The sequence below is a fragment of the Vicia villosa genome, linkage group LG1 (genome assembly GCF_029867415.1).
Source record: "Vicia villosa cultivar HV-30 ecotype Madison, WI linkage group LG1, Vvil1.0, whole genome shotgun sequence".
Taxonomy (NCBI): Eukaryota; Viridiplantae; Streptophyta; class Magnoliopsida; order Fabales; family Fabaceae; genus Vicia; species Vicia villosa.
The window spans coordinates 63,228,913-63,301,001 of NC_081180.1; positions in this window are offsets into that span (position 1 = coordinate 63,228,913).

Below are 72,089 nucleotides of genomic sequence, written 5' to 3' on the forward strand. Positions count from 1 at the left end.
GGTTTTTGTGACTGAGAGATCAGACGATGGTTTCAAACCGACAAACCCTAGTCACAGTCCCGGGGTTGGCCATGCTTACCATACCAAAATTGGACATTTAAATTAGTCATTTGATTGAGGAAATTCTTGTAGATATCAAAACCATTTGAATTAGCAGCAAATGTTTACCTGCGCAATAATGTCCTTAGTTTCATTATGTATCTTACATGGCATGTATGTAACACATGAACTTGGACTTTTGTTATTTTTTAAGAGCATTGGCCTTTTGTTATTGTTTGGGGGTTTATAGTAGGGTGCTTTCATTCAAAAAATGTGAAGTTTGTAATTGTTTGGTGTTATGTAATACAATCTTAGCAAATAAATAAAAGATGTTGCTTATATATACAAAACCAGTAATGGTACTTGAACAATAGGTGGTTACGTCACATGATGGAGAAATGCTGTTATTCCAAAGCATGACTGAAGGATGGAGGCGCCATAAGATTTGAAGAAAACAAGAAATGCAAGATTATAGTCTCTAGTACTGTAGGAAACAATTTACTTTCCTCCATTAATTTTTATTTTTTTTAATTATAAGGACTGTGGTAATGATGATGTATGATATCTAAATTAAAGTAAAGCTATTAATCCAAAGGAAGACTTTGTTTTATTTAACGGTTTAAATAAAAATAATATTTACAAAATTAAATTTTATAATATTAATCTCACAGCATAAAAAGTTAAAATTGGTCAAAGACTTACCTAATTGGAATTTCAACTAAATGCTCTTTCCGAGGCATTGCCAAAAGGAGAACACTTAAAAACATCTTTTCAATTCAAAATATTTTGTTTCTACCTTGAGATCATTTAAGGTTTTACACATTAATTTATTAGAGCTAGTTAAATTTACTTCATTTAATAGTAAAAGGTATGGATTAATCATTGTTGATTACTATACACCTGGAATTTTTAGGGATGGGTTGGTAGTCGGCTATACAGGGAAGCGGGCCGATGTGAGAAGACTGATGCGACGAATATTGCACCTGGTCGAATAGCCGAAATGACAAGTCGGTACGACAGTTACAATAATCCAAAAGCTACATGAAGGTCATAAAAATTAGTGAAGGGGATGTTACGCCTCATAATCATGACTACAAGAGTTAAGAACCTCACTTGATTGTCAGTGTGGATGGGTTGTTGCTCAATGAATGCAGGGCCTGGAGGCTAAAGTATAAAAGGAAGCCTCCCATGGAGGAGAGAGATAACCGGACGCTAACACAAAAGTACAAACAAAGTCAATAGTATCAAATATACATAACAGTTGCAGTCTCTCTTGATTGACTTCAGGGAAGCTATCCAAAAGTGTTTTCCAGGAACATTTGGCGTCCACCGTGGAGCCTACGTAAAAATTTCTTAGGCCTCACATCAATCCCACAATTCACATTGTCCAAAAATTGTCCAGGTCGTGGAGGCTCTGCGACAGCAAAACGAAGCTATGCAAGATATTGCCTAGACACTCCAAGCTTAAAGCCAGCCAGACGGGAAAGTAAAAAAAGAGCTACTAGATCCCCAGCCATTGGTAGAAGCAATTTGAGAGGGCCTATTTCCGAAAAACTTCAAACCGCCACCCTTGACATCCTTCGATGAAAAGAGTTATCCATAGGAGCATATCATATGCATTATCAATCAAATGGAGATAGTTGGCGCTTTCGATTCCATAAAATGAAATCTCATGGTGGGAACGTTCAAGGACGTGACCTTGTGTTGGTACATGAGTCTTCCAAGGTGCTCGGTTACCGAGTATCAAGAACTAATTTGGAAGATGGTGCAACATTTCACTGCTAATAAGCACAGAAAAGCTACAAGAAATTTTACTTATAGCAACAACAAAATTATGTAAGGTCTAAAACCGTGTGTATAGGCGATAAAACCTATACCGATAGGCGTTTTGTCCTGTGTTCTTTGATTATCTTATACCCATGAAATGTTTTTGTTGCAATAGCCTATAGCTACGATAGTTTGACACCATTAGGCAAGGTGTCATACCTATACCCACATACATGGACACTTTTGTAAATCAGTTTACCGACACATATTTTTATTAGTATAACTTTGGCGATATTTTTTTCTCACATTTTTTAAATAAAAATAAAAATTTGCCAATTTTTTTGTACACATTACATTCACTAATTATTAACACCACAACCACTAATTATAAAAAAAAACTCAATTAAATTAAAAAACTTGTTTGTCTTACAAATATTCCAAACTAATAAAATATATTAAAACACCAAAACAATGTTACCAAGTAAATCTCTCGAAATTGAAATTGCACCAAATAACTTAGAGCATAGCAAAACTTGAAAGCATTGTGACAATCACCCTTTACTTTAAATCCATCCTAAAATTCCAAGTCTAAAAATTTAAACAACCAACCGCCAAATCCCTACTAAAAAAATAAATTGCAACGACTAACAACCAAATCTAAAAACTAACATGACCAAAAACTTGTCGAAGATAAAATCAACTTCTAATCATTCTCTCTTTGCTCTTCATTAGTGCATAGACTTTGAGAATCTATTTGGTCGGGAGAACTAAAAGTATAAGTAACCTATAGAAAACAAAAGAAAGCAAATTATAAATTCAATTTAATTGAAATAAACATATAGAAAAACCTCCAAAGAGACAACTGAAATATAGTTGGGTGAGTGAGTTCCTAATGTGTAATTAACAATGGGATCGACCTAGCAAAATTTCTAAATATTTTTCATAAATTGTTTTCACTTGTTGATATATAGAAATGTTAAAGCATTCATACCCGTGTAAGTTAAGGTATATTCCCTCTGGAGGCTATCCAGTTTTAGTCTCATTTTAACTTTAGAGAATGTAACTTGATAATTGAGTAAAACAAAATACATGAGAAGAACATAATCCTCAGCTAACTCGAAAGAAACATAACCACATATTATTACGAGTTAAAATAGTCACATGATATGGATAACAATGTTGTAAAATTGAGAATTGAAATATTGAACCGTCGAGATCTAAAAGTCGCGACAATAAATAAAAATGAGTTGCACTAAGACCATTTACAATGGGGGTGTTGAAAAAATTATTCAATAGTTGAATGTCTACAATGGTTTGTTGAATGAGGTGTTTAATGTGATGTGGATTAATTGGTGTTGAAAAGATTCAACATGTTGAATGAGAAAAAAGTGGGGCCACATGCAACACTTTACACAATTTTATTGGTTGTTGTGATTATTTAGATTTTATTTTCTTTTAATCATTTAAAATTAATTATTTCATAGTAAATAAATTTTTTATTTTTTTTTATTTTTATCAAAATTCATTATTTTTTTTCCTCTATAAATAGAGACTTGGTTCATTTGATTTGGACTCATAAAAAAAATTCACTTTTAATTGATAATAGATATTAATATATAATCATAAAAACAAAACTTTAAAAGAAAATAAGAATATGATGTGGGGTAGGGTGTTGAATTTTATTAAACAAAACCATTGTAGTGAAAAAAAATTGAATAGGTGTTGAATTATTAGGTGGAAGAGAGAGAAGATGATGTGGAAGATAAAAAGTGAAAAAGTAGGGTGTTGAATAATGTAACCATTGTACATAGTCTAACTACCATTCAATTATAATTCAATCTTGTTCAACCAAACTATGCAGTACAACAGGGAATCAAACTTAGTGCAGGTCAAATTGCAACATAAACTAAAAAGAAAACAAATTGCAAACTCTTTTGTGACCAATTCATAACTTTAACATGCATTTGTATCCAACTCTCTTATGCACTCATCAATAATATCAATGGCACAACATGAGTCATCTATGATAGGCGCTTTTAGAAATTTGAATAGGATAAATTCGATCTTCTCATCACCTACTACTTCGAAGGTCATTTTTCCTCTCTTGACATCTGTCATGGCTCCAACAGTTGATAAGAATGATCTACCTAGAAGAATAGGGATATTTTCGTCTACTTTAATGTCCATTACGACAAAGTCTGTTGGAATATAAAGTTGACCAATCCTAACTGGAATATCTTCTAATATACTGATTGGGTACTTAAATGATTTAAGAGTATCTTCTTGCGCCTAAGTCCAGTAGTACTTTATCAATAACATGACTTCCTAGAACACATGGTATAGAGAAGCTTCCAAGATCTTTCTGCTTCTTGGCTAATCTGCGCTAGGGCATCCATCTTGGCGTTCACATGGTTTAGGCTACTAACTTCATATATACCTCCTTTTGTTTCTTTCTTCTCTACTGATGTTCGTTCGGTACCCCATTGGTAATGGTTTTGCGCCATGTTTTCTATGAGGGCGCATGCATCAGGATATAGTTTGTTCATTTGTGCACCGTCGGCGACAACATCGATAGTCATGATAAGCTTGTTATTGAAGGTATGAATGATCAACCATTATTCTAATTTGTGGTGTAGACAAGCCCTTAATAGCTCTTTGTATCTTTCCCAAGCGTCGAAAAGAGATTGACTATACTGTTGAGTGAGTCTGGTTATTTGGTTTCGCAGGACAACGATCTTGCTTAGTGGAAAATATCTAGCAAGCAATACTTTCTCCGGGTCATTCCAAGTAGTGATTAAATTCAATGGAAGGGAGTCTAGCCATGATCTCGCTCTGTCTCTAAGGGAAAGGGAATAAATGTAAATGTATTACCTCAGGAGGAACGTCATTGGGTTTCAGTGTGTCTGCAAGTTGAATGAACACTTTTAAATGCTGGGTTGGGTTCTCTGATGGGAGACCAGCAAACTGGTTTTGTTGCACAATTTGCAACAAAGCCGGTTTCAGTTCAAAGTTGTTAACTAGGATTGCTTGGGTTAAATGGAGCGAGGTTTGTGGTTCGAAAGAGAAGGGGGGTTAGGATTAAGATGTATGGAGGCTTTCAATAACTCGTTACTAAGTAAATGGAACTTGCAATTTTTGGTTGATAGAGGTGTTATGGAGACCGATATTAGAATTTAGATTTGGATGTCTGGAAGATGTTGTTCTTAGGGGTGTAACAAAGGTTTCAGTCAAGAAGGCTTCAATTTGGTAGCGGGATATCGTGAGTTTAAATCGGAGGGGGAAAATTCAGATTGGTTTTTGAGTGGCATTGCGTGTCGTTTAGGTTCTGGGCAATATATTAAGTTTTGGCATAACAAATGGTGTGGTGGTATTCCTTTCAATGTGTTATTCCCGTAAGCCTTTATTATGGCTTTAAATCTAGATTCGTCAATACAACACATTATACATTTTGTTGATGGAAGTTGGATATAAAACTTGGGCTTAAACTTGCTGAAAGACTTAACAAAAGTAGCAGAAAAACAATTTCAAGAGCTGGAGGCAATTTTGGGTGATGTCCGGGTGTGGTTAGGCACGGAGGATAGCTTTAAATGGTTCAAAGCGGAGGATGGACTTTATTCAGTTTTCTCAGGTTATGAAGTTTACAACTGCAACAGGTTTATGGCACCTGAAAATGTGGATGCCATGAATGGTATGGGGGGCGTTTGGAATACCAAGGTTCCCTCAAAAATTCAGGTTTTTGTTTGGAGATGCATCAGGAACAGAATTGCGACTAGAGACCAACTAGCTAAAAGAGGTATTATAGATGATGATAATGAGAAAGTATCTCTTTTTTATATGTCAAATATCTAGACATTAGATCATTTGTTGGTAATGCATCTATACAAAAATGGTGTGGCAAGAGGTTGCATTGTGGTTGGGTGTGGTTTTGGATGACACTGTGGAGGTGGTGGAGCACTTGTAGGCGTTCTCTAGGGGTTGGTTGTGTGAGAAAGCGACTGGTAACGTGGCTAGCCACATGCTGGGCAATTTGGAGTATGCGGAATGATATTTATTTCAATTCCTCGATTTTTCAAGTTGGAGAGGTGGTGCATAGGGCAAAATTATTGTCTTGGTTATGGAACGTTTTAGGAATTCCGGTGAATGTTTACTGTAATTATACGTTATGGTGTCATCGACCTATAGATTTCCTTAATAGTTAATATTGTATTATTGGGGGAGTACGATTTGTAATCCTTTCATTTAATGAAATTTCATTACCTATAAAAAAAATAAAGTATTAAATAAATAAAAAATAAAATTTTGTTAAAAAAACTAGTGAAATATTTATTATATAATAATAAATATATGAAACTACAGTTATTTCTTTTGATTTTTTAAATAACAATTATTTCTTTTGATTTTTTAAACAATACTCCAAACATTTGTAAGCATTTTTATAATAAGACAATTAGGGTCTGTTTGGTTCAATCGAGGGGAGGGGAGGAATTTTTATCAAAAGGAGGAGATGTGAGGGGAAGGGAAGGAGAGATTTTAATTACATATATGTTTAGCTCAAAATATAAAAGGGGAGGGGAGGAGAGAAATTTTATTTACAAATATGTTTTGTTCACAAGGGGACGAGATATATTTTGAAACTAATTTACATTTTTAAACTTGTAACTTTACCATAAAATTCACAATATTTATCATTTATAATTTAAATACAAATTTATTGATGAAATATAAGGATTCAATTCGATAACATCAAAAAAAAAATAAAAACATAACAATTATAATATATAGTTTTAAAAAGATTATCGAAGATAATAAAATCTAACAAAATTATTAGAACAAAAATATTATAAATAATTTAAAATAATATAAAAAATAAAAAATAAAATTATAATTATAATAAGAACAAATATATAAATATAACTATAATTAAGATGAAGCACCTCTCATCCGCTCTGAAACCTTTTAAATTGGGAGAAACAAAAAGTGACTCATGAATAGGGGTGGAAATAGGCTGGGCCGAGCTAGGCTTTGCCAAGCCTGAGCCTGACCTGTCAAAAAAATCGAAGCCTAAGCCTGGCCTGTAGCCTGTCGTAGGCTTATTTTTTAGGCCTGAGCCTGGCCTTTTCGAAGGCCTGGTTAGCCTGTTAGCCTACATAAAAGCCTATTTATTTTAGACATATGTAAATAACCAATTAAAATAATGTTTAAATAGACTAACTTATTTTAAATTATCTATTAGCATAAGTTCTAGGAGACTATTTGTTTAAGAAAACTCATGAAAACAATTTTCATTAGGTGTTTTCATCTTATTTTCACAAGTTCTTCAAGACAACCATGTTTTATTTATGTATTTTAATTCAAAGTACAAAACATAAAATAATGATCATAAAAAAAGTATTCATATTTATTTAAATAGGCCGGCCTGATAGGCTTAAAAGGCAGTTTTTAGGGCCTGAGGCCTAGCCTTTTTAACTAAATAGGCTTATAAAGAAACCTAGGCCTTTTCTATTTAAAAATACTGCGTGGCCTGGCCTGAGCCTATATAGGCTAGCCTGTAGGCCCCTGATATAGGCCTGGCCTCTTTCCACCCCTACTCATGAAAGAATTTGGTCGCCTCCATCTACTTTTTCTCCTAAAATTTAAACCAAACACATAGACTATTAAATGTTCTCCCCGCTCCGCTCCCCTCTATTTCATCGATCAAACGGACCTTAAGTTAAAAAGCCCTCGAGCACTACTACCAAAAAGCCCATGTAGAAGCAATAGTAGTCAACCTTTTATTGTAATCTGCAATCTCAGATTCTTTTTTCTTGAATAGGAAATCTAAAATTGACCCTTCATGAGTGGAGAATCCCCAATCCTTGGAACCAACCATTTTGTAGATTCTTGGCCTCTCAAATTTATTTTATTTGAAAGCATTTTTTTTTAATGGACTTTTATTTTACTATCACGATTACACGCCATGTCATATTAGTAAGTGGGGTGGCTATGCATGATGCTTTTGATATGATTTTTGTTTCTCTCAAAATAATACTCTCTGTTTAATATTCAAAAAAATAAAATAAATAATCTCATTTTATTAATCCTTATTATATACTAGTATTATTTTAAAACAAAGAAAACACCGAACAGAAATTTAAAAATTCCAAATTTAAAGTATTCTGTAAAATTAATAAGTATTTGTATTGTAACAAATAAGTGATATTTAGTAGGCCGTTTAAGTAAAAATTGGTAGAACTGACCTGAAATATCATCACTTTAATTTATGGTATATACCTTGTAAGAAAAGCATGTCAACGGTCACGTACAGAAGCAGTGACAATTACAAGCAAAAGAGAAAGTGACAATGAAAAGAAAAATAAGTATGACTATAATCAAATATTAATGAACCAAATTCCATAAAATTGGTTGACAGTTTATTATCTACACGTACATTACGCGTTGGAGTTTTTAATGGTTCAAGATAACTTTCCACTAACTAGAACTATTGCATAACTTGTAAGCAAATTCTATTTATTTTATCCTACAAAATGTTGAAGCAGGAAAGCGGCAAACAAAGAGTATTAGGTATATTATTACCGGGTGATATAAGTTATTTCGTATCATCTTCACATGGACTAGTCAGAGGGAAAAACTATTGTTCAACCGTTTCAATCCTTCTAAATTTGGTTTTGGGTGTGGAAGATAAAATAATGGGAAAAGTAAATAAAGCAAGTAAACAATCTACTTGTCAAATACTTAAATTTGAAAATCTATCGCAACACAATCACAATACGCATAAAAATTACCAAGCATCGCTTGAGACGTACTACATCAGTGTCCATTTCTGCAACACCGACGAGAGTTCAACTATGTTGCTCTTTCGCCGATTTCTCAATCGATCAAACAACACATAGGCATTAAGCTCTGATACCTATAAAGATTGTCGGCCTTAAATCCATGTCTAGAGTTTAGAAACTAACAGATATCATCCCTAATCAAGATTCACAATGTCTATTTCTACAACAACGCAAATCCGAAGCATTTAAGCAAAAAGATCAAGAACAACATCAATGATAATTTGTAAAGAAAATATATATACAATCCCAAGATCAACAAATGTACATACAAGAAGAGAAAAATATACTTACAACACCCACCATTGGAATGAGTCACATGGAAGAAGAAGAAGAACAAGCAGAAACTTCTCATGTTGTCGGCACAATCAGAGACCACCCGAGCTCAATCGACATGACGAGCCACCCAATGATGTTGCCTGAACCTCTAAACTACAAATAATGGATTAGAGTTCAACTTTGTCAAAGAAGAGATGATAAAAATCCTAAAAAAATATGTTTTACACTATTTATAAAAAATTGAAAACGCAGAGCGCGCGATGCGCCCTCTCACTTATGTACAAAACCGCCATAACGCGCGATGCACCCTCTCATGTACAAAACCGCCATAACGCGCGATGCGCCCTAGAGCCTACCAGAATTTATTCTTCAACTCCCAGGTCGCGCGACGCGCCTTTACCAGAACTTTATTTCTTCCAAAAACGCGTGTTTGAAGCTGTGTCTTCGATACTTTATTGCTCATGCTCCAAATACACAACAATACCTACAAAAAGACATTAAAACTATCAAACGGTACACAACAAAAAGACATTAAAAATATACATATTTACACAAAAACGGTGAATTATTCAAACGGTATTAACAAAAAGTATCGATAAGTATCACTATTATTTACATACACAAAATAACTACATTTTGGCAGTTATGAGATAACAAGATCATTTAATATTCCATTCAGGAACTAGATTCAATCGGAGAGGAAGGATTTACTGTTTGTCGCGGTGGTTCGGAGTTTTTGATGTGGTAGAGAGGGGATTGACCTCTAACGTTAACATTCCAAGGCTAAAATCACTTTATATCCTAGTCATCATATTGCACTAGACCTATGTTGAGTCTGTCGGCCGAGCCTTTAGTTTAGTCCATCAGGCGAGAGTTTAGTTGAGTGGCCTAAACAGTAGATGTATCATATAAACAACATTTATAGTGCCCCTAGGGGTGGAAAGGATATTGTTCAATACAATCCAACATTCTTATTGCCTTATGAGGGAGGTAGGGATCTTCTCATGGATGTCCAACAATCATATTTCCTTTTTAATATGACAAGGATCTTCTTGTGGAAGACCGTCATTTATATAGCCCTTTTAGGGCAGCAAGGATCTTCCTGTTGATTTCCATCATTTAAGTTGACTTTAAAACCAAATAAACCAGCTGCAAATGACAACAAAAATTTTCAAAGAGATTCACACACTAGCAGACCGATTGCCTTTTTAGCAAACAATTATCTATAGTAGTATCGTAGGTTAACTTAGTTTCAAGTTTTGGGACTGATTCATCAATCTAACTCTTTGATCTCATAAACTATGTGAGACAGGTTTGGGTATATGTGAGACGGTCCTTCCTAGTTGGGGTTTAGTTCCCCCTGTTGGGCGAGCACAACGACTTGTCTTAAGAACAAGTTACCTTCTTGCATTCTTCTTCAAACCACTTTAGAGTTGTACCTTATAGCCTCCCTTTAATTTGAGGCAACTCTCTGATGTGGACAACATCTCTTGTTTTGTCAATTAGGTCAGCAACACATCTAAGCCCCAACCTGATTTCTTTCGTATTAAACTGAGGGCTTCGCACAAAGAGCGTGTCAATTTTAACAAGCACCATGGTATCTGCTCCATATACCATAGTGAAAGTAGTCTCCTTGGTGGTTGAATGAGGGGTGGTATATTATGAACACAAATATTTGTGAAGGTATTCATTCAGTAGTCATTTCACATCATACAACTTCTTTTTGTTCCCCTTTTATACCACCTTGTTTGCTTATTGAGCTTGTCTGTTTACCTGTAAATGGACAATGAAAATAAATTTTGTTTGCACTTCTAGGTCATGATATAAATCAACTACGATAGCGCTGTCGAGCTGAGTTCCATTTTATGAAATGATCATGCTTGGTAATTCGAACCTGAAAAGAGTGTCAATAAAAGTGGCAGACCCTTTTTGTTGCAATCTTGAAGACAAATTCAACTTCTATTCACTTTGTGAAGTAGTCCACTCCAAGATTCATAAACTTTATTTGGACAGGTGTTAGCGGAAAAGGGTTCAGAATTTCCACACCCCATTGATTAAATGGCAAGGGCATCATGACAGAATGAAGAGTTCAGTTGGTGCATAATACACATTAGCGTTCTTATGACATTCGTTGATTTCTTTTGGAATAAAACCATGTTTTCCTTCAATATGGTGGGCCAAAAATAGCCCGTCCTTAGTAGATTATAGGCCAAGGCTCGTACACCAATGTGATTGCCACAAGTTCCTTGATTTACTTCAGTGATGACTAGGGAGATTTCATGTTCCCTTATGCACCTTAGCTTGGGGAAAGATCTTCCCATTTTGTAGAGTCTTCCTGATAATTGAGTGTACTTTGCTGCACACTTATGGGTCTTCTTTTCCTCTAACTCTTCTTATGGTAGCTCATCTGATTACATATTGTGTCTTATGGGCACCATTCAACAAGTGTTTTGGCCAACTTCGAGAGATTTGGATCTCATTCCTCAATACTAGGGGTGGCTTGAGTCTCCTAAATTACATTCTGGTTGTACCATGTTCTCTTTGAGCTGGCAAGCTTGGGAAAAAGGTCTACCCTGTAAATCTTCAACCTAGACACTTAGATTATCTTGAAAGCTTTGAAATGTTCTAATATGTCAAAACTTTTTTTATATACTTAATGAGTTAGGGTTACTTCCTCTGATATTCCCCGATGACTTAATTTTTCCACCAATTAGGAGTCCTTTTTGCCTTTCAAAATTGACATGTCCACCTCAAGGGCGAGGACCATGCCAATGATGAAAGCTTCATATTTGGCATTATAGTCACTAGCATAAAGCTCAAAATTCTACAACTTCTTGATCAATAGATTATCTAGTCCTTCTAACACTATCTGAAACCACCTCCCTTCAAGTTAAAGGCGTCATCTACTAATAACATCCAGGTGGGGGGATCATCCTCGCAAACTAGTGAATTGGATTCTTCCAACAAATCAAATAATACTTTGAACTTGATGCTTCCTCTAAGTATATACTACATGTCATACTTAGATAATTCAATTGACTAGATACTATTTTTCCTGCTAAATATGGATTTCTTAGAACCTATTAAATAGGGGTAGTTTGTTTTATCGTTACCTAATGCCCCAAAATATAGGGTCTGAGTTTCCTCGCGGTTCTCAAAATCGTCATAACACACATCTTAATCTTCTAATATCAAGCATTAGTGCCCTTAAAGACCTTGCTTGGGAAATATATAGGTCGATCCACCTTACCCATTTCCTATACAAGTAATGAGCTCATCGCCAGGTTAGTAACAAATAGACAAAGGTATAAGGGACAATGTTCTATTGAGTGTGTCAAGATGGGCGAAGATTCGAAAATGGCCTTTAATTTTGAGAACGCCTCTTCGAATTAGCTCACCCATTCAAAATTTCACTTTTTCTTTAAAGTGAACAAAGAAATTAAAAGCCTTTTAACTTACATAAGAAAGGAAGTGAAATAGGGAAACTAGGTTCTCTGTTAGTTGTTGATCCTCTTTAACATTAGAAGGACTCATCATGTCATTGATGGTATGACACTTTCCTAGTTTCGCCTATATACCTCTATTGGTTAGCATAAAACCATGATATTTTCCTGATTATATACCAAAGGAGCACCTGGCAGGATTTAGCGTCTAGCCCCTGACTGATCCCATTATATCTTTTAAGTTTGCTCCATGAATTTCCTTCTCTGAGGTATTCAATATCATGTTATCATCTTTATAATTCTTCATCAATTATTCCTCTATTTTCTCGTCCATAATGCATTTCCTCTAAGATACATGTTTCATGGTGGGATCAATGGTGAGTCGATGACATACCACTCTTGTATCTAGCCTTGACATATTCAAGGGTGCCAAGGCAAACAAATTGATGCTACTCCTAAGTAAGGAGACCAACTCTTCCTCTTCAGATTCAGATAAAGAGATGCCTAACTTAGTGACTTGGTGATACAATGGGCCAATATAAACTTATTCCAAGTCTTGTATTGAAGGGAGCCTTTCGTCTTTGCTCCCTAATCTAGGGTCCCAACTTCCAGCATCTGCATCTCATAATTTTGGATGGGTACAACCTCCTTGGGAGATGTACTTCCTTCTCACTTCTAGGCTATTATGATAGTATCACTACTACAAAACACGAAAATAACAACGCCAAAGTCACCACGGTTCGCCCCAAAACAGTGGTGACACTTCTAAACTTATGCGCTAACAATTGTTTTCTATATTTTTATTAAAAATTTTAAGGTTATAAATACGGTTAATTACATAACCGTGGTGATATAACCCAACTTTCATGGGTTCGATCCTCTGGTTCCTCAAATAGTTAATCCATTTTACGTTAATGCGCGCCTATTCATTTTTATTTATATTTCATTAAAAAATAATAGTTATATCACTACAGATCCTTTATAAAACTGTTATCACACACTTGCGCTTCTTTATATATGTTAAACACTAAGTATCCATTTTTACACTAAAAAAAGAAACAAACACTAACACCAACGTCGTCGATATTGTCGGGAAGGAGACAAGAATACCCGTACTCATTGTTGTTGTTCAGTTTCGTTTAAATGTGGCATTTAAAGACATCTCATCCAAAGGTTTTACTATGTCTTCTTTCACTTTAAAATCTAAATCTGGAATTTTTTGTGGTTTTGATAGTCGTATGATTCCGTACCAATGCACGAAGGGACTGGATAAAGGAAGGCTTTTTTTGGAGATGTCCATTTTAGAGGAGTGATGAAACATGTAATTTGTTCATATGGGATGAAGAGATGAGAGAAAAATTGGTAAATAAAGATGAGAGTAATATGAAGTCGGAGTTGGAACATGTGGGCTATTTGAAGGTTAAATATGAAGATTCAAAAAATAAGAAAAAGAATTTGAAGAACAAACTGAAGTCAAAGATATTTTCTAGAAATTTGAAGTTGCTGTGTTTTTTTTATCTCCTTCATGTTTAATATTTACTTTGTTATGAAATACAATAGTTGAAGTAGGGTTTGAAATTTAAATTTTTTACATAGATTCTTATGCTTTATGTTTAATATTAACTTTGTTATGAAATGTAGTAGTTGAAAATGCAGTGAACTTGACAGGAATGAAATAAAATATGGTTTCTTACGAGTAAGTTCATCGCAAACTTTTGAATTTCAATTACAATTATTTGTTTGTTAGTTTATCCAATTTGTAGATTAAGCTAATAGTTTAAGTTGATAGTTTAAGCTGATAAGTTGATAACCTTAAGACAGTTAAACAGAAAGATTAACACTTCATTACATAAACTTTTTTACATAATCAAAAACCATCATCATATCTAAACCCTCTCGCTGAGATAAAATTAGACCAATCATAGCGGACCTCATCATCATCATTTGAATTGAAAAAAAATAATTATTTTCCTCAACCTTCTTCTTCTTCTTCTTCTTCTTCTTATTCTTCTTCTTCTCACCCTGAGAGCTCTCATTAGGCTAAACACAACACCCTTTTTAGCAATATCTTGAATTTGATGTTGGTTTTGCGCCACAACACCATCTACAACAACATCTTGAGGCTCAGGTTGGTTTTCCATCTCAACATCCTTTACAGAAACATTTTGATTTTCATCATTGTTGGAAGCTTGAGCAGGATAACACATGTTGACTCCTTTGAATGAAGTTGTTTTTATGTTTTGGTTCTTCCGCCTCTATATTGTTCCTTCTGATTTTTCATCTTCTTCTTTGGAATTTTAAAAACCAAAGATGCTCATTATTATTTCTTTAATTCTATACGTTTACTATTCTCTTTGGAAGTTGGAAAGATTGCATACCTCGAGTTGTTCAAATTTATTGTGTACTTATAATACAAGTATTGATACCAATTCAAAAATGGTGTAGGGCTGATTCTGGTATGATACGATTGACATTTATTTATATATAATATTACCACGGTTATTAGGAATAACAGTCGTTAAAGAGGGCGGGCTTTCTTGTTTACTACGACGGTTACTGGACCGTGATTAAACTAAAAGTTCTGTATATACTACCACACACTACATAACAACGCCTGGTTCCGCGTGATTATATATTTTTCCAAACCGTTGTTAAATTCCTTTTTCGTAGTAGTGTATTCTTGGGTGCCCTTCTGACCCCCTTGAACTAATAAAACTTGCTCCTCAAGTAATGGGTATTTTAGGAGAAAAGGATGGATGGACAAGACCTCACCTAGTAAGTTACAAGTCGGCCTCCCTAGGATATCATTGTAAGGAGACAAGTCATCTAGTGCGAGGTACTTCACTTTAATTGTTTTTGCACTAAATTTTGAGAAAAGGTTGTTTCGAGCATTACGTGACCCTTTACTTGTACTTATTTTCCAGAAATACAAACCAGAGAGCCATAAACGCTCTCTAGAATAAGACGTCAGTTGAGCTTACAGGTTCAAATAATTACCCACATTTTGTAAGTTGTTACAAGTCCTCATGCTAGGATATTGTTAGTTGTTTTACCATTCGATAGTTAAATTCATTGAAATTTACTATTTTTAGAGTATTTTGTAAACAACACAACAAGTGCTCTCTTTTGTACTTTTATGTGTTTGTTGCTTTTGAAAGGTTAGTTTTAATGAGGTCATGCATAACAGCCTGAGAGAATAACTGGTAGTCAAAGAAAGTAGAATACTGGTAGCAACTGAGAGAAAAAGAGAAATAATAATGGAATTCTTAGGGCTCGCATGGGGCAATCTACGTGGGAAGGAGAGTAGATTTGAAATGATATAAAAAAGGCATTAGAAGACAACATGTAGTATGCATTACATCAAATAAGCGCGCCATGCGGCAAAAAGGACATTGTCTCCTGCTCCACTATACCAACAGTCGTCCATGCTACACCTTATCCCCCACTATTGTTTGTGCCTAATTTCCATGTTGTACGAATGCGAAGAAAAATGAGGGAACTTTGATGATTTTCTTTTGGGCCTGGTTTGATTTACTCTTAGCCCCATGGTCCAAGACAAATGGAAAAACCCTAGGTGAAACAACTATAAAAGAAACTTTTGAAGAAGGAAAAAAGTTCAACAACTATTAGAGAAATCCACGTAGATCAAATCAGTGAAGAAAAGAGTTTAGTAAAAAGAAACATTCTTCTCCCCCTCTCAAGTGCTTACAGCTGGATCCCAACGCGATAAAAGTTATCTCTTATTGATTAACCATTGCAAGAAGACAAGACATTGCTCTTACGTTGTTATTTTCCACTATGTGTTTGAGAATGATTAGCTTAAGAACCAATGTTTTACTTTGTACTCAGCTTAATATGAGCTAATTCTTTGTTTGTTGAGTAATGAAAAGTTAATATAATGTAATCTTTAAGTTAAGTGATGTGTTATTAATGCTTTGTTTTATCATGTTTAAATTTGCTATAAGTTTATTTATTTGATTGATCAACTTGGAAAAAGATATAAGTTTGTTGTTGTGAGAGATCCAACAACAAGCAGATTTCATGATAAAAGTGGTTGAAAATAGTAGGATAGAGATATTCACTAAATTAGCTTCTTAGAGATAAGTGGCTACAACTATAAAGGATTTTCAGAGTAAAACCAGACATGCTTTAGGGCTACAAGTGAGGCTTAGAGATTTGTCCACTTGCCCTAAAGTATATGCTTTTGATGTTGTAAAGATGCACTTTTATATCACTTTTTTACATTTCCTAACACGACACAACATATCATGCACACATAAATTATAAAACTATATCAGTGGATTAAGGCCAAATATACTCTATATTATTGAACTCAAACGACCTTTTTAACATTGTTCTACATTTGTTTTCTATTTAACCGAACTTGTGACAATCATATACTAATTTTATCTTGCTCATGCTTATTCACAAAAAGATAGTTCTTTGCAAAAATCAATCTAAGTTACCCTCCACTCCCATCACTTGCTATTTAAAACATACATGTATACTTGCATGTGACATCACACGTTTTCAAGAAACATCAATTAACATAGTTTATTTCCTAATCAAAATCTGTCTCACATACTTTCATGGGGAGGAACTAGATTCACACCCAACAGAGAAATCCTTGGCGATGGGTTGTATGACTGTCTTAGAGCTTTGCTCTAACATCCTTGTCGGAAGATGGCGAAAAGAAATGGTAAATAATAACAAGTGAGGCCCAAGTCAATTTTACTAGGCCCCATGATGTCTACCAAATGTACTTGTTAAAAGTACAATACATAACAACTCAGTTATTAAAAATGCATGTTATTAGTACAATTCAGTTATTAGTTGTTAGAGGTAGTTAATAGTTAATTACAAGCATAACTAACTGTGCTAGTTAAAAGTTATTTAGTTGTCTTGTAATCAAGGCCATCTTTGAAGGAGTTTAAGGCGAGTTACATTATATGACCCAAATTTTATATCATGGTTTCACCATAATTAAATAGTACTTCATGAATAAATAGGATATCTATTTATTTTTCCAAAGTTAAATCACAATTAATCTACATAAAACTTTCAAAAACTTAAAACGTCCCTACTTGTAAATGGAACAGTTGATGAAGCCAAGACATTGTGATGTAACATTACTTGTATTTATGCATAGTATTAACTTATTCAAAATAATACAAGACAATTTCCATCACAATTAATCCTCTCTCAATTCATCTCTTTTCTCTTATTTTTATCATTTTCTCTCGATTTTGAAATGCAAGATACCTCTTGCACTAACATTTTTGACTAGTGTGCATGGAAGAAAAGGTATAAATGCACTAAGAGAAGTCTCAAATAACATTATGTATTTTCTTGTCCAAGATAACTTTTTTGAAATATTAGTTTGTTTAAAAGACATCTACAAGTGGTGTTCCATCATATATACACCATAAGACGGCTTATAAATTAATGGAAAATATTGGTCTCTAATACGCAATTAAATGTATCACAAATGCATTGATACCAATTATTTCTTAATGCAAGTCAAACATAAAGTCTATACTACTAGTAGAATCTTTCTTCTTCTTTAGATTTGAGCCTGTGGCTGCGCAATCATGCATCCCATTTGAAAGTTATTACCAATTATAAACAAAGATGTATAATATGTACTATTTTGATACAAGAAGTTTAAAGAATTCCTATAGACAGATGTGTTTCACTTGAGTTTGTCGACCAAACTAAAAAAAGGACTTGTGAGATTGAACAAAGGCCATTCACTCATTACCATATCTTTTTCTGCAGGGTCCATTTTGATTTTGTGCGCAAGTCGTTCAACTATTTTATATTGATTTTTTTCATAACTCTTCAAAGTTCAAACCGTACCTGTAACAAAAGAATAAGAAATAAACAACTGATAGAGACTCAAGATTTCACATTCTACGGAGGATATGTCAAGGGCGGCTGAGGAGAAGAGGGGGTGTGGACTTCAGCATGTAAATATGGATATATTGGTGATTGAAGAAAAAAATAAATATATGGACATGTTTTTCTCATAAGATTTTGTTTAGGTATATTTGCAAAAGACCTATAAGATGGTCTTAGGTCACCAAGAGAAGGCGATGTAACATGTCGCCTATACATATCTCATCGCCGCCTGTTTACTGGAGCGAGTGCCCGTTAATTGGTTTTGTCGTCTGTTTTCTAGGTTGTACGCCCGTTTATAGGAATGTAGAGTGATGTTTCACGGTCCTCAACAACACGAAAGAGAGTCAAAAGGGGAGATGATTTCCTCATGAATAATATGGGAGTTGATTGCACACTATCTAACTCTCGTGCAGTTGCTATTGCCTGGGAGCATAAGGTCCAAGCCCAAGGATTTCCTCTACTATAAATAATACATTTATGACAAACTCTGCCAACAAACAACTGGGGTGTAAATCATATGCGCGACACATTTTAATATATATTTTTAAGTACTACTTATTCACTCGGTTGAGCTGACAACCGATAGGAAAAGTATTTAGGAGATATGTCTTCGAATCTCTGCAGTTGCATGTTACCAACTTTAAATTTTTGTAATATTTTTGTATACAAGTTATTACCTCTATTGAGCTGTTAATCGAGAGAAGATGTATGTGAGGACATGCCTTCGAATCTTAGGAACTGAATTTAGCTTATTTTATTTTATATTTATTTTTGTTTATGACAAATTACCTCAGTTGTGTTTGCAATTTAGGGAGAAAGTATTAAGAAGACACGCCTTCGAATCCCAGCAAATGTATTTTAGCACCTTTTATTTATTTATTTAATATTAATAACCTATTACGACGGTTGAGCTGACAATCGAGAAAAAATGTATTGATCAGCCGTCTTTCGAATTTCAACAATTGCATTTTAACGTATTTTATTTTATTTTTATTTTTCATTTATGACCTATTACTTCGGTTGATCTAGCAACCGAGGGGAAAACTTTAGTTTAATTTGATGAAAAATTAAGTAATTAACGAATCTCTGCAACCCATTTATAAAGTAACAATGTTCATGAGACATTGTCCACTCAACAATCCATATGAAACACTAGTAATCTGCGTGAAACCCTCATCAGCTCATTAGATGATAATGCCACAAAGATCCATCTTTGATGCAAAGTGCTGAAATGCAAACTTAACGTAATGAAAAAGTGATAATGAAAGTAGTTTTATAAAGGACAACATCATTCTTTTGGATGGATTGCAATCGTAGACAAAAATTTTAAGGTTGGTTTCTTAATGTAATCTCTTCTCTTGTAATAGTTTGCTAAAATTGTTTAATAATAGTTAAGAAATATTCATGGATGTAACTTTGAAATGTAAGTTGTTGTGGTGTTAAGTAAAATGTTTAATTTTCTTTACTGATGTTAAGATTTAATGTTTAACGATTCTAATGATTTTGTTTATTTTTTGTTATTGTTGTTGTTGTTTTTGTGATTTAATATTTAATAATTCAATTGATTTTATTGTTGTTGAGATTTATTGTTTAACGATTCTATTGATTTTGTTTTGTTGATGGTAATGATGATGATGAAGAGGAAGGTTCCAAATTTGCCAATAAATTTGATGCTTTGCATATTTAAACAAAAAAATAGGTAAAAATGAAAATTATGTAAACAAGGTGTTTCACCTCGGATACTATTCCAACTGAAGTAAACCCTCACATTCACATCGGGTATTAATTCCAACGAGAGGAAAAGTAGTACCTTTTTCATATTTGAAAGTCCAAAAATTGTATTTGAAATTCTGTCATGTTAGAACATAGTTTGGTTATACATCTAATTCTTAGTTTTGATGATAACAATTATATAGTAAACATGAAGAACAATTATATACTCTAATCGTTTGATGAAATGTGCAGAAAAAGATTAGAAGTTCTGAAGTAAACTGAGAAGAAAATAATGTTAAGTCATACGGGAAGTTCTGATGAGAACACACTAAGTAAAGAAGTTTCTGATGATGAACACTTTAAAAGCACCAATGAACAAGTCAATATGGGATGATTCTGACTCAGAAGAAGACTCTGAAGAGGAGCAAGCCAATATGGCATTCATGGCAGAAGCTAATATAAGGAAGGACATTTCCGAAAGTGAACTGACAACAGACAGTGAATCAGACTCTGATGATGAACAAGAGGTACTTTTTTCCCTTTCACTCTCTAAACTTGAATATTGCTTCTCTAAATTAATGAAAAGATATCATCTTCTAATTGTTAAGTACAAAACTCTGAAAAAAGAGTTATGTAGTTTCTTGAGAAAACTACTGAGTATGAACGAGATAAATTCGAAAAAATGTTTACTTTAGAAAATTCAAATCTCTCTCTTAAAAGTAAAGTCTCTAAATTAGAGGAAGAGATCTCATCTATAGCGTCTATTACTGATAAAGTAATCAGATTTGACAGATCCTTTCAACATTTGTTAGCTAAAGGCATAGATAGAAGCAAGATGATTCAATGATCTATGGGGTTAGCAGAAATGGCAGTAGAGGTTTAGGATATAAAGGACCATCAAAGAAACCTGATGAGACTTTATCTCTTAAGCCAAAACCTCTCACTGAAAATTTTGTGCTTTCTGGCACCAAAGTGAAAGGTTCTGAAAAGGCTAGTTATGATATTGTCATATCACCATCACTGACATAAAATAAAATTTCTAAATCTAAAAATAATAATAACGCACGAATTCCACATGATTATTCTATTGTACAAAAGATCAAAGGTGCTAGAACCTCTGGAATTGCTAACAAGAAAGGACCCAAAAGATGGGTACCTAAAAATGAGATTATTTATGTTGCAGATATCCTTGATGGCTCCACTAAAATACCAATCATGGTACCTGGACAGTGGATACTCGCAACACATGACGGGAGAAAGGCGTATGTTCCAAAAATTGGAACTTAAGCCTAGAGGCTTCGTCAGTTTCTGAGGTAATCAAAAAGGAAGGATTATGGGCTCCGGAACCATAGATAATGGTAAGCTTCCTTGTATTAATAATGTACTTTTAGTAGAGGGTCTACTGCATAACTTACTGTCAATTAGTCAACTTAGTGACAATGGTTATGATGTCGTATTTAATTAAAAGTTCTGTAAAGCTGTTAGTCAAAAGGATGGGTCAGTTTTGTTCAGATGTAAGAGGAAGAACAATATTTACAAAATAAGGTTGTCGGATCTAAAAGATCAGATAGTAAAATGTCTTCTCTTTTTCAATGAAGAGAAATGGGTCTGGCATAGACATCTGGGTCATGTTAGTATGAGAAAGATATCTCAACTAAACAAGCTTGGATTAGTCAGAGACTTGCCAAATTTGAAGTTTTCATTAGATGCTCTTTGTGAAGCATGTTAGAAAGGAAAAACTTCTTTCAAAGCTAAGAAAGTTGTATCTACATCCAGACCATTAGAACTTCTTCACATTTATTTATTTGGACCAATAAAAATTGTGTCTATCAGTGGAAAGAAATATGGGTTAGTTATTGTCGATGACTATATCATATGGACATGGGCAAAATTCTTAAGACATAAGGATGAGTCACATTCTGTGTTTTCCACCTTCTGTTCCCAAGTACAAAATGAAATGAATTGAAAAATAGTCAAAGTCAGAAGTGATCATGGTGGAGAATTTGAAAATAAAGATTTTGAAAGTCTCTTTGATAGAAATGGTATTTCACATGATTTTTCCTTCCCTAGAACCCCACAACAAAATGGTGTTGTAGAAAGGAAAAATAGAACTCTATAAGAGATGGCTCGCACTATGATCCAAGAGACATACATGGCAACACATTTTTGTGCAGAAGCTGTGAATACAACATGTTATGTTCAGCATAGGACTTCTCTAAGACCTATTTGGGTAAGACTCCATATGAACTGTGGAACAATAGAAAGTCCAACATTTCCTATTTCCATCCATTTGGATATGTATGTTTTATGTTAAACACTAAGGAGTATCTGAGTAAATTCGATTCCAAAGAACAGAAGTGTTTGCTATTAGGATATTCTGAACACTCAAAAGGATACAGTGTAACACCCCATCTCTACCCGATAATTATATGACAATCAGAGTATAAAAATTCCAAAACATTCATATGGGATATCACATTTCGACTTAAATCATAATGGCACATACGCCTTCAACATAGATACATAACACTTTATCAAAACCGACAAACTTATAACAATTGATTTATTCTCTAAAGATTGTTCATCAATATTAAATATCCACGCATCAGATTCACAAACTTCCAAAAACAAAGTAAAGTCATAACATCTTCGCTCAGTGCAAAACAACTTCAAAATTCACAATTTAAAAGCAAAAAAACATTAAAATTCAGCAAGGCAATAATTATAAAGCACGTGTTTGTCCCCCCGAGTGCTACGTATCAGAGCGACAACCGACTCGAACTCACGGCGACTAAGTCTTCATTCACAGCTATCACCTGCACGTCACAAATATAAAGTCAACGACCAACAAGAAAAGGGTGAGATATCAAACCATATAAATAAAGTTATGATAAACAATATATTAGAGTCAGAAGTCATAAAAATCATCACTTTGCGGTATAATTGTTACCGTTCCATTCACATCGATATTTCAACTCAAACGGTTCCAATTCCCAATCAAAGTCATACAATTCATAAACATACAAAATGGAATGAGACTCTACAAATGCGAATGCATGTGGTACCCAGGGCTTCAGCCCCCATCGCCAATTTCCAGTTATTAGAGGCATTCAAACAGGGACAAGCCTTCGTCACTGTTTTGCCAAATCCAGGCCGTCACTAAAATGCAATAACTATGCGACTCAATGAAATGCAACATCACAACAAAAATCATAAAACTCATCGCGAGGCATACGCCTATCTCACCGGTAATTATCAATAACCATTGATATCACGTCATCAAGTCATTACCTGCACTTCACAATACTCATAAAATACGACGCGTCGCAACATCACAAAAACACCGCAAGAAAATAACGATTAGCGGATTATTCCCAAAATGATCCTAATCTTATTCTAACTGCTATATATTTTCTGTCTGCTACTAATATACCATTGGAATGTTGTTTTGTTACTAAAAAGGACCTTGCTAAACAATTATGCAGAGATTGTTGCAAACCTGCCATCATTACTCTTCTATTTTCATTATTATCGTTTGTATCTTATATGCTATTTTTCTAATATCTGCTAATGTACATAATTAATCTATCTGCTAGATCATTTCAATTTTATTAATTGATTCCATGACTAGTTATTAGCTATACAACTTACCTATTCATCACTCTAGGATTGAATTTAAGGGGTACTAAACTGATACTAAACAGGTGCACATGAATTTAATTAGCAGAAATATACTACATTTTAGTTTGAGGCCCCCGTCCCTAGGCATGTGGCCCTCATCCTGGACACCGTCCCTAGGCCACTAGGGCTCCCGACCCCTCCCTAAGTTATCTGTCCCACACTTTTGTGAGATCCTCGTCCCACCTTCACCAAATGGGGTGCCTGCCCCTTCATGTTGTGGCCCCCGCCATAGAATTTTTTCTTCTTCTCCTATTTTACATTTCTTTCGTTCTTCCAAATCACCTAGCCCAGAATTGTTCAATTTTTTCCAGAAATTACCACACAACATCACAAAGATTCATCGATTAAATTTTATTAAGCATAATTTCATTCACCAAAATCACAAACCAATGCAAACTATTTCAAAATCAACACAACAATAGTCATAGGCAAATTTCCAAAAAACCACAACACCCAAACATCAAAGTTATATCAAACACAGAGATAAAATTATAACCCCAAACACCACATACGGTTCATCGTATCCCTATTTATAGAGCAAGAGCCCCACCTTTACCTTTGGATCAAAGGTTGCTTTAAATTTCAAGATAAAAATCACCTAATTTTCTCCGTGCCTTCCTACTATCTTCTCCCCAAAACCCTCTTCTGCTATGTGCCTCTATGTTATTTTTGTTTTCTGTTTTTTATTCCAAAGCCTAAGTGATATGCTACCACCTCTATTTGCTTCACAATTTTAATTGGGCCAATATTCACTCGTACAACACACACACACACACACACATTTAGCCCACCTAATTAAAGTATACACCCATTATTATTCTATGTCTAATTTAATCGGTTTATTTAATTTAGCAGAATATCTCCCAAACACCAATAATTATACTATTAATATTTTTAATACTAAAATGCTAAATATCACAATAAAAACTCGACCGACTATTCCATTAAAATATCCGACTCGACAACTCAAAACGCGATAAAACACGATAAATAATGAAAATTAACCAAATTAAATATTTAACTGCATTACGGGTGTTACATACAGAGTCTATAACACTGAAACACGAATTGTGGAAGAATCAATTCATGTCAGATTCAATGATAAGCTTGACCCTGAAAGGTCAAAGATTGTTGAAAAGTTTGCAGATCTGGAGATCACCTTTGTAGAACCTAAAGAGAAAGAATCAGAAGCAAAGGAATCAGAAACAAAAGAACCAGAAGCATTTGTTGAAGAAGAAGATGCGGCTCCTTCTGATCCTCCACAACAAAAGAAGAGCAGACTAACCTCCTCACATCCTGAAGAACTAATTCTGGGAAACAAGGATGCTCCTATCAGAACCTGACCAACTTTCAAACCATCTGAGGAAACTCTTCTCAGACTAGTGTCTCTGATCGAGCTAGTATATATTGAAGAAGCCCTTATGGACAAAGACTGGATTCTGGAAATGGAAGAGGAGCTCAACTAATTCACCAAGAATCATGTTTTGGATCTTGTTCAAAAACCCACAGATGCTCACGTTATTGGAACAAAATGGGTTTTCAGAAACAAGCTCAACGAGAAAGGTTGTAGTCAGCAAGAAGGAATATACTTTACTGAAACCTTTGCTACACTCTCTGGTTTGAAGCTATTCGCTTATTAGTCTCTTTCTCTATTAATCATAACATTATTCTTTATCAAATGGACATTAAGAGTGTGTTTATGAATGGTTACATATCTGAGGAAATGTATATCAAACAATCTCATGGCTTTGAAAGCTCTAATAAACCATATGTTGTTTATAAACTTAAGAAATCACTCTATGGTTTAAAGCAATCTCCCAGAGCTTGGTACGACAGATTGAGTAGTTTTCTTTTAGAAAACAAGTTCACCAGAGGAATGGTTGACACGACACTTTTATGTAAAACCTTCAACGCTGACATCCTTATAGTTCAAATATATGTTGATGATATTATTTTTGGTTATGTTAATCCCTCTATTTTCAAGGAATTTTCTAAGATGATGCAGGCTGAATGTGAAATGAGCATGATGGGAGAACTGGAATTCTTTCTGGGAATTCAAATTGACCAAAGATCATAAGAGATTTACATTCATCAGAGAAAGTACACGAAGGAATTTCTGAAAAAGTTCAACATGCTTGACTGCAAGGTAGCTAAAACTCCAATGCATCCGACATGTACTATGGAGAAAGAAGAGGTAAGTGGAAAGGTATGTCAGAAGCTATATCGTGGTATGATAGGCTATCTTCTATATCTAACTACTTCTAGACATGATATTTTATCCAGTGTTCATTTATGTGCTAGATTCTAATCTGATTAGAGAGAATCTCATTTAACTGTTGTTAAGTGGATTCTGAGGTATCTGAAAGGAACAACTAACCTTGGCCTGGTGTATGAGAAAAAATCAGAGTATACTCTTTCCGGGTTCTGTGAATAGTAAAAACAACTTCAGAAGCAGAAGCATTTGGAGTAATCACTCTGATAGAAGTTCTGAATAAACCAGTTCTGAAAACCAAGTGCTGAAAGACTCTGAAGACGTGGTTCTGAATACTTTGAAGACTCAAGTTTCTGAAGACAAAAGGATTCAGAAGACAAAGTGCCGAAGACTCTGAAGGTGTGGTTCTGAAGACTCTGAAGACTTGAAGTTTTGAAGAATTCAAAGTTCATTCTTTTTCTTCCAACTCATGTTGTGAGCCTCTGAAGTTCAAGAAGAAAAAGTTAACGTTATACTGTAGTACAAAAGTACAAGGTACAGGCGAATGTTTCGCTCCATTCCAAGAAAAGGACGGACGTTGCGTAATATCTTGTCTCCCACTACGAATAAGCCGCCAACCTTCTGTAAGATTCAGAATTTTCCCTCCAACGTTTATATCATTTTATTGGCTATAAAAGGGCTTGAAGACTCAAACAAGAAGCTGAACCTCAACGAACATACCCACTATGTTTAGATTGTTAATAGATTCATTTTTCTTTTAGTCTTAGATTTGAAAAATAAAGTTTACATCCTGCTTGTGTATAAGCACTAATACTGTAAACAAACCATGATCAAAGGTTGTTTAATCGTTCCTTGATAGACCGAGTGAAGGTCAGCTGTCTCAATAATTCTAGGACTATAAAGTCTTAGAGGTTGTTAGTCACAAGCGGTTGCTTGTGCAGGTTGTTAGTCATAGGGGTTATCTGTGCAAACGTTAGTCACCGGCTGATGCCTGTACGATTGTAATCGTTTCGGTTATAGTGGATTAAGTCCTCGATTGAGAGAGGCGAAATCACCTCGGAAGGGTGGACTGGACTAGCTTGAGGGTTTATCAAGTGAACCAGTATAAAAATAACTTGTTCTTTCCTTTCTGCATCTTTTAGTTATTATCAATAGTAAGGAACTCATTGTTTCAAAGAAAGGGGAAATGTTTTTATAAAAAGGTTTATGTTTTAAAAAACCTTATTCAACCCCCCTTATAGTGTTTTTCACACCTTCAAGTACCTCCTTATTTTTCATTGGAATTATTTGAACCAGTCACAACACTTCACACTCTTGCAAGTCTCTGAAATCTTAAACAAATCTTCAATGAAACGTCAAATCCAAAATGAATCTCATAAATTAATCATGATTCTTCCAAGATATTATTTCAGATCCATGCACCAATGAAAAAGAATGAGATAGGAAATTAAAGAAATCGCTTGTAAGTGTTCAAAAAAGATTCAAAATCTTAAAAAAAATGAAAGGACGAGTGGTTTGAGAGTTTTCAAATCATCAAAGGAAGTGTATGTTTTCTAACATTGTGAATGATTTTCAGATAGAAAATTATTTATAGGTGCTAGAGATGAAGCACAAAATATGAGTATATATAAAATCTATGATTGGACTCGTGTAGAAGTTATGATTCGAGTCATAGACTTACAGAAACTCCTATTTTCCCCTCTATTTAATTTTATTCGAAATATAAGATATATGATTCGAATCACTCACCTAAAATCTTAAATTTTGAGGTTCTTAAAAATATTTTTAGATTTTACTTGTGACATGACATGAAACGATCTCAAATATAGTTCTTTTTCCAAAAAGACGACTAATTGACTCAAAACATACTGTTCATACTCAATCACAGACAGCTTAAATTATGGATGCTAAAATACAGATCCAAAACTCATTCCTTAAATATCCGCAATTGAAAAGGAGACTCAAATTTTATACTAAAATTAAAGTAAAGCTTAAGAGACAAGCAACAAAATCATATGCGCCTCTAAAAACACGCCAAGAGAACATATGGTGGGAAGTCCACCACACGCACATCATCCCTCAAGCACTAGCTCCAGAGACAGATGTCATGGGACCTAAACCTAGCATTTATTATAAGTTCCGTAGAGTCAAAGGGAACCATATTGATGATTGTCATCAACTCAAGAAGAAGATAGAACACTTAATCAAAATGGGGCACTTAAAGAAGTATGTCACGAGAAAATCTGCTCGGGGATCAGAAGGATCTAATTCTCGAGGAAGTTATGCCCATGTGAAGGATCTTAGGTCAAACAATTATTATTAAGATACCGATTTTTTTTTGTTTAGATTAGTTTCATTTATCTTTTTGGTTTATTTTGGCAAGTTATGATCTCTACTACTGTTAGGATAATTTGGTGACATTCTTTGTTTGTGGGAGGGTATCTTTTCCTTATGTTGTGGTCGTGGCACGTTGATTTCTAATGAGTGCATCACCTTATGATTTGAATTTGGGTTATTGATATTTTCTTTGCAAGAAATTCAGAAGCAAAAGGATCTTTTCCAGATCGTCCAATGAGATGATCAAATATGTTTGATCCTTATACAAGAGTCTTTATCGCCCTTTAGGTTATCAAATACATCGAATCCTTATACAAGAGTCATTTCCGCTTCTCAAGGAAATTACATATGTTGGATCATCTTGAAGGAATATTTTCCGCCCCTTGAGGCAATTACATATGTTAGATCCTCGCAAAGAAATTCTTCTCGGCCCTCGAGGCGATTACATATATTGGATCCTCATGAAGGAGTCCTTCCCCCCCCCCCCCCCCCCTCAAGGCTATTGCATATAATGGATACTCACAAAGGATTCCTTCCCACCCCTTGATATGTTTTTATACACTAAAGGATCCTTATATGGGAATCATTGTCGTCCCTGAAGCGTTATTGATATTCAATCAAGGGTCGCAACCTTATGAAACAACACTACTTTACCTATAAATTCATAATCCTTGAGTCAAAAAAATAAATCGCAAAAGTACATCATCTTCAATAAAAATTTCAGATTTCATCTTTTTTACATTTAGGTTTTCATCAGTCTTGTACAAACTTAAAGTAAGCTTAATTATTCTGGATATTTCTGCGTCTTGACTCTAAGACATTTTAGATTGTTTGAAATATTATTAAAAAAATACTTTCGTTCACAATTCAAATCTAAATTCATTATTTAAAACCGTTATCTAACCCGTTTTTCTGTCTAGGAGAAAAATTTAAAAAGATTGCACTGAGGCATTAAATCTTGTGTTAACATAATTAGTAGATATCAATTTAGCTACTTTAGATTGTTCTAAAGGAGTTCTTCTATACTAATTGTTTTTTTCATAGATTTGGTTTATGGCTTATGTTTTCTTAACTATATAAATTTTAGTTTCACTTTAAAAAATTCTAAAGATTCTTAGTGAGTTAATTTTTTTTATACACAAAAGGCCACGTATGTCTTTATATTATGAAAAAAAACAATGTTGTCCACGTGAGATAATTAGATCCAACCATCTAAACTAAAATTGTTTGGATATATAAAGCGCACATTTGAAAAATATGTACTCCACATAATTAGTCAAATCAAATGACATTATTAGCATTTAGAATCTTCAGAAAGCATTTCCAATGCCACACTCAACAAGATTATAAATACCTTAGGATCCTAGATTATAACATAACATCTCATATTGAATTTTCCTCTAACCATAAGAAAAACTTGCTCTCTTAAATATCCTTTTGTTTTCTACCGTTAGTCATGGGTGAGTTTGTAACTAAGCAAAAATATTTTGTCATTTTTTTTGTATTAATTACTTACCATATTTTCCTTCCAACACAAGCTAGAAAGATAACACCATCGTTTCAAGGACATGAAAAATATCTAAAACCTACCATCCCAGCATTTAAAACCAAAGTTGATACCTCCATGATGCCAAATCATGTTGTTGCAAGTTTCGGAGATTCAAATGGAGACACGGATGCTTTCCGGCCCACAACACCGGGAAGTAGTTCTGGTGTTGGTCACAAAAAATTTGGAGAAGATAAAGATATGAAGGTAGTTGAGAGTCCAAATGTTTAAGTTATAACTATGGTGTTTATCATGTTCACCAATAACACAAATGGGCAGCTAAATTAGTAATCTTAAGAAATAATTTGTTTTGCATAGGTTATAAGCTTATGTGTAAGTACAATAATGTCCCCCTATAATATAATTATGCATTGGACATTTTAGTAGTAGTCTTGCATGCCAAGCTATTTGCATGTGCTGTAGGATTGGCTGTTCATGATAACTAGTTATTATTTATTTCATTTAAGATTATGTGAGCATTTCTAAACTTAGTTATAATTGCTGGTTTTATGTATAAATCAAACTTTTATTAAATAAAATATAATATTAGCAAAATTTATCTCTTGTTCAAGCAATTAAGATGAAGAAGAAACTAAGTACGTTGGTGGTAGATTTCTTAACTACTAAAAAAAAAAAGCTAAATAAGGTATTTTACATCTAATACATACATCGTATATACTATTCGGTAAACAGTGTTTTTTATTAAAATAATATTAATTTTTAAAAAAATATTTTTAAAATTTTTTTTACAATACAAATTTAAGGTTGTTCCATTAACCAACTTCACGATTATATTAACTATAAAAGTATTGTGATTAACCAATTATTTTCTTTATAGTTTATTAATCACTTTCACTATTTTATTAACCAATAAAATAGATACTATTAACCATTTCTAACACTAAATTATAAATGTATTAACTAACTTTTTCATTATTTAAATTTTTTTATATTTAAAAACTCACTAACCAATTTTATTATAAAAATATTGTTCACATATTTGTGAATATTATATATGGTATAGTGTATGAACTTGGTGTATGAATAACAGTTTTCAAAAATAAAATATAAAAACAAATAGATAGAGTTTTGTTTAGATATGTTAAATTACAAACCAGGTTGCGTGGAATGATCAGGTTGCGTGGAATGATGCGGGGTGATGGAGGGGGATTGAGATCCTCTCCTGTTGCTTCTCTCATGCCTATCTATCCTGCCCTTATATCAGCCATTGGATTATCATTTTTGTACTAATATTATTTTTTTGTTTTATTCTTGTTAACTTATCAACCATTGGATGGGACACGAGACAAGGGCAGAATGTAATAAGCAGTAGGTGATCCATTTCCGTGATGGAGCAATGTGGTATCGAACAAACTAGAGATCTCATCTTAATTTTTTGGATAAATTATAACATCACAAGACAAATTTATTTAGAGAATTTGTTTACCCACCTCCTAACTTTCTTAGTCATTTTTGGCGAATTTACCAAAATACTCTTTGTTTCGGAAATACATTTCCGAAAACGTACTTTTATTAGAAAAAAAATGTGTTTTCGAAAATGCACTTCCGAAAACACGAAAAAATTATTTTCGGAGATACATTTCTGAAAACACCCCTTTTTTGAGTTTTCGGAGATGCATTTCCGAAAACACCATTTTTGGAAGAGGGAGTGTTTTCGGAGATGCATATCCGAAATATTCCAAGACCAAATTGGTCTTGGAATGTTTCGGATATACAATTCAATAATTATTAAAAAATTAAAATCAAGGTGAATCAATACAATTAATAGGGATAAAATGAAAGTGAATCAATAAAATGAAGGTGAATCAATAAAATTAAGGTGAATCAAAATTTCCTAAACAATTTTAAAGTTAAAAATTATTTTACTAACTTATATAAATCAAAAACATCTTAATTTCATAAGTAAATTTTGAATTATATAAAATTAAATATAAAATTTATTCATTAAATAAAATTAAGACAAAATCTTTTTTTAATTTTTTTAAACTAAATAAAAAATTATAACTCGTTTTTAATTATGAATCAGAATAGAAATATATAAATATATAATCATAATTATTAATTTTGTAAGTGAAATATATAAATGTATAATATATAAATATATAATAATTATTATATAAATATATAAATATATAATAATTATTATATAAATATATAAATATATAATAATTATGATAAATTAAAACACTCGTTTTTTTAATTTTCATAATTATTATATAAATATACAAATATATAATAATTTTTATAAATATATTATAATTATTATAATTATTATATAAATATATAAATTAAAACACTCATTTTTTTAATTTTTTTATAAATATATAACAATTATTATAAATATATAATTAAAAAATTATAACTTATTTTGTAAGTGAAATTATTTTAATTTTTTTAATTAAAATTATTTTAAATTTTAAAATATGAATCAGGATAGAAATATATAATAACTATTATTCATAACTCATAAATTATATCAAAATATATAATTATTATTATTCATTACTCATAAATTATATCAAATTTATGATATGTGAATTAATTAATATCCTAAAATTAATTTTTGGGATTTTTTTAGATTTTTTTTGTTGTTTCGGAGATGCATCTCCGAATTAGTCAAAATCTCTAAAGATATTGCTTGTTGAGACTTCTTCCTCAAATTTGAATTTTTTTTCAATCAACGACTAGATGTCATATGTAACACCCCAAATCTACCCCTCAATTAAATAGAGAAATCAGAGTATAAAATATCGAAACAAGCAACAAATTTGAGGCTCACATATTCGACTTAAACAAAACTACAATTCATGCTCAAAGTACATGGATACATAACACTTATATCAGAGGAAACTCATATTTCATCGCATACATAACTCCAAACAACTTCATCATATTGCAGCGGAATTCAATTAACAACAGAAAATCTAGATCAACATATGTCTTTGCCAACATGGCACAATGTGTCCAAAACGTCTCTACAAGACACAACATCAAAGTTCAAGAAAAGATAATCAACATAAAACTAGACACAAGCAAGTATCACAAACATTCCCCCCCGAGTGCTACGTATCAGAGCATTGACACACCGACTCGAGCTATAAGGTACACGGCTACTCCACGTCGTTACCTGCACGTTACCAACGGAGGGTAACATTCAAACATAAGGGGTGAGATATCATTCATTATAAAGAAACGTATGATAATATTCTAAGCAAGAGAAAAGATCATACATTGCTCACCATTTCTCATCCCCATACTCACTACAATGAATTCATATCGTATAATCAAATAAGGAACGGCAACAATGTCATCAATTCTGCTATGACGATAGATACAATTCGCAAGTAAAATTCCACACAATCGCAACAAATATCTCATCGTCAAGTCACCACATCATAATCAAGTAAGACTCGAATGCAATTCACATGTGACTCGACTTATGCAAATGCATGTGGTACCATTTGGAGTAAAACTCCCACGTCTCAAGATTTGCCATTGGGCACACCGTCGCTAATTGCCATTAAGGCCACCGTCACTTTTTACCATTAAGGCCACTGTCTCTTTATGCAATGGATGTGACTCACTAAATGCAACATCCATACAATCATGACATTCACAAATACATCACAAATACCGACTAAACATCATTACTTTTATAGTAATTCTCCACATCCCAATCACGTCGCTACTGTAGCGGTAAAAATGTGACTCGACGCGCTTTCGCGCATTCGGAGTACAACAGAGTCGCCACCGAACTTTATTTATTCCAAGAAGGAAAGGGAAAATATCGATAAAACCCATAAATTGAAAAGAAATGGATAAGATGGTCGTTCGCAACCAAATTAGGGTTCGGGAGTCGGTTAAGCAAGGGGAAGGTATTAGCACCCCCTCACTTCCATCGTACTCGATGGGACCCATTTAGTTAGTTTCGTGTTTGAGTGTTAGCGTAATGTTTGCGTTCTTATGCTTATTAATCGAGAAAAGATGAAAGAAATGTTTTTAGGGTTTTTATTATTATGAAGAAAAGAAAAAAAAAGAAATGGTTTATTATTATTATGCTCGCCAAGACGTTTGTATCTTGTGCCTACGTATTCCCTAGTGCAATGGGAAAGTCAGAGCAATCGTAGTTCGGGCTAGGAACCACGAAAAGTTTGTTGGTTGATTTTAGCGAGAGGTACTCGATCGCTTTCAAATGGAAAATACTACGCGCACATGGATATGAGATCACTACAAGAATGGATAACTAAATCAAGATAAGACATGATTTTGGCCATCATCGCATTCGAGTGGAAGATATTCGATCTTCACATGTGGAAGTATATTCGTGTTGAAATTGAATAAGTGTCTCGTTTATGAAAAGAGATTTAAAAGCCATAAGGCAAAAATGTTTGAACGAAATTGAAGTTGTGTTTTAAAGGGACATTTAGCAAAGGATCGAGCATAGGTGTTCACCCAGCGCGTCTTTACCCAAGGTATTGAACAGGAGCGAGCCCCATTTTCACTTGTTGTCCAAGTTAATTAATTTGTTTTAATTCAAAAGATCAAGGTATTCAAGAGGTGTGCACTTCTTGTCACAGGATCTTTCGGTTTGATTAATGTATTTTAGATTCAAAAGATCAAGGTATTCAAGAGGTGTTCACCCCTTGTCACTTGATTTCTTGATTTGCTTAAGAAAGCTTTTTATTGTTTGATTCAAAGGATCGAAGGTATTCAAGAGGTGTGCACTTCTTGTCACTTGATCACTTTGATTTTATTAATGTGTTTTGATTCGAAAGATCAAGGTATTCAAGAGGTGTACACTTCTTGTCACACGATCTTTCGGTGCGGTTAAGAAAAAGATTTTTGAAAAGAAAACTCGACTTTGGATCGAGAAATGATTTGAAATGACTTGGCATTGGACCAAGGTTTATTGATTTTTGGATTGAGATGAATCTGATATATAGTAAAGTATTTTTTAAATAATAAAGATAAAATCTAAATATAAAAACATATTTTTATAGATTTTTGTCGTAAAAAGAAAATTAAATAAACAACATATTTTTTTTATTTTAGATATTAATGCAAGAAGAGGAAATTATCAATCTAATAAAATACATTTGGTCTAAATTAAAACAAATATAGAATAGAAACAAAAAGCTGAAAATAGTGAAATGGGGGGTGATAAACGGAATGGGTGGTGATATAGTAAAACAGGTTTGGGTTATAAGCCCAGAAGGAAGGCTGCCAAAAAAACAAATAAATAACCAAACTTACTGGACCGAACCGGGTCGGATTTAGACCCAATGGCCTTTTACCTCAAACCAAATTGGGTTCAGAGTAAAAACCTAATCTCAAATCACATGTGAACCGCTCCTCACACTCTCTCTCTCTCTCTCTGTTCGATTCACACTCTGCTTTTCTTGCTCAGCATCCCAAGGTCATTAGCATATAACCACAAACCCCAAGATTCAAACAAAACTCAGATTCATATATCAGCCAAACACATACAACAACTAATATATCATCAAGCATAAACACAAATCAAGCAAACATTAAACAACAAATTCCATCAAAACACACAAACAAAGGTAACTCGAAGACATAGAGTTTAGGATCACCGAATCGGAAGCTTGAAGGATGCGTGGAGTTGTTGTGCGAATCGTTGATGTTGCAACTGCGGTTTACTTCAATCCACCGTTGTTGTTTGCGGTTCTGAGTTATTGTTTCGGTGACGTGAATCAAAGCATCGATGGAGATGGTGTTACAGTGGTTCCTGTGGTTTCGGATTTGGTTATGAGGGTGTTAGGTTTCACAATGGATTGGATGATAAGGACAGTTTATGAATGAAGCTGACTTTAGATTAGTTTAGAGCAAATGTTTTGGAAGAGAGTTTGAATCAAAATTTTGACAGAGTTTTCTTATGATTTTTCGTGTGGCTCCCTCAAATCTGAGCCTCTATGTGTGTGTATTGTTGGTTCTGTTTTATAGATCGATAGCAGAGGATTTGGGGGGGAAATTTGAAGGGATTTTGAACTTATTTGGGTTCTGACTTTATTCTTTTTGTGTGCAGAACTTGTGTAGAGCATTTTGGTGATTGCTTTGGATGTATTGGGACAGCAAGGTCTGTGTTTTGTGCAGAGGTTTTGGACTGTTCCTTTTGGCATAGCATAGCAGGGATAGCAGCAAGGTGCTTGGCATGGCTTTGTACCGTTGTAGCAGCAAGAGTTTTTTTGGAGTCTTTTTGTAAAAAATGACATATCATAAAATAAAATAAAAACTAATGATAATAAAAATAATAATAACAATAAAAGGAATTCTTAATACTAAAAAGAAATTAACTAGAAGAAAAATAATAATAATAAAGAAAATAAAACTAATGACTAAAACATATTTTGATATATTTTTTAATTGAAGTAATGCAAAATACCTAAATCTAAATGGAACAAAATAATGAACTTAAAGACAAAAATAAGAAAAAATAATTAAATTACTAAAACAAAACTAAGTTAGAAATAAAATATCACAATTCTTTTATTTGGAATGATAATGAATAAAAACTATTAACTATTTTTTATTTATGCAAAATATATGAAGATGCGAACTATTTTTGTCGACTTTAATAAGTCTATTTTTTTTAGAATAAGCAGGAATGTAATGATCGAACAACGAACGCATGCAAAATAAAATATGCAATACGTTCGTATGAATGAAATGTATGGGGCAAAAATTGGGGTGCTACAGATGCCCCTATTTAATTATCTTGAGCCAGACGTCAATGGCGGAAAGTAATTAAATACCAAAGGATCCAAATTTTTGTCCTTCACATGCAGATGAAATGCAATGCATGGATTTTTTTTAACATATTTTGAATGCAATATGATATGAGACAGACTCGCTTCTCTGTGGGGAATATGGCGTCACGGGAGATAGATTAATGATGGAGAAACTTGGGAAAAAGGGATAAAACTTTGGGTAAGAAAATAGTAGGAATGTCTAAGGGTGGCATTAGATGACTGGCTTTGAATGGCGGTGAAAGGTTATGATATCCAATAACAGGCTTTGGATGACAATGAAGATTTATGACACTCGATAACAGGCTTCAGATGAAAATGAAAGATTATGACATCCGATAACAGGCTTTGGATGACAATGAAGATTTATGACACTCGATAACAGGCTTCGGATGACAATGAAGATTTATGACACTCGATAACAGGCTTCAGATGAAAATGAAAGATTATGACATCCGATAACAGGCTTCAGATGAAAGAAAGATTATGACAGCTGATAACAGGCTTCAGATGGCAATGACATCCGATAACAGGCTTTGGATGACAATGAAGATTTATGACACTCGATAACAGGCTTCGGATGGCAATGAAAGATCATGATATCCAATAACAGGCTTTGGACGACAATGAAAGGTTTATGACATCTGATAACAGGCCTCAGATGACAAAGGAGATTTATGACATCTGATAACAGGCCTCAGATGGCAATGAAAGATTATGACATCCGATAACAGGCTTTGGATGGCAATGAAGATTTATGACATCTGATAACAGGCCTCAGATGGCAATGAAAGATTATGACATCCGATAACAGGCTTCGAATGACAATGGAAGAATTATGACATCCAATAACAGGCTTTGGATGAAAGGACAAACAATGTTTTGGTAGATGCCAAGTAAGTTGGGCTTTGATCTCAAGGTAAAGATGTAAATGAGTATGGATTTTGTTTTGATGCATGATATATGAATGATGAATGCAATGCAATTGGTCATGATAACTGAAGTAGACTCTTTTGTGAGGGAAGATTGAAACTCTGATTCCTCAACACGAGAACATTGCCAACTCTGTTATGTCACACTGATGATCCCTTTTGGGAAGGACTGATAAACTGCTTGGGGGATTGCTGAAGAAAAGTTGCCCCTGATTGACTGATTGTTATCTGATCGTTGCTTCAGTCCTTGAAATGAATGTCGGGAACACATGCCCCAGTATAAGTCTTGAATAATAGGATCTTGAAGTAACATGCCCCTGATAGGATCACTAATCAAGTTTCTCGACTGTTTGAACTTCCTTGAAAGATGAGTACTTGCTTGCAAATAAAATGTTCATTCAAAAATGGTAATTTTAAGGCAATGCTCAAAGCATATTTTGAAATCAAAATCATTTATTGGAATGATGCTATTGATGTAAAGAAAATGAATTAAGGGTCCAAACATAGTGTTCTAGACATTCAAAGTGATGGATAAAGCGAAAGGTATGGTAAAACAAACAATTTGTAAAAATCTTTAGGAGTCAGGTTAACGCAACCTTGTTGTAGTATGCTTTCAAAATAAACCTTGCTTCAATTAGGTCTTTTGAAGGTTGTAACGTGGCTGGGTTCACGGTTTCAAAAACAAAGGATATAGGCTCAAAATATATTTGTACCCACCCCATTCTTCGTGATGATCTCCAATCCTACGCTCAGTTAATTCAAATTATGCATTCACGTTCCAAGAGACTTTGGAATTGCGCCTATGATAATGATGATGGTTTAAAGACCAAGGGAATTTTTGAGATGACAGTCACTTCTTCCTTCTGATAATCACAACATTTTATGGTTGTTCAAGGAATTTATTGACTTCTCTTTTTTGCTTTATATCCCTAACTTTTGCCTGAATTGTTTCTTTTTGAGATCACAATCAGCGGGATGCCCCAATTTTGCCTAAGTCTCCTTCGTAGGTTCTGACTTAGCGGACCTTTTTTGAAATATTTTTTGAATTGGAAAGATAGTGACTGCCTTGATAATAATTAACGATAACCATCTTGGTCACTTTTGATTGAAACCCTTATTGGAAGGTGTACTTTATGATTCTCTTGAATTGAATGCACAAACAAATTAACTGAGAACTACCCTGCCCCAGGTTAAAATTGCGGGTTTTTTCGTTTAAAAAGAAACTCCAACTTCGAAGGCTCGGAGGGGTTGACAAGGGATTAACTTCCTTATTTCTCCAGTGTTTGGGAATGGAAACAATGCCTGTACATCATCAGCAAAGTTTTATTTGAAAGCATACAATTCAACAATTTGGGTATTTCGTTGTCATCATCCTCCCTCCAATCTTTGCATAAAACAAAAGTTTGATAAAGAAAGTGAGCAAGGTATATATTTTTGTTTTTTTTGAAAGATAAAGTATAAAGATAAACACAATGGATGTAAATGGATTGATTCAAATATGTAATGCTCATTTCATTAAAATTAACATTCAGGAACAAACAAAGTTCAATGCAGTACACAAAATAAAATAAGGACATGGCAAACAGAAGGAAACAAGGCCTAGTGACTAATCAGTGACGATGATGAACAGTCCTATCTGATATATTGGCTCTTCAATTGGATAACTTGTATTCTTAACAAATCTTGGCCTCGTTGAAGTTCTTTCATAGTCTTAAGATTCATGCCTCTAGTTCAATGTGTTGAGGAATCAACATGACGGTAGACATACCACTTGAGGATGAAGACAAACGAAATGAGTCTTTTATTGACAGCTTGAATGCATGAATGCAGATGCATGAAAATTTTTATTTTTACATGCAGGAATGATGCAATGTCATATGATATGGAATACAACACGATGCTATACAAAGACTAAATTAAAATGATAAATGTAAATGGATAAGAGAATTTACTGAGGAAAGCTTCTTAAAATAAGACAGTTCTATGTTCTTTTACCCAAGAATCCCCTCACAAGGTTAGCTCTAAGGTTTTTTGATAGTAGAGATGTCTTCATCACCATAGACGGAACAGGTTCTAAAGGTCCTTGGAGTTAACGACGAAATCAGATTTCTGCCATGCGATGGGCGAACCATCTTATGACAAATTTCATGAATAAGTCTCCTCCAAGTGGGGTTTTCGTATTAGCCATTCAAGGTGTTCACCTTGGGGACTAGCACTACACAACCACCTCCTAACTTATGTTTTTCTCTTGTTTTTCAAAGCTCGGGTTGAGAGCTTCACTCAAGTATCATTCCCATATCCACAAATGAATATATACAGAAATAAAATAAAAGCGATAAAGCAAGAGTAAAGAAACATAAATAGCACAAGAGTAAACATAAAGAACATAATAATAAGCATAAAGAATACAAGAATGAACAAACAGAAGCAAACACACAAACATAAAACAAACTAAACTAGGGTTGACTCTCTTAGGATATCCCCAGCAGAGTCGCCACTTTCTGTAGCGGTAAAAATGTGACTCGACGCGCTTTCGCGCATTCGGAGTACAACAGAGTCGCCACCGAACTTTATTTATTCCAAGAAGGAAAGGGAAAATATCGATAAAACCCATAAATTGAAAAGAAATGGATAAGATGGTCGTTCGCAACCAAATTAGGGTTCGGGAGTCGGTTAAGCAAGGGGAAGGTATTAGCACCCCCTCACTTCCATCGTACTCGATGGGACCCATTTAGTTAGTTTCGTGTTTGAGTGTTAGCGTAATGTTTGCGTTCTTATGCTTATTAATCGAGAAAAGATGAAAGAAATGTTTTTAGGGTTTTTATTATTATGAAGAAAAGAAAAAAAAAGAAATGGTTTATTATTATTATGCTCGCCAAGACGTTTGTATCTTGTGCCTACGTATTCCCTAGTGCAATGGGAAAGTCAGAGCAATCGTAGTTCGGGCTAGGAACCACGAAAAGTTTGTTGGTTGATTTTAGCGAGAGGTACTCGATCGCTTTCAAATGGAAAATACTACGCGCACATGGATATGAGATCACTACAAGAATGGATAACTAAATCAAGATAAGACATGATTTTGGCCATCATCGCATTCGAGTGGAAGATATTCGATCTTCACATGTGGAAGTATATTCGTGTTGAAATTGAATAAGTGTCTCGTTTATGAAAAGAGATTTAAAAGCCATAAGGCAAAAATGTTTGAACGAAATTGAAGTTGTGTTTTAAAGGGACATTTAGCAAAGGATCGAGCATAGGTGTTCACCCAGCGCGTCTTTACCCAAGGTATTGAACAGGAGCGAGCCCCATTTTCACTTGTTGTCCAAGTTAATTAATTTGTTTTAATTCAAAAGATCAAGGTATTCAAGAGGTGTGCACTTCTTGTCACAGGATCTTTCGGTTTGATTAATGTATTTTAGATTCAAAAGATCAAGGTATTCAAGAGGTGTTCACCCCTTGTCACTTGATTTCTTGATTTGCTTAAGAAAGCTTTTTATTGTTTGATTCAAAGGATCGAAGGTATTCAAGAGGTGTGCACTTCTTGTCACTTGATCACTTTGATTTTATTAATGTGTTTTGATTCGAAAGATCAAGGTATTCAAGAGGTGTACACTTCTTGTCACACGATCTTTCGGTGCGGTTAAGAAAAAGATTTTTGAAAAGAAAACTCGACTTTGGATCGAGAAATGATTTGAAATGACTTGGCATTGGACCAAGGTTTATTGATTTTTGGATTGAGATGAATCTGATATATAGTAAAGTATTTTTTAAATAATAAAGATAAAATCTAAATATAAAAACATATTTTTATAGATTTTTGTCGTAAAAAGAAAATTAAATAAACAACATATTTTTTTTATTTTAGATATTAATGCAAGAAGAGGAAATTATCAATCTAATAAAATACATTTGGTCTAAATTAAAACAAATATAGAATAGAAACAAAAAGCTGAAAATAGTGAAATGGGGGGTGATAAACGGAATGGGTGGTGATATAGTAAAACAGGTTTGGGTTATAAGCCCAGAAGGAAGGCTGCCAAAAAAACAAATAAATAACCAAACTTACTGGACCGAACCGGGTCGGATTTAGACCCAATGGCCTTTTACCTCAAACCAAATTGGGTTCAGAGTAAAAACCTAATCTCAAATCACATGTGAACCGCTCCTCACACTCTCTCTCTCTCTCTCTGTTCGATTCACACTCTGCTTTTCTTGCTCAGCATCCCAAGGTCATTAGCATATAACCACAAACCCCAAGATTCAAACAAAACTCAGATTCATATATCAGCCAAACACATACAACAACTAATATATCATCAAGCATAAACACAAATCAAGCAAACATTAAACAACAAATTCCATCAAAACACACAAACAAAGGTAACTCGAAGACATAGAGTTTAGGATCACCGAATCGGAAGCTTGAAGGATGCGTGGAGTTGTTGTGCGAATCGTTGATGTTGCAACTGCGGTTTACTTCAATCCACCGTTGTTGTTTGCGGTTCTGAGTTATTGTTTCGGTGACGTGAATCAAAGCATCGATGGAGATGGTGTTACAGTGGTTCCTGTGGTTTCGGATTTGGTTATGAGGGTGTTAGGTTTCACAATGGATTGGATGATAAGGACAGTTTATGAATGAAGCTGACTTTAGATTAGTTTAGAGCAAATGTTTTGGAAGAGAGTTTGAATCAAAATTTTGACAGAGTTTTCTTATGATTTTTCGTGTGGCTCCCTCAAATCTGAGCCTCTATGTGTGTGTATTGTTGGTTCTGTTTTATAGATCGATAGCAGAGGATTTGGGGGGGAAATTTGAAGGGATTTTGAACTTATTTGGGTTCTGACTTTATTCTTTTTGTGTGCAGAACTTGTGTAGAGCATTTTGGTGATTGCTTTGGATGTATTGGGACAGCAAGGTCTGTGTTTTGTGCAGAGGTTTTGGACTGTTCCTTTTGGCATAGCATAGCAGGGATAGCAGCAAGGTGCTTGGCATGGCTTTGTACCGTTGTAGCAGCAAGAGTTTTTTTGGAGTCTTTTTGTAAAAAATGACATATCATAAAATAAAATAAAAACTAATGATAATAAAAATAATAATAACAATAAAAGGAATTCTTAATACTAAAAAGAAATTAACTAGAAGAAAAATAATAATAATAAAGAAAATAAAACTAATGACTAAAACATATTTTGATATATTTTTTAATTGAAGTAATGCAAAATACCTAAATCTAAATGGAACAAAATAATGAACTTAAAGACAAAAATAAGAAAAAATAATTAAATTACTAAAACAAAACTAAGTTAGAAATAAAATATCACAATTCTTTTATTTGGAATGATAATGAATAAAAACTATTAACTATTTTTTATTTATGCAAAATATATGAAGATGCGAACTATTTTTGTCGACTTTAATAAGTCTATTTTTTTTAGAATAAGCAGGAATGTAATGATCGAACAACGAACGCATGCAAAATAAAATATGCAATACGTTCGTATGAATGAAATGTATGGGGCAAAAATTGGGGTGCTACAGCTACGTTGCATCATCATACAACAACACACCACTTCACCACACAAATCATAACATCAAACAAATACATTTAAGGAAGGATTCAAAAAGGTTTATAAGCATTCCTAAATCATATTCATTAGAAAGGTCTCAATTATAGCTTCGCATAGGTTCAAACGGCACTTAAAAAGGAGTTACGGTTCAAAAGTTACATCATTTCAAAGTTTAGGAAAAATTCTGCAAAACAGGGTTCGCGGTGCCAACAGGGTTCGCGGCGCGAACTGAGCGAATCCAAAAATCCCCCAATTTTCTGCCAAGAGTTCGCGGTGCTCACAAGGGGTCGCGGCGCGAACTGAGCAGATCTAGTTTTTCCCAAATCTCTGCCAAGAGGTTCGCGGCGCGCACAGGGGTTCGCGGCGCGAACTGGCGATTTCAGAAACCCCCAAAACACAGAAAACAGCATACGAAACCCATCCCAAAACCCCTAAACTCAACCCAATCAAGTTGGAAAACATCAAACATCACGAACAACCACAGAATACATGATATAAACACGAATACAACACATATTATGGGTCTTATAACTGTTAGAACAAGATTTGTTCTGATCAATTATCTTAGTTTTGATGATAACAATAATATGAATTTTGCTTAAGATAATATGGTACTCTAATCCAATGCAATTTCCTTTTCAGGAAATATATAAAGAGTACGCATAATTCAGCGCTCAGAAGCTTTGTCTCAAGGGTTCAGCATGCAACATCAGAACATGGTCTGGCAAGACATCAGAAGATGGTCGAAGCAGAATCAGAACATGGGTCTATGGAAGCATCAGAAGAACAAGAGAACAGAAGCACTGAAGTTCTGATGGTATCACGCTCAGAAGCACTTCAAGGTCAGAAGATCAGAAGATACTTTGCACCAAGCTGTTTGACTCTGATGATTTTCAAACGTTGTATTCACAAACATCAGATCAGAAGGAAGTACAAGTGGCAAGCTACGCTGACTGACAAAAGGAACGTTAAAAGCTACTAAAGGCTACGTCAGTAGACACAGCGTGAACAAGGCTCGAGGTAGTTGACAAAAGCGTATAACATTAAATGCGATGCTGTACGGAACACGCAAAGCATTAAATGCACTCAACGGTCATCTTCTCCAACGCCTATAAATATGAAGTTCTGATGAGAAGCAATGTTAATGATTCTTAACGATTCTGCACCAAAACAACTCATATTAACTTGCTGAAACGCTGTTCAAATCAAAGCTCAGAATCTTCATCTTCATCAGAGCTCACTACATTGCTGTTGTAATATATTAGTGAGATTAAGCTTAAACGTTAAGAGAAATATCACAGTTTGTGATTATAGCTTTTAAGAAGCAATTGTAATACTCTTAGAATTGATTACATTAAGTTGTAAGGAACTAGAGTGATCGTGTGGATCAGAATACTCTAGGAAGTCTTAGAGGTTATCTAAGCAGGTTGTAACTAGAGTGATCGTGTGGATCTGTATACTCTAGAGAAGTCTTAGAGGGTATCTAAGCAGTTGTTCCTGGAGTGATCAGTGTGTGATCAGAAGACTCTGGAAGACTTAGTTGCTGACTAAGTGGAAAACCATTGTAATCCGTGCGATTAGTGGATTAAATCCTCAGTTGAGGTAAATCATCTCTGCGGGGGTGGACTGGAGTAGTTTAGTTAACAACGAACCAGGATAAAAATAACTGTGCAATTTATTTTTATCTGTCAAGTTTTTAAAGCTACACTTATTCAAACCCCCCTTTCTAAGTGTTTTTCTATCCTTCAATTGGCATCAGAGCGCCGGTTCTAAGGTGCAAGCACTTAACCGTGTTTAGAAAAGATTCAGGAAGAGAAAAACGCTTCAGTAAAAGATGGCTGATGAATCTGCAAAGTCTACACCTGCATCTACATCTGGCTCTGCTGAGCAACACAACGGTGACAATGGTTATACTAGACCGCCGGTATTTGATGGTGAAAACTTTGAATACTGGAAAGATAAACTGGAAAGTTACTTTCTTGGTCTAGATGGTGATCTATGGGATCTTCTGATGGATGGTTACAAACATCCAGTAAATGCCAGTGGCGTAAAGCTGACAAGGCAAGAAATGAATGATGATCAGAAAAAGCTTTTCAGGAATCATCATAAATGCAGAACTGTTTTGCTGAATGCTATCTCTCATGCTGAGTATGAGAAGATATCTAACAGGGAAACGGCCTATGACATATATGAGTCCTTGAAAATGACTCATGAAGGAAATGCTCAAGTCAAGGAGACTAAAGCTCTCGCTTTAATCCAGAAATATGAAGCCTTCAAGATGGAGGATGATGAAGACATTGAAAAGATGTTTTCAAGATTTCAAACTCTTACTGCTGGATTGAGAGTTCTTGACAAGGGATACACCAAGGCTGATCACGTAAAGAAGATCATCAGAAGCTTACCCAGAAGATGGGGTCCTATGGTGACTGCATTCAAGATTGCAAAGAATCTGAATGAAGTTTCTCTGGAAGAGCTTATCAGTGCCTTGAGAAGCCATGAAATAGAGCTGGACGCAAATGAGCCTCAAAAGAAAGGTAAGTCTATTGCATTAAAATCCAATATCAAGAAATGCACTAACGCTTTTCAGGCTAGAGAAGAAGATCCTGAAGAATCAGAATCTGAAGAAGAAGATGAACTGTCCCTGATCTCCAGAAGGCTAAATCAACTCTGGAAGAGCAAGCAAAGGAAGTTCAGAGGCGTCAGAAGTTCAAAGAAATTTGAACGTGGAGAATCTTCTGATGACAGAAGATTTGACAAGAAGAAGGTCATGTGCTATGAATGCAATGAGCCTGGACACTTCAAGAATGAATGTCCAAAACTTCAGAAGGAAAATCCCAAGAAGAAGTTTCATAAGAAGAAAGGTCTTATGGCAACCTGGGATGAGTCAGAAGATGATTCAGACTCTGAAGATGAGCAGGCTAACTGTGCGCTGATGGCGACAGAAGATGACGGATCAGAATCTACATCAGAATCAGATTCTGAAGAGGTATTTTCTGAACTTACTAGAGATGAGTTAGTTTCCGGTCTAACTGAACTTCTGGAATTCAAGTCTCAGATTAGTCTCAAATACAAAAAGCTGAAAAAGCTATTTGAATTTGAAACAAAGAAGCTTGAGTTGGAAAATTCTGAATTAAAAGAAAAACTTTTAAAATTATCCAATGATGTTGGATCTTCTTCTGATTCAGAAAAATCCACTCCCAGTCTAAACCATATTCTGAAAGAATATGATTTAAGTTTCAGGAAGTTCTTATCTAGAAGTATTGGCAGAAGTCAGCTAGCTTCTATGATATATGCTGTGTCTGGAAACAAAAGAGTAGGCATTGGTTTTGAGGGTGAAACCCCATACAAACTTGAACCTGTTGATGAAATGAAATTCACATACAAGCCATTGTATGATCAGTTCAAGTATGGCCACTCCCATGATATTAGACACACTTCACATGCTCAAAGTTTTCACATAACACACACCAAAAAGCATGTGACACAACCTAGGAAATATCATGAAACTCACATTAAGAATTATCATGTTGTTCCTCATATTGCTTACAATGTTAAACCCAAGTTCAATCAGAACTTGAGAAAATCTAACAAGAAAGGACCCAAGAAAATGTGGGTACCTAAGGATAAGATTATTCCTATTGCAGATGTCCTTGACTGCAAAAAGGACAAAGCACAACATGTCGTGGTACCTGGACTCTGGATGCTCACGACACATGACAGGAAGAAGGTCTATGTTCCAAGACCTGGTGCTTAAGTCTGGAGGAGAAGTCAAGTTTGGAGGAGATCAGAAGGGCAAGATAATTGGCTCTGGAACTATAAAGTCTGGTAACTCTCCTTCCATTTCTAATGTACTTCTTGTAGAAGGATTAACTCATAACCTCTTATCTATCAGTCAATTGAGTGACAATGGTTATGATATAATCTTTAATCAAGAGTCTTGCAAGGCTGTAAATCAGAAGGATGGCTCAATCCTATTTACAGGCAAGAGGAAGAACAACATTTATAAGACAGATCTGCAAGATCTTATGAGTCAGAAGGTGACTTGTCTTATGTCTGTTTCTGAAGAGCAGTGGGTCTGGCACAGAATATTAGGTCATGCTAGTTTGAGAAAGATTTCTCAGATTAACAAACTGGATCTTGTCAGAGGACTCCCTAATCTGAAATTTAAATCAGATGCTCTTTGTGAAGCATGTCAGAAGGGCAAGTTCTCCAAACCTGCATTCAAGTCCAAGAATGTTGTTTCTACCTCAAGGCCATTAGAACTCTTGCACATTGATCTGTTTGGCCCAGTCAAAACAGCATCTGTCAGAGGGAAGAAATATGGATTAGTCATCGTAGATGATTATAGCCGCTGGACGTGGGTAAAATTCTTGAAACACAAGGATGAGTCTCATTCAGTGTTCTTTGATTTCTGCATTCAGATTCAATCTGAAAAAGAGTGTAAAATCATAAAGGTCAGAAGTGATCATGGTGGTGAATTTGAGAACAGATTCTTTGAAGAATTCTTCAAAGAAAATGGTATTGCCCATGATTTCTCTTGTCCTAGAACTCCACAGCAAAATGGAGTTGTAGAACGAAAGAATAGGACTCTGCAAGAAATGGCCAGAACCATGATCAATGAAACCAATATGGCTAAGCATTTCTGGGCAGAAGCAATAAACACTGCATGCTATATTCAGAATAGAATCTCTATCAGACCTATTCTAAATAAGACTCCTTATGAATTGTGGAAGAATAGAAAGCCCAACATTTCTTATTTCCATCCTTTTGGATGTGTATGCTTTATTCTGAACACTAAAGATCATCTTGGTAAGTTTGATTCCAAAGCACAAAAATGTTTCCTTCTTGGATATTCTGAACGCTCAAAAGGCTACAGAGTATACAATACTGAAACATTGATTGTAGAAGAATCAATCAATATCAGGTTTGATGATAAGCTTGGTTCTGAAAAACCAAAGCAGTTTGATAATTTTGCAGATTGGGATATTGATATATCAGAAGTTGTTGAGCCAAGAAGCAACGCATCAGAAGCAGAGCTTCTCAGAAGCAAAGAATCTGAAGATCAAGTATCAGCTTCTCTGGAGAATCTAAGCATTTCTGAAGAACCACCTGTCAGAAGATCATCCAGACTCATCTCTGATCATTCAGAAGATGTCATTCTTGGAAAGAAGGATGATCCAATCAGAACAAGAGCATTCCTTAAGAACAATGCAGACTGTCAATTAGGTCTTGTGTCTTTGATCGAGCCAACTTCTGTTGATCATGCTCTAGAAGATCCAGACTGGATAATTGCTATGCAAGAAGAACTGAATCAGTTTACAAGGAATGATGTTTGGGATCTTGTTCCTAGACCAGATGGATTCAATATAATCGGTACAAAATGGGTCTTCAGAAACAAGCTCAGAATGAGAAGATGAGAAGTTCTTACGTATGAGTATCTTCTGAAATGAATGTGGATTTCTTTTTAAATCAGAAGTTCTGATTGAAATCTTTTAGAAATTATGATTCGGTTATTACTAACGTTTCATTGTTTAAGTTGATTCAGAATCTCTATAAAAGCAAAACAGCTGTAACTGGCTATCCAGATGGTAAACACGTGTTCACTATTCCTGGACAAGCGTGCGTGCAGTTGAGGGGACGTCTACTTAGGTAACTGTGCAAATCACGTCTTTTGTCATTATTATCTCTCCTCACGTCACGTAACATTAAATGCTTTTCATCATTTACTCTCTTTCAGTTTTCTTTTTATATTCTTCAAACGTTTCTTTTCCCTCTTATATTTCTCTCACTCTGCATTCAGTTTCTTTTTCGTTCTCTCTCTTTACATTCATATCATAAACCCTAGCAGTTTCCAATATCTGCAACTTCATCATGAATCCATCGTCAAGCTCTGGGAATCAAGATAATGATCGGAAACAAAAGAGAAAGATAACTGCTGATCCAGAAACCAAAACAAAAAGAGTAAGGATCACCTCCCTTGACGGTACCCCTCAATCACCTCCCTCTTCAAAGACCTCCACCACCTCTTCCTCTTCATTCATCCTCTCGGAACCACCTTTTTCACCATCTGATATCTCCTCTCCTTCAACCCATCCATCAGTTATTTCGTCATCTCTCTCACACCCTTTTCCCACCAGAACACCTAATCCCTATAGTGTTGTTCTTCCCGACTCCAGGATCACTGTCAACCCTCCAACCCCTACCACTCAATCACATCTGGAGCTTTTTCATTCTGATGTAAATGGCTGGTTGGAGATTCTGGGTGCTGCTCACCTTAACCATCTGGATGAGTATGCTACAAGCAACCTTTGGGATACCTTTCGTCAGGATTTTCTGGTTAGGGCTATAGACACTCAGAGAAGGATCATGTCTGAAGCTCCTGGTATTCGAGGTCTTCGGTTGGAAGTTGGTGAAAGCAGCTGTCACCATCTCATCAGGAACAGAAGTGTTCTTGAGAAGAAGATACCTGCAGATGAGTTGGAAAAAGAAAATCTCTGCAGAGACATCGTGGTGTGGAGACCATGGTTTCTTGTGCTGACTGGAGATTTTCAGTGGCTGTTCAACTGGTTCAGAATGAACCCTTCTGAAAAAGCACCTCACATGGTCTTTCCAGTAGTGGTGTATCCTACTGAAGTTGCTGGTCCTACTCCTCCAACAAACCTAGCAGCTATTCTTCAAGCGTTGGAAGTTGGAACTTCTGAGCTGCCTGAACCAGAATATGCTAAGGCTATTTCTGAGTCAGACTCAGATGAGGAAATGGATGATGCACAAGCTGAAGATCTCCCAGAAGATCACCCTGCTGAGATTGCTGTCCCTTTTGGCAGAAATTCAGGTGCTTCTTCTTCTGGTGAAACCTCAGCTCTGATGGAGACCTTGGAAGCTCTTCATCAGAATCAAGCTATGCTGGCTTCTCGTTTGGACGCGCAAGAAGTAGCCAATGCTGAGTTTCGCTCCTTCATGGCAAGGCAAGCTACAAGCACTGACGGGATTCATGATGTTCTGGCGCGGATTTTGCGTAGGCTAGGATCTTAGTCTTTTGGTCTTTGTAGTTTTCTTTCCTTGCTGCATCTGTTTTCCTGCATTCCTCTCTTGTAATCTTTTTTTATTATTTATGAAAAGTTTCCTTGTTTTACATTCCAGTGTGTTTATTTGTCGTTTTATTCATCTGAATCTTTTGAAATATTCTTTTTGATGTTATGACAAAAAGGGGGAGAAGATAAATGATAAATGATTTGATTAATCTATCAGTTGCTAGGTAAAGCTCCCACACATTTACTAACAAGAACTGCAAGTTCTATATGGTTTAAGTGTTTTGCAGGCATAGAGAAGTGAAGAGAATCTTCAAAGCAAACACAAGAAGCAAAACCATAAGAAGTGTTATTTTGTAAAAAGAATAACCTCATGGAAACTGAAGCAAGCTGAGTGCTATCAAGCTTCAGAAATCAGAAGCACTGATAATAGAATTTGATCCATATTTGTTTATTTGATCTGACAAAATTCTATTTGCTCTGATACATTATTTTAGCCTATATGGCTCTGATACATATCATGTGTTCTAATATACATTTTATGTTCTGACTCGTTCATGCTGACTTTTGTCGTTTAGTTTTTGTTCTGTAACATTTCAGGATGTAGAGATGCTCTGATAATGCTCTGGTACATTCAACAATGTTCTGATACAAATCTAGCATGAAGTGATGTTGGTAGAAATTCAAAGCTCTGAAGCTATCCGAGGGAAGCAGAAATCAGAAGCTGTGAATGTTCCAAAGATCCAGAAAACTCAAGTTCTGAAGCTGTCCTAAATGGAAGCAGAAATCAGAAGCTGTGAATGTTCAGAAGATCAAAGAAATTCAAGTTCTGAAGCTGTCCTAGATGGAAGCAGAAGTCAGAAGCTGTGAATGTTCATAAGATCAAAGAAATTCAAGTTCTGAAGCTGTCCTAGATGGAAGCAGGAATCAGAAGCTGTGAGTGTTCTAGGGATCTAAAGAAATTCTAGTTCTGAAGCTGTCCAATGGAAGCAGAAGTCAGAAGCTATGAATTCTCTGAAGACAAAAGCTTATGTGATCGTCTCTACCGAAATAATCAGGGAAGTCTTTTATTAAAGTTCTTCGAGTATTTATTTCAGGGGGAGATTATTTATCTCAGGGGGAGATTGTTAATCTCAGGGGGAGACATATTCATATGCTTATGCTATAGCTGTGTAATTTGTCTTTTGCCGTCTGTTCTTTCTGATCGCAAATTCATATCATTTATATATGTTTTTGTCATCATCAAAAAGGGGGAGATTGTTAGAACAAGATTTGTTCTGATCAATTATCTTAGTTTTGATGATAACAATAATATGAATTTTGCTTAAGATAATATGGTACTCTAATCCAATGCAATTTCCTTTTCAGGAAATATATAAAGAGTACGCATAATTCAGCGCTCAGAAGCTTTGTCTCAAGGGTTCAGCATGCAACATCAGAACATGGTCTGGCAAGACATCAGAAGATGGTCGAAGCAGAATCAGAACATGGGTCTATGGAAGCATCAGAAGAACAAGAGAACAGAAGCACTGAAGTTCTGATGGTATCACGCTCAGAAGCACTTCAAGGTCAGAAGATCAGAAGATACTTTGCACCAAGCTGTTTGACTCTGATGATTTTCAAACGTTGTATTCACAAACATCAGATCAGAAGGAAGTACAAGTGGCAAGCTACGCTGACTGACAAAAGGAACGTTAAAAGCTACTAAAGGCTACGTCAGTAGACACAGCGTGAACAAGGCTCGAGGTAGTTGACAAAAGCGTATAACATTAAATGCGATGCTGTACGGAACACGCAAAGCATTAAATGCACTCAACGGTCATCTTCTCCAACGCCTATAAATATGAAGTTCTGATGAGAAGCAATGTTAATGATTCTTAACGATTCTGCACCAAAACAACTCATATTAACTTGCTGAAACGCTGTTCAAATCAAAGCTCAGAATCTTCATCTTCATCAAAGCTCACTACATTGCTGTTGTAATATATTAGTGAGATTAAGCTTAAACGTTAAGAGAAATATCACAGTTTGTGATTATAGCTTTTAAGAAGCAATTGTAATACTCTTAGAATTGATTACATTAAGTTGTAAGGAACTAGAGTGATCGTGTGGATCAGAATACTCTAGGAAGTCTTAGAGGTTATCTAAGCAGGTTGTAACTAGAGTGATCGTGTGGATCTGTATACTCTAGAGAAGTCTTAGAGGGTATCTAAGCAGTTGTTCCTGGAGTGATCAGTGTGTGATCAGAAGACTCTGGAAGACTTAGTTGCTGACTAAGTGGAAAACCATTGTAATCCGTGCGATTAGTGGATTAAATCCTCAGTTGAGGTAAATCATCTCTGCGGGGGTGGACTGGAGTAGTTTAGTTAACAACGAACCAGGATAAAAATAACTGTGCAATTTATTTTTATCTGTCAAGTTTTTAAAGCTACACTTATTCAAACCCCCCCTTTCTAAGTGTTTTTCTATCCTTCAATAACATCATAACATCTTCAATCATGCTTAGATTCACAATTTCATAGAAGTTAACCATAAACCCTAACAATCTCTATTCAATTGCTACACAATCATGGATATCAACATATAATCAGAACCCCACCCAAAACATCATCATACATCCCTTTAGCATGAAAGAATCCCACCCTTACCTTAGGTTTTTGAATTGAAGCCAACTCTATCTTCAACCTTGAGATTCTCCTCTTTCTCTTCACTCTACTCTTCTTTCACCAAAAACCCCCAAATGATCTTCTAATTCCTATTTCCTCTAAAACCCTTGTTTTAGTTAAACCCTTACTATCTTAAATTACTAATGGGCTCTAACTAACACCCCTCACTTACTAATACCAACTTAGGCCCAATTATCAATCACACTTACTATCTTATATTATATACTAATAATTCCCAAATAAAACAACATAAAATCAACCAAGCATATAATTAACACATAAGATCACAATTAATTCACATAAATAAGAAATTAAAGAAAAACGGTCGTTACATCACATACAATGTTTAAGAAATATGTGTGAAAATATGATAGTAAATAAGTGAGGGATAAATAAGTAAAATGAAATAAAGAACACAAAAGGTTTGATAACCCAGTTATGTGCAATGTCAGCTATTTTTGGAGGGCTTTGCCCAAGGAAAGCAAACTCACTCTTAGTAGGTGAAGGTTAACATGTTAAACCAACTTTATTGGTCTATCACGGTGAATTAAAAATTACTTACTATTACAAACTAAACAAGTCTTTCAATTTAAATAAAAGATCAATATACTAATTTAATTACTTTGCAATTTCTATATAAACACCTAAAAAAATATACAATTATTTATTGATCCAAATAAACATATTATTTAATAATTATGAAAATATTTATTTATTAAAAAATAATAAATTATTAATAATATATGGAAACGAAAAACTAAGAGCTTGTCTGATTTTTATTTTTTAACAACTTAAAAATTATATAATTTATTTTGTTTATATCATTTTAAGATTTGTTTCTCAAAACTATTTAATTAAATTAATTTTAAAACCGAAAAATTAAAACTTCTAAAGGTATTTTGCTTTTCATTTTTTTATATCTGATCTATGGCTAGTCACAAAAACACGAAAAACAATCAATTTTCAATGATGGAATTACCCCATAAATAATTGATTTCGTTTTCTCATTTATTTTGCAAAAACATTCTTCTCATTTATTTTACAAAAGTGTTTCATATATAATTAACTTATGATAGATCATAACAAATTTGTTTTAATGTTTTTCTTCTATATAATATATGTAAAATTAAGTTGTATAATATAGTACTAATATTAAGTAAATGGCATTATAATATTGGTTAAAACTTGATTTAATTCTCAAATATTTTTCAGTTATAACAATATGATATTGTAACTTTAAGTTTAAAGTGAGAAAAATATTGAGAATGTGCAGTGTTGAATTTTTAACTCCATATATATATATATATATATATATATATATATATATATATATATATATATATATATATATATATATATATATATATATATATATATATATATATATAGTCTAATTTGTAATTTATAAAAAATATTGAGGTCTAATTTGTAATTTGTTATGAATATTGGGTCTAGTTAAAATATATATGTTAGAGTATAAATATAAATATTTTTTTTACATATTAATTGAATAGTAGGTTACCCATAATCAATCATAACCATTAAATTTATTTATTATTAAATTAATGGTGATTTTAGTAGTTCACCATGCTATCCTTCACCTATTTTTAGAGTATATCTAGTCCATATTTTTTCATCATATGGGACAATAATTATGTAGAAAGTATTATGTTAGAATAAAGCTTTAGCTGACCTCCTATAGAAGGTCCGAGGAAGAATAAGGGGTTAAAAAACTCCATCCTCTATGAGCCATATGTTTGAGGGACTGTTTAGTGGTATAATTTGAAAGGATCCTTAGGGAGAGGCGAAGGTATATGCTTCGCCCATCAATCTTCCCAAGTCTTCCTTTTATTGATCTGAGTGACTCTTTCTCGGATAAGACATCCATTTCCCAAATACGCCACCCATATCCTTAGTGTCTCTACCTATATTGCGTGATCGCATACAAAACGGTTATTGACTTAACAGATATTACGAGTACATCATATGATTTAACTACACCTTCTAGATTTCAAGGAACAAATCACCTATTCTTAGAGAGGCTGCTACATCTTAAGAAGGCTCTGTGTAAGTCATATGGAATTATAAATACATATTTATCGTGATACTTAGGGAGAGGACAATATAAAAATAATACACATACAATAGCTTCTCACCACATGTGAGCTAGCTCTACATACCATAACAATCCTAAAGTATTTGACAACCCTTAATCCCTAAGAATTGTCACGAATTTGTACTTTTAACAAGTACAATAGTATATAACAAATAGATACTTTAACTATTGAAGAATCAATTCATGAAAGTTTTAATGATGAACAAATTGATATTGATACATCCTATCAAGTAGAGAGGTTTGCAGAATTTCAAATCAAAGAAAATTATTATTCAACACCCTTTAGAGTAATGGTTCTTATGGTAATGATGTCTTTAGTGAAGAAACCTTAATACACAAAAAATTTGAAGAACAAGATGATGTAAATTAAATGACTTTGTTCTTAGTAATCATTGGAAATACAAATCATATTACAAATTAGATCTAATCCTAAGAAATAAGGAAGATCTTTTGAGAACCAGATCATTATTCATATGTTGTGAAAAACGATACCAATAACAAAGTATAATAGGGAATTATGGAAGAGAATAAGAACACAAGAATTGGTTATAACTGCTATTCTTTTACTCTCTCTTAAAACAAGATTACAAGTTTACAAGAATAACAAATAACCTCTCTCACCCTAAATTAAGATTTGCAGCTTAGCAATGATGAGAGACTAGTATGCTATTTATAATAAAACCTAACATACTAACTAATGGGCTTTTTCAGCAAGGCCCATTACACAAGCCAACTTAATAAACAAGCTAACTTAACAAATTAGGGTTTAAACACTAAAACCTAATTTAACATGCTAACAACCCTAGTATCTTCGACATCTGCATGCTAGACCCATCTTCGACTACAGCATGCACACTTCGACACCAGCATGTGAACAATCCTTCGACTTCATGCTTAACTCTGTCGAACTGTCGAACCAAGAAGCTACCCTTCGACAATACTAGAGTTCGATCCAATATCTCACAAATCTCCACCTTGGACCTAACTCTACAGCGTCAAGGAACAGACTAGCTTTCTTCATGCAGCTTTATCAACTGCATACAGTGGAAAAACTTGCAACTCGGCAATGTCTTGGTGATCATATCAGCAGCATTGTCTTCAGTCGAAACCTTCAGCACTTGGACTTCTCCACGCTCGATTACTCCTCTGACGAAATGCAGCCTCACATCAATGTGCTTAGTTCGCTCATGATAGGCTGAATTCTTCGATAGGTGTATTGCACTTTGACTATCACATTTAACAGTGATACCTCGACCTTGAAGTTTCAGCTCCTTCGCAAAACCTTCAAGCCACAATGCTTCTTTCACAGCTTCAGTTAGGGCAATATACTCCGCTTCAGTGGTTGATAGAGCAACAACCTTCTGAAGTGTTGCTTTCCAACTAATTGCAGTGCCAAACATAGTGAAAACATATCCAGAAATAGATTTTCTGGAATCCATACAACCTGCATAATCAGAGTCGACATATCCTTCTATTACTGCTTTACTATCTTCACCCAAGGCTCCACCATAAATTAGGACTCTATTCAGAGACCCATTTATGTACCTTAAAATCCACTTCAATGCTTGCTAGTGAGCCTTTCCAGGATTCGCCATGTACCTGCTTACAAGACTTACTGCGTATGCTATGTCGGGTCTAGTACAGACCATAGCATACATCAAAGAACCAACTATATTAGCATATGGGATGCTATTCATATAGGCTCTTTCGACATCAGTACTGGGACACTGATCAATACTCAGCTTGAATTGAGGGTTTGTTGGAGTCACAACTGGCTTCGAATTCGACATACCAAACTTTTCAAGAATCTTCCGTAGATATGCCTCTTGAGATATGCATAACTTCGACTTCTTTCTATCTCTTCGAATGTCAATTCCAAGAATCCTGGAAGCAGCTCCCAGATCCTTCATATCGAACTCCTTATTGAGTTCAGCCTTCACCCTCGTCACATCTTCAACATTGTTGCTTGCTATGAGAATATCATCTACATAAAGCAACAAAATAACAAATGAATTACCAGGTCAAAATCTGAAGTAAACGCAGTGGTCGAACTGACTTCTAATGAAACTTATGCGTGCCATGAACTTATCGAATCTCTTATTCCACTTTCGAGGAGATTGTTTCAGCCCATACAAAGATCTCTTTAACTTGCACACACAATCTTCCTTCCCCTTTTCGACATACCCTTCAGGTTGCCTCATCAGGATCGTTTCATTTAGATCACCATACAAGAATGCAGTCTTCACATCCATCTGTTCCAGTTCAAGATCGAACTGTGCCACCATGGCAAGTAACATTCGAATGGACCTATGCTTCACAACAGGAGAAAACACATCATTGAAGTCGACACCTTCTTTCTGAGTGAAACCCCTTGCAACTAACCTTGCCTTGTATCTTTTCGACGTCACTCCTTCAATTCCTTCCTTAACTTTGAAAATCCATTTACAGCTGACTAACCTTGCCCCAGCAGGTTTCTTAATCAGTTCCCAAGTATGATTATCATGAAGAGATTTTATCTCATCATCCATGGCCTTCAGCCATTCAGTCTTATTTCGACTCCTCATAACTTCCTTATAGTCTCTAGGTTCTTCGTCTAGAACCTCACTTGCAGAGATTAAGGCATAAGCTATAAGATCTGCATATCCAAGTCTCTGAGGTGGCTTGATGACTCTTCTCGACCTATCTCTCGACAATAGGTAGTCATCGTCAGTTTCCTCAACTTCAGCATCTTCTGCTTCTTCTTCGACTTCATCTGGGATATGCAATTCAGCATCAACATGCTCCACCTCAACAGGAATCTCTACCTGTTCCAGCTCTTCGTCAGATGTTTATGTACTTCGACCAACATCATTAGTTTTCTTAAAAGCCATTTCAGCTTCATTGAAAACTACATCTCGACTGGTGATACACCTCCTGTGACCTGGCTCTAGGCATCATAGCCTATAAGCTTTGACTCCTTCAGGGTATCCCATGAACATGCATTTCAGAGCTCTAGGTTCGACCTTGTATTGCCTAATGTGAGCATAGGCTACGCAGCCAAATACTCTCAGTTTGTCGAGATCTGGTGGATGTCCCGACCAAACTTCTTCAGGTGTCTTCATATCTAACGCTGTCGAAGGACATCTGTTTATCAGATATGTTGCTGTCGAAACAGCCTCAGCCCAGAACACCTTTGTTAACCCCGCACTAGTCAACATGCATCTGACTCTCTCCAAAATAGTTCGATTAAACCTTTCAGCCAAACCATTTTGCTGTGGAGTACCTGCAGTAGTTCTATGCCTTGCAATACCAGAGGCAGCACAAAAACTGTCGAATGCCTCATTGCAAAATTCAAGGCCATTGTCGGTTCTCAACCTCTTGACCTTCCTGCCAGTCTGATTTTCAACCAGAGTCTTCCAACTTTTGAAATTCTCAAAAGTTTCATCCTTAGTCTTCTGGATGAATACCCATAATTTTCTGGAATAATCATCTACTATGGATAGAAAATACCTTGCTCCTGAATGTGATGCACACCTTGCAGGCCCCCAAAGATCAGCATGGATGTAATCAAGGAATCCATGTGTTCTTTGTTTGCCTTTGTTGAACTTCACTCTGCAAGATTTTCCAAGTACACAGGGTTCACAAAACTTCAGCTTTTCGACTTTGTCTCCACCAAGCAGATTTTGTTTCCCTAATTCGGCCAGACCCCTTTCACTGACATGGCCCAATCTCATGTGCCAGATTTCTGTCTTCGACAAAGGTTTCGTGGATACAACATTTGTCGAACCACTTACAACTTCAGCCTCAAGGGTATACAAGCCTTGTTTCTTCACGCCTCTCAAGACTTCCTTCGAACCCTTCATGACTCTTAGGATACTTTTCTCTCCTTGGAAAACATATCCTTTCTTGTCGAATTCACCAAGAGAAAGCAGATTTCTCTTCAAATCAGGAACATACCTGACTTCAGTCAACAACCTTATTGACTCATCATGGAGCTTGAATCTCACAGATCCAACACCTGCAATCTTGCAAGCCTTGTTGTTTCCCAGCAATACTGATCCACCATCTTGATCACATAATTCCTCGAACAAGTCTTTGTTTGGAGTCATGTGCCAAGTGCAACCTGAATCCATAATCCACTCCTTCTTAGAGTCACTGCTTGAAACCACAAGAACATCAGATGATTCGAAATCATCTTGAACAATGGCAGCGTTGCCATTATCCTTACCTCCATGATATTTCAAGCGTTCAGGGCACACCTTTCTTGTGTGACCCTCCTTCTTACAATGGTAGCATCGAATGCCAGATGCTTCGCCACTGTAAGTCTTCGACTGGCTTTTGCCTTTCTTCTTGTCGAACTTACCATCCTTTCGTAAGAGTTTTCCTTTAACGGCCAAACCTTCGCCAACAGTCGAAGGTTTATGCTCCTTTCGTTCATTCAAGTCCTTAGAGTACAAGGCTGATTGAACTTCTTCAAACGTCAGGGACTCCCTTCCATACAAGAGAGTTTCTTTGAAGTGAGCATGTGATCGAGGCAAAGAACACAATAGTAACAGCGCTTGATCTTCATCATCGATCTTCACATCAATATTTTCAAGATCAAGAATCAGCTTGTTGAACATATCCAACTGCTCAGCCAATACTTTGTCTTCAATCATCTTGAATGAATACAAAGCTTGCTTCAGGTATAGTCGATTTACCAGCGATTTGGTCATATACAAACTTTCAAGTTTCACCCATAACCCTGATGTCGTCGTCTCCTTTGATACCTGTCGGAGAACCTTATCACCAAGGCTCAACAAAATTGCGCTGTGTGCTTTCTCGATCATATTTGTCTTCTCCGCTGCCGTCAATTCTGCATTCATGGCTGCCTCTCCCTTCAACGCTTCCAAACAACCCTGCTGAACCAGTAGGGCTTTCATCTTCAAGCGCCACAGACCGAAATCATTCACTCCGGTGAACTTTTCAATCTCATACTTTGTTGAAGGCATCTTCTCCACGCTCACCGCACCAATTTGTTGTGAAAAACGATACCAATAACAAAGTATAATAGGGAATTATGGAAGAGAATAAGAACACAAGAATTGGTTATAACTGCTATTCTTTTACTTTCTCTTAAAACAAGATTACAAGTTTACAAGAATAACAAATAACCTCTCTCACCCTAAATTAGGATTTGCAGCTTAGCAATGATGAGAGACTAGTATGCTATTTATAATAAAACCTAACATACTAACTAATGGGCTTTTTCAGCAAGGCCCATTACACAAGCCAACTTAATAAACAAGCTAACTTAACAAATTAGGGTTTAAACACTAAAACCTAATTTAACATGCTAACAACCCTAGCATCTTCGACATCTGCATGCTAGACCCATCTTCGACTACAGCATGCACACTTCGACACCAGCATGTGAACAATCCTTCGACTTCATGCTTAACTCTGTCGAACTGTCGAACCAAGAAGCTACCCTTCGACAATACTAGAGTTCGATCCAATATCTCACATCATAAATGATTACTTATTTGTGTACGTTGCTATCACCTATAAAACCATCATCTATAGATAAAATTTTAAGTGATGATACTTAGATAGATCCCATACAAGAAGAACTCACTTATTTTCAAAGAAATGACATTTTGAATCTTATTTCAACACTTATATGAAAGAAAATCATTGAAGTTAAGTGGTTTTTCAAAAACAAACTCAATGAGCAAGGGGAGGTATTAAGAAATAAAGGTATAATATTCGTAAAACCTTATAGTCGATATGAAAGTAATTGATTATACTGAAATATTTGCTCCTTTAGTGAGATTATAAGCTATTAGGTTATATTTAACTTATGTTGTTAATTATAATATCATCATGTTTAAGTCGATGTTAAATGTGATTTCATAAATCGTATTATTATCGAACAAGTGTATGTAAAACAAGCTCTATGATTTAAGATATGTAAGAAAGCAAAACATATTTTTAAACTTAAAAAATCACTTTATGATATGAAACAATCTCCAAAGCTTGATTTGATAGTTTTAGTAATTTATTTTTTTGAAAGAGATCATATGGATACTAAACTGTTTATGAAAACATCTATGAATGAAATTTTGATAGTTTAAGTCTATGTGGATGGTCTTTTGGATCTAATAATGATTTTCTTTGTCAATGATTTTCTGAGATAACGAGTATAATGTGACAATAAAAATCATTTCTTGATATTCAAAATAATCAATGTGTTGGTGAGACTTTATATACACCAAAAAGTATATCAAATAAATATTAAAGAAATTTGACCTCGAAGTTTATAAGCTCACTCGTGTGTTGTATTCTTGAAAAATTTGATCTTGAAGATTATAAACTCACGATTACCATCTGTTTTAATTATTTAATGCAATTTAAGCATTTTATTCAATTAAATCATTTCACATCTTCTCAAATACCTTTAGAATTATTTTTTTAATGATAATAAGGGAGAGAAATATTTTATTTAAAGGGGAGATAATTTTCAATGATAATGTTTAAAATGTTAAATGTTGTTATAAAACTTATTTTTAAGAGATTTCCTTCTGTCATTATTGGAAGAGTTAAGCTAGTTCTTTAGAATAAAGGGCTAGGGTCTACCACAACAAATCTTAGGCACGAGAGTTTCTCGTGATAGAAATAATGGTAAATTATGGTTATTTCAATACAATTACATTGAGATGTTGTTATATGTGTTTGACATGAGCAAATCAAAACCTGATAGTACTCTTTCTTTCGGTCATTTTAAATTGAGTTTAGAACAATGTCCTACAAGTGAAAAAGACAGAGAAGATACGAAGAAGGTAATTTATGGATATGAATTTTGTAGTTTGATGTATGCTATGACATGGACAAAGCTTGATATTGCTCATGTAGTTGGTGTTGTTAGCCGGTTTTTCTCTAATCATAGTGAAGATAATTGACAAGCAGTAAATTGGATTTTTAAATATCTTAGAGGTACTTCCAGAGCGTGCTTATGATTTGGTATTGTTGAACCTTTATTAAATGGCTACACATATGGAGATATCACTAGCGATACCAAAAAAGTTACTTTTGGATACATGATGATTTTTGTACGGGTATAATGTCTTGAAAATAAAGATTACAAGAATGTATAGTTTTATTTATTATTGAGTTTAAGTATGTTGCACCGACTAAAGTGTATAAAGAATTTTTGTGGATGATTGAATTCCGGCAAGAGTTAATTGATGATAAGATAAATTCATATTATTCTATAATAGTCATAATGTAATTCATCTTGATAAGAACTTGACATTTCATTTCAGGTCAAGGCACAATATTGAGGTGGGATATCATTGTATATAAAAGGCATTAGAGACAAATCCATTTTCACTTGAGAAGGTTCATATCGACGATCATGATTCAGATATGATAACAAATACCTTACTTTTGACAAAGAGGACAAACTCTAGAAAAAAGGCGAGTGTTCCTCATAAACACCTTTTGGATAATCTCTCTGAAGCAAGTCAGGTGAGACTACAAACAAATTGAGAATTATGCAGTACTTGCTTATTTTTTACTGTTTGTCTTACTATGGTTATTGCTTCTTTTTCCCCTTTCACAGTGAGCTTTTTGCATACTATATACCATCAACTTGGATCATTTAAAAACTGTCCCTTCAAGTCTCACGATTAAATGATTATCATAACATTCGCCATCATCATCTTTATTCTCAATTTATACCGGGTAATGTCTTTTCCATCATTTTTGTAACTTACATGTGACCATAGGACTATTCCGGATCCGTTACACCAGCCTTTCAACTCGGCGCCGACCACGAGCGCGCCTCCGACAACTACATGTCAGACCTTTGTCGTCAATCTGGATCCTATCTGTCCAGGGACGTGAGCCATAGCTTAGGCATCGGTCGATTTAGGCGTACTCGGCACATTCGATTTTCCATTCTCAACTCTATCGATGTATAACTCAGGTTTCGAGAATTTTGGGGTGTACGGTGGTTATAGAGGAACAATTTCATCCCTTTTGAATTGTAAGAGAAAAATCTGTTAAGTCGACTCTTTTCTAAAATGATATCCACCATTTATTTTATTTTTTTAAAAGTGTGTTGATAGAATATGGGCTTAGTTCCTTTTTTCGTTGGCCCACGTCCATGGGAAATCACAAAGAGATTTAAAATCCTTGGTAAAAGAAGGGACAATAACAACAACAATAAACTTAAAAAAGGAAAAGAAAAACTGAAGAAAATAGTAGCAACATCGACAACATCGTAGCTTCAGTAAGGAGAAGAAGATTTTTATTTTCAAATGGTATATGAATTTATAGCATTTTTTATATATATACTTTTAGCTACAACGTTTTTTTTATATATTTTTAACTACAACGCCAATTTAATGTGCTCATTTTTAATGAAAGTGTCATTTGTTAGTTAATTTTTTTTACTATTGATGAAGTTTGTTACCACTTATGAGTATGTTTGGTTCAAATTTTTTAAGTCTTAAAAGTTATTTTAAAATTAAAGTTAAAAATAAGATTTTTAAAATAAAATTAAAATTGTTTGATTATGATTATTTTTTTAATTTTAAGTCCCCGAGTTTTTATTCTATCATTTTGAAAAAAAAATATTTTAAATATTTGTTACATTTATTATTTAATTTTTTAATTATTATTGTGCCCTAAAATTGAATTTGATTCTTGTTAATTTCTTTTTGAAAATTTTGTATTCAGTTTTGTCATTGACTAATCTATTTAATTAATCGCACTATTCACTAACGATGATCCATTTAAAATCGAAACAAAATTTGTTGTGAAAAACGATATCAATAACAAAGTATAACAGGGAATTAGGGAAGAGAAGAAGAGGAACACAAGATTGGTTATAACTGCTATTCTTTTACTTTCTCTTAAAACAAGATTACAAGTTTACAAGAATAACAAATAACCTCTCTCACCCCAAATTAGGATTTGCAGCTTAGCAATGATGAGAGACTAGTATGCTATTTATAATAAAACCTAACATACTAACTAATGGGCTTTTTCCACAAGGCCCATTACACAAGTCAACTTAATAAACAAGCTAAATTAACCCTAGCATCTTCGACACAAGCATGTGAACAACCTTCGACTTCATGCTTAATCCTGTCGAACCAAGAAGCTACCCTTCGACCATACTAGAGTTCGATCCAATATCTCACAAATCTCCACCTTGGATCTAACTCTACAACATCAAGGGAACAAACTAGCTTTCTTCATGTAGCTTTATCAACTGCATACAGTGGAAAAACTTGCAGCTCGGCAATGTCTTGGTGATCATATCAGCAGCATTGTCTTCAGTCGAAACCTTCAGCACTTGGACTTCTCCACGCTCGATTACTCCTCTGACGAAATGCAGCCTCACATCAATGTGCTTAGTTCGCTCATGATAGGCTGAATTCTTCGACAGTGTAGCAACCTGCAACCTGCCCTAAAAATTAAGCTTTTAGAGTCGCCACCTATTCGGGGTAAGTTATTATAATCGGGTCGAGGGAAGGTGTTAGGCACCCTCAACCCTTTCCTATTGGCTTTGAATCTAAGGGTCAAGTTTATGGCTAAAATATTCAGGTTTAAGAGCTAAAGAATTGAATAGGGGAAAAATTGAGATTTGAACTGAATGGAGGTTTTGAGGGAGGGGACTCGCCTTGGTTATCCAAGTGCCTACGTATCTCCTTAGGGAGAATCAGAGTCAACGTAGTTCGGACACAGGGTTGTACGCCTTAGAATTAAAATGTGTGTTTGAAGGCTTTTTGAATGGCCTGTCGTAGTTTTGGAATGCAAATGTTCGAAGGTATTTTGAATTACCTTATCGTAGTTGTGGGTGAATTTCTGTAGTGTCGTGGTTTAGTGTATTTTGAATGTTTTGGGCGTACAACCCTGATTTAATATGGCACCGTTAGATGCGATGACCAATAGATTTGGTCAGTATAGCTAACGGATTAAGGGGCATTGCTGGTTACTCAGATCGATAGATTGATCGTCGCGAGCAGCAAATTGAATGTGTTTTAAATTTTTGTGTATCTTTTATCTCTTGTCTAATGCGACCAATAGCTTTGGTCGGGTCGAGGAGAGAATTAGTAAGAATTAATATTAATATATTAATTAATTTTGTTTTTTTATTAGATTATTTGAATTATATACAAGTTAAGTAAAAGACTAATTTTTGTATTTTTATATTTTTTAACCAAAATAAATAATCCAGCTAAGAGATATCCTAATTTAGATCTAAGTAGAATTATCCTAAAAGATTTGATTAAAACTAAATTAACTAAGATCTAAATAATACAAACAAATAGTAACTAAAATAAAATAATTGAAAACAATTAGAAAGAAGTCACGTACCCGAAGCGCCCCATTTTTAAGTAATCTTAGTAACATGAAAATCAATCTCTCTTATTTTTCTTAAAGAATACATATACATAGATAAAGATATCCTATCATATAATGACACATGGCTTGGTATTTAAGAAAAAAATAAATAAAAATTAAATGAAAAGGATTGAAACAAACAAGAGAAACCAAACGTGATCATCTCCTCTCTGTTTCCATAACCTGTAAGTTTCAATTTTTCCCTAAATCTTTTCATCCATGAAAACTCACATAAAAAATCAATAAAGCTTAATCCATATATCCAACATAAAAAATTAGAAAAGAGAGTAGAAATCAACATACCCTTCATTTGACGGTGGTGGATCGGAAGTATTGGATCTCTCGCGCCGTCGATCTCGGTTTCGTGGTGGTCGGAACGCAGCAGATGGAGGCGGACCCGCGGCTGCGCGCGGTATCTTCGAGCGGTGAGCATGTGATGATTGTGTTGTTACTGCGAAGATTTACGGTTTTGTTGTTGGTTCAGTGTAGCTGAGTTTAAGCGCTTGAATCCGGAGAAGGTAAATTGCCGCTACCACTCAACTTGCGTTGAAATTAAAGAGGTTGTTGCGGTTGTTTTGATCATCTCGCAAAAAGTCTTGTGGCCGAGCGACGGATCAGAGGAAGCTTTGATTGTTGAAGCGCGACTGTTCTGAGTATGGTGATGGTGGATCCGATGTTCTCCCGGTCTTGTTTCCTTTATAACAAAACTAAAAAAAAAAGAATTTTGATGTAAATGTGCGGTGCATGAAAATGTGTGTAGACAATTGGTTATTGTGTGTGAATGTTAGTAGGTTAGGATTTTCGGTATGTACGTGAAGAGAAAAAGTAAGAATAATTATGGTTAGTTGTGGAGAAATTTGGCCTCCCCTAATTGTCTACAAAATATTCTATTTATATTAGTCAAATTAGGGTTTTTTTACACCTAATGGGCCTATTGCCCAATTAACTTAATAATTATAAAAAGAAAAATAATTCTAATAACAATAATAATATTAACAAACTTATAACTAATGTATGATTAATTCCTAATTAATTAATAACAAAAAGGTTAATGGTTATATAATAACAAATACAATAATAATTAATAATATTAGCTAGTAAAATATACACATGCATAAAAACGAATAAATAAGTATAGTAGAATAAAAAATGGTGAAGAAGAAATCCTTAGAATGAGATATATGGGCCAACAGTTGGGCCCTAAATATCTGTTAATTGCACACCTCTGTTTGAAAAGAGTTTCATAAGAGATCAGGTTCAACAATAGATATATTAAACGCTGCAGCCCTTAATTTTAACACCCTCAATAAATTAACAGACGCGAACTTGATCGGGCAAATTTTGGGGTATGACAGCTGCCCCTGTTCAATCTTCTTGATCCTGAAGAATCGGATAGGCACGTCTGCCTATCGTGATCTAAAGGTGGAAGATGATTGAACACTGAGAATGCCCTAAAATTTGCATCTGTTTGGAAGAAGTTCTGTGGGAGATGGGCTTAACGATGCCACCCGAGGTAAATACCATTTTCAGAATGCGAAGCAAATGCTTTTCGGGAGGAACTGGGTGCTTTGATTGTAGCATAGCCTAAAAAGGCAACCTGAATATTATGCAATGGTATGATGCATGCGATGTATGATGCAGTAAGCTTCTCAAAATAAATGAGAGCCATATATGTATATGCGTAACGTATGAATGAGGCCAGTTAGTTGAAATGATGCATGATTGTTAGTTTATGTAAATCGAAGTGTGTTAGTAATTCTGAAAAGAAAGAAGACACCTTTGATTGTTATTGAAGTTTTGGAGAATATCACTGCCGAGGGACTAACGTGATAAACCCAGTTGAGGAATCATTTGAAAAACCTTGTATGCCTGGAAAAGCTCCTAGAAAGGATGGAATACGTCTTGAAGAAGACTTCCAGGAAAGGTTCCTGAAAAGGAATAGCGAGGACCTTCTGTTGGTTGTGTAATTGGCTTGCTATGGCCAGCAAGCCTCCGCAGTTTGTGAACCCCTCACTTACCATAGTGCTGGTAAGCTACTCGCATTTTGTGAATTTCTCACTTACCATAGTGCTGGTAAGCTACGTCGCAGTTTGTATCTCTCACTTACCATAGTGCTGGTAAGCTACTCGCAGTTTGTGAATTTCTCACTTACCATAGTGCTGGCAAGCTACTCGCAGTTTGTGAATTTCTCACTTACCATAGTGCTGGTAAGCTACGTCGCATTTTGTATCTCTCACTTACCATAGTGCTGGTAAGCTACTCGCAGTTTGTGTCTCTCACTTACCATAGTGCTGGTAAGCTACTCGCAGTTTATATCTCTCACTTACCATAGTGCTGATAAGCTACTCGCGGTTTGTATCTCTCACTTACCATAGTGCTGGTAAGCTACTCGCAGTTTATATCTCTCACTTACCATAGTGCTGGTAAGCTACTCGCGGTTTGTATCTCTCACTTACCATAGTGCTGGTAAGCTACTCGCAGTTTGTATCTCTCACTTACCATAGTGCTGATAAGCTACTCGCGGTTTGTATCTCTCACTTACCATAGTGCTGGTAAGCTACTCGCAGTTTATATCTCTCACTTACCATAGTGCTGGTAAGCTACTCGCGGTTTGTATCTCTCACTTACCATAGTGCTGGTAAGCTACTCGCAGTTTATATCTCTCACTTACCATAGTGCTGGTAAGCTACTCGCGGTTTGTATCTCTCACTTACCATAGTGCTGGTAAGCTACTCGCAGTTTGTGGACCCCAATAGGATTGCTTGCTATAGTTCTAGCAAGTTCACCTGCACCAATAGGATCATCTGTCCTAGTTCGGACAATTCACTTGCACCAAAGGAATTACCTGCCATAGTTCTGACAAGCGTACCTGCATAAGAGTGATCGCCTGCTATAGTTCTAGCAAACTTACCTGCATGGAAAAGATTCACCTGTTCGGAGACTCACGACTCGAGGGTCGGAGAAAATGCACCAATCACAACACGAGGGTTGGAAACTAGGCTTTTGTAGTATGATTTGAATTTTGATGTAATAGTGAGACGGGAACTGATTACCAGACGGGAACTGGGCTTAATGATGGTTTGGACTGCCAATAGAAATTGGGCTTTTTGTGATGTGTAAATGCACTAGATGATATGCGTATGCTAATGCGTATGTATGTATGCTAATGATGATGCAATCCCGAGATTTTATCTCCTTAAACCCATTGAGCTTGTTTACTCCATGCTTGCACTTATACCCTGACTATGCTTATGCTGGCTTTGTAATGTTTATGTGTGCTTATGCGTATGTTTGGTTGACGTAATGAGTGGAACGAAGTAATGTCTTCTGTAAGATTACCTAAAAAGGTCTTTTTGGAATGGAAGTGAATGTTTGTCTTAAAGAAGACTATCTGAAATGATTTTTCGACATGGTAGCAATTTGTCTTAGAGAAGACCACCTGTAAAGGCTCTTAGCGTAGATAGAAATTTGTCTTAAAGAAGATTACTTGAAAAAGTTCTTAGCAAGGGATGAAGAATGTCTTTAAAGATGACTACCTGAAAAGGTTGAAAGATGTCTTAAAGAAGACTACCTGAAGAGGTTCTTGAGAGAGATGACGAATTGTTTTTTTTTGAAAGGGACTACCTGAAAAGGTGCTTAGGACAAGAATGTCTCGAAGAAGGCTACCTGAAAAGGTGCTTAGAAAAGTAATGTCTTAAAGAAGACTATCTAAAGAGGTTCTTGGAAATGGTGATAATTTGTCCTGCATAAGACAGCTTGAAGAAACTCCTAGAAAGGATCGTGAGATTCGTCTTAAAGAAGACCACATAAAGAGTTACGGTGTAATGTATCAGCCAATATATGCAATGCATGATTTGTATGTATTTGTATGATGCTCCAATGGTAGGTTGTTGATAACCAAAGCGTATATAGCTTGCTGGAGTTGCAGGTTTGTTTGATAAGGTGGGGTGTGATGCTAGCGCGATTTCCCAATACCTGTTTTGTTTGAACTTTGAAGATCGTAGTTAGGAGAAAGATTTGTTCGATGTTGTAAGGTGCGAGAACGCCTTTTTCCTTTTGTTGTGCGCCTTGCCCCAGTTTGATGATTTTTTTTTAGAAGTACCCCACGCCTTTAAACTTTGGAGGTTCTCCACACTTTTAACCTTTGAATTGTTTGCCTTATGGATTTGATATCCAATGCCCCAGTGTTCAGTGGAGAAGGTGCCTATGATCTCCAAGTTATGAGGGAAGTGCCCCGAGGAATAACCTCGTCGGATGCTTTGCTGTTTAGATTAAAGGGTGTGCCCTTGGTTTCCATGATATGGAGGGCTATCCATAGTGTGTTATCCTTCTGAATTTGAATTCTTCCCATGTTTGACATGCCCCTGTTTAAGATTGCTTTGAGATGTGCCCCAAGTCGATTGAACCTTAGGAAGACTGCCCCTAGTTAATAGGATGTTCGATTGTATGCCCCTGTGCTCCTTGAAATTTTTGCCCCTGTTTAGGAGAACCCCCTAGATGTGGTTCCCCCGACTCCAGGGTCTTTATTAGAAATGATCACCTTTGATTAACCCATTTCGAGATTTCCTCGATGCTAAGTGTATACTCGTAGATGGTGTTGTACTTTTTGAGACGTAGCTCCAATGGAATGCGTATGCAAGTTTTGAAATCGAAGTCCATTATGAATTAGGACTGGATGGTTTTGAAAAGAATGCTTGAAGAAGCGTAGTGATTAGAAGTAGTTTTAACAAACATAGGAGTCAGTATAACAAATCCTGCTTAACATGCTTTCATGGTTAACCTTGCCTCAATTAGGACTTTTAAATGTTGTAACTTGGCCTGGTTCATGTTTTAAGAAACAATGGATATAAGGCTCAAAATTTATTTAACCCACCCCTTTCTCCTTGATGTTCTCCAGATCCTAAAATTCGCCTAATTCAATGAGTGCGCTTTGTTTGTAAGAGAATCGTTTTTTAATTTTTATGTTTAAGCAAAAGCCTTAGTAGAGATCCAAGCATTGATGATTTAGCAGTCACAAGTTTATCCTTTGTATTTCACCTTTGTTTTTTATCCCTTATTTTTGCATGAACCAACTCTTTTGAGTTTGGTCCATCGGGATGCCCTCATTTTTGCCTAAGTCATTTTTTGTTTCCTTTCATGGAATTTTTGTTTTGACTTAGCGGGCGTTTTTCTTTTGAAAGCTCCTTTTGAGATATTGATTTTTTTTGGATATTGAATACTGTGACTGCCATGTCGATTTTGATTTGTAAGCTTCGCCTTTGATACTTCCTCGATCTTGAATGATGTAATGAGGAAGAAGACTGTTATCTCCATTACTTCCTCATTCTTAGATGAATGCGAGGAAGAAGATGTGCTCGAACCTTTGCTTTGCTTGATCCTTATGCTTGAACCCTTGCTTGGATTGACTGATCCTCTTGACAACCAAAATACACCATTGAATTAATTGAAGTCTACCCTGCCCCTGGTTAAAATCATGGTTTATTTGAAAAGTAGAAACAAACTCCAACTCCTGGCTCGAGGGGGTAACAAGGGATTAACATCCTTATATCTCCACTGTTTAGGAATTGAAGCAATGCCTGTACATCCTTGGCTCGGTCTTACCTTGAAAGCATATGTTTAGCTGGACTTAGTTATTTGTATTCGTCATTCTCCCTTGAGTTTGTTAATAATCCTAATTTTGAAATTGAAAATCGTAGTGCTGAGCGAATGAATTGACTCCAAAACCTGCATGGTCATCCCATTAGAATTGCTAATCCGAAGGTACAACTTCTATCCTGAGCAACACTTAGCGATCGTAGGGGTTGAAATTTTGACATGATAAACACCTATTAATCTTAGGGACAATCTCCTTTGTAAATCCGTTGACCTTGTTTCACTCCTTAGTTGATGAACTTGTAGAAGTGAAGGATAACCTCGAATTCTCCTTGGACATGTCAAACCTGTTGGGAATAAAGTGTAAGCGGTGGGTTTTTGTCGTATCGGAACTTCATGAGTTTCCTTTGACTGAACCTCTTTTGCTTTTCCTAAGGATAGTATCACACCATTCGTAACCTCCAGAGCTTGTAGATTGATGGAGAGAACCTATGACCCTTTTTCCCTTGGTGTGGGGTTGACATATATCGCATTCTCTCCATTGTAGTCATGCATCTTTGTTCAGGGTATTGCCCCAGTTGGACTGACCCTTGCCCCCAGGTTATCGTAGAGCGTCCTTGAAAGTTTGATATGTTCTAAGATGAACCCCTTTATGACTAGATACATCTTGAGTGCATCTATGAGGGAACTCTTTGTTGAACTAATCCTTGCTCGTTGAAAACCTTTATTGTATTTATAATCTTGTTATGACAAGGCATGGACATGCGGATGGCATGGTGAAAGACATCCCTTTTCTTAGTAAGGCTTATTCCTCCTTTCTCCATAGTTTATGATCCTCTTTGGTCTTCTTCGGGAATTTCGGGAAACTGGCTAGCACGGTAAGTATGGACGCGGGCGAAGATGCAAATGTAAATGTATGAATGCATGAAAATGCAAATGCATGTGTATGCGAAAGACTCCTTGTATTATAACTACTTGTATGCAATGCAGACGTGGGACGTATAATCCTAGGGATAGCCTTAGAGGCGACATTAGACCCTTGTGGAATCTTTGCAGGATAGATGTTATGACACGCCAATGGAAATCCCTTAGATTAGGGAATATGTAGAAGGTAGCGGCTGGTGACCGTTCAAGACAATCACCAAGTCTCATGGTCATCGAGAGGCCAATCAATGTGTACCAATGAAGTTGTCCTTAGTGGGAAGGTTCTCTATGCGGAACACAACCTATATAAGGACGATATTGGATGAAATGAAATCCCTACAGGCTAGGGATGA